At 47.3% G+C, this 72,089-nt stretch overlaps 1 protein-coding gene across 1 annotated transcript; it reads right to left on the bottom strand.

Annotated features, from left to right (window-relative positions):
* Positions 1–29,106: 29,106 nt before the first annotated feature.
* On the bottom strand, positions 29,107–70,935 carry prodhb (proline dehydrogenase (oxidase) 1b). The gene is made up of 14 exons (XM_085961482.1): positions 70,570–70,935; positions 65,415–65,623; positions 48,004–48,038; positions 45,373–45,522; positions 44,366–44,430; positions 43,664–43,780; positions 42,380–42,459; positions 39,344–39,425; positions 37,063–37,155; positions 35,944–36,090; positions 34,143–34,318; positions 33,191–33,289; positions 32,546–32,634; positions 29,107–31,954 (listed from the first exon to the last, which is right to left on the bottom strand). Exons 1-14 carry the CDS (start codon positions 70,873–70,875, stop codon positions 31,767–31,769), a joined length of 1,836 nt encoding a protein of 611 aa, XP_085817608.1. The 5' UTR covers positions 70,876–70,935; the 3' UTR covers positions 29,107–31,766.
* Positions 70,936–72,089: the final 1,154 nt, after the last annotated feature.

Here is a 72,089-nt window from a genome sequence, read left to right as displayed (position 1 = left end):
CTAGTCCAGAAGCACGGGCATTGCAGGGGAGGCTGTCGAGAGCCAGGCTTGGCTTTCCAGCCATGGTGGTCCAGCGAAACGGGCTGGCAACAGGTACTGCGCAGACCCTTCCCGGACAGCGACGGCTAGAGCCGACCGAGCGGCACAGAAAAGGCCGAGCAGCATCGACAGGGGAGAGTGAGAGGGCAGAGCGCACAGGGCACAGCCGGTGTTCAAGGGCCGAGCAGCGTCAACGGGGGAGAGAGGCGTGCAGGAAAACGCGAGGCGCTGCCATTGCCATGAGGACCGCAGAGAGCGGCATTGGCAGCAGCACAGGAGCAGTGCACGAAACCCACAGGGCGTCACCATTTGCCAAGAGGACCGCCGAGAGCGGCGTTGGCAGCAGCGCGGGAGATGCCATTTTAAGCCGCAGCGGGGAAGAAAGGAAAGCGCGGGAGACGCCATTTTAAGCCGCAGCGGGGAAGAAAGGAAAGCGCGGGAGACGCCATTTTAAGCCAGCCTAACCACACCCAAAAATGCCGAAGAGTGGCAGTATCACAGCGTTCGACAATGAAGTCGAAGATTGGACGACATATGTCGAACGCATAGAAGTATACTGCAAGGCGAATGAAGTGCCAGATGACAAGAAAGCGCTGGTATTGTTGAATTCAATGGGTGCAAAAACGTATGGCTTACTACGAAACCTAGTAACCCCAGAGAAGCCAGTAGAAAAGGATTTTGAAAACATAGTGTCAATCCTACAGGACCACTTAAACCCCACACCACTGCTGATAGCAGAAAGATTTAAGTTTCACAAAAGGAACCAGCATAAAGATGAAAGTAATGCTGAGTATTTAACGGAACTGCGCAAGCTATCAAAACACTGCCAGTTTGGAACGGGACTAGCAGATACTTTAAGGGACAAGTTTGTGTGTGGGCTTCAAAGTGAAGGAACCCAGAAACGGCTGCTATCAGAAAAGGATCTTACGCTGTACAAGGCTTTCAGCATTGCAGTATCACACGAAGCAGCAGCACGGGGCGCAGCAGAGATACAACGGAGACCGCAAGAATATGGCACAAATGAAATGTCATACGGAACAGTGAAGTGCTATCGCTGTGGCAGAACAACACACGACCATAATGATTGCTGGTTCAAGGACAAAGTGTGCAGACAGTGTGGAAAAGTAGGACACATAGCAAGAGTCTGCAGGTCGGGAAAGAAAACCAGCAGCAAGAAATCTCCACAGGAGAAGTACAAGAAGGTACATAAGGTGACGGAGAGTAGTTCAGACAAACAGAAGAGTGATACAGACTCCGGAAGCAAGGAGCTGGGTTGTCTGAAACTACATAATGTGATCAAAACGGAGGATCACCAAACTATCTGGGTCACGCTCAAGATAGCAGGAGTCCAAGTGAAAATGGAATTGGACACAGGATCAGCCCTAACAGTCATAAACCGAAGGGACTACAAGCGGCTATTCTCACATATACCCTTGAGAGATACAAAGATTGTCTTGAAGACGTACATGGGGCAAAAAGTCTACCCCAAAGGAAAAATAAGGGTGAACGTTATATATAACGGCAAGGAAACACCAAAAATTGATCCATATGTATTGCCAGATGGAGGACCACCACTACTAGGACGTGAATGGATCCGGATGATACAGCTAGATTGGCATTCCATACAAGCACTGACTGTAGATGCCAAAAATGATGACGATGTCACACCTGGATGACTGTCAAAAATGCTAACTGACGCACAAGAAGTGTTCCAGCAGGGACTCGGAACACTAAAAGGCATAACAGCGACAATCAAAATAGAGGAAAATGCAAGCCCAAAGTTTTTTAAGGCCATACCGGTATCTTATACGATCCGCCTAGCCGTCGAAGCAGAGCTGGAAGGTTTGGAACGTTCAGGAGTACTGTCCAAAGTGGACTGGAGCGAGTGGGCTACACCCATCGTTCCTGTAATGAAGAGGTCGTTGAGTAATACGCCTGGGGGACCAAAGAAGGTTCGCATCTGTGGGGACTTTAAGGTGACAGTGAACCCAGTCCTTCACACTGTACAATATCCGCTTCCGCGGATTGAAGATATTTTCGCCTCGCTATCTGGAGGGAAACGCTTCAGTAAGATTGATCTGGCCCAGGCGTACCGGCAAATGGAGGTAGAAGAAGCCTCAAAACAGTACCTCACGATCAACACTCATAAAGGTCTCTACCAATACAACCGGCTGGTGTTCGGGGTAGCATCAGCTCCGGCTATTTGGCAAAGGGCAATGGAACAAGTCCTGCAAGGGATTCCAGGGACCCAGTGTTATTTGGACGACATCCTGGTCACGGGCGAAAATGACAGTGATCACCTCGCCAACCTGGAGCAGGTGCTCACTAGATTTAAGGAATATGGGCTCCGAGCTAATCGCCACAAATGCGAGTTTATCCAGGAGCAGATCTCGTATTGTGGCCACGTTATTGATAAAGAGGGGTTACAAAAGTCCCCTGAAAAGATTGAGGCAGTAGTCAAGGCTCCAGCACCGGAAAATGTGTCACAACTGAGGTCGTTCCTCGGGCTGGTGAACTACTACTATAAGTAAGTTCTTGCCGAATTTGTCTACCATACTACACCCACTGAACACCCTACTGCAAACGGGGGTACCATGGAAGTGGAGTGACGAATGTAAACGAGCTTTCCAGAAGAGCAAAGCATTGATCACATCGAAAGAGGTGTTGGCTCATTTCAACCCAGCACTACCAATTCGGTTGGCGTGTGATGCATCACCCTATGGCATTGGAGCGGTGCTGTCGCACAAATTCCCGGACGGCTCGGAGAGGCCAGTAGCCTTTGCGTCTCGGTCACTAACCTCAGCCGAGCGTAACTACGCCCAGATTGACAGGGAAGCCCTCAGCCTAGTGTGGGGAGTGAAAAAGTTCAATCACTATCTGCACGGGCAGAAGTTCACCTTGCTGACTGACCACCAACCACTTGTCTCCATCTTTAATCCAAAGAAGGGCGTTCCGGTGATGACTGCGCAACGGCTACAAAGATGGTCCCTTTTTCTAGGGGCGCACCAATATGATATCGAGTATAAGGGCACGAAACAGCATGGAAACGCTGATGGGCTATCACGGCTGCCACTGCCTACTGCGGAGGAAGCACCAGCAGTGGATCCTGTCGAAATATTTCATTTGACTATAATTGAATGCTTGCCAGTAACTAACGCTGGTATAGAGAAGGAAACCCGAAATGACCCGACACTGTCTCGGGTATATGATTTGACGGTGAAGGGATGGCCAGCACATGGCGACTCACTGTTGCCAGCATTCTCATCCAGAAGAGAACAGCTGTCAGTATGCCAGGGGACCTTGATGTGTGGATCCCGAGTGGTAATTCCACCCAAGTTAAGGGAGAGAGTGCTCAATGAGCTTCACGAAGGTCATCTGGGAGGGGTGAAAATGAAAAGCCTTGCTAGGGCTTATGTGTGGTGGCCAGGGATCGATCAGCAAATCGAGGACCTGACAAAGCTGCTCAGGATGCCAGAAGGTCCAAAATGCACCACCACATGCCCCGCTACACCCATGGGAGTGGCCCTCATCTCCATGGCAATGGGTGCATATTGATTTTGCTGGTCTATTCATGGACTCAATGTTTTTAATAGCCGTGGATGCGCACTCGAAATGGCCTGAGGAGATCAAAATGTCCTCCACCACCACAGAGAAAACTATTGCAGTCCTACGGACCATTTTTGCCAGGAACGGCTTGCCAGAGCAGATTTGCTCTGATAACGGACCACAGTTTGTGTCCGAAGAGTTTCGAAGATTTATGAAAAGGAATGGGGTAAGGCATTACACATCCGCCCCGTATCATCCAGCCACAAATGGATGGCTGAGAGGTTCGTACAAACCTTTGAAAAAAGCAGTAAAGGCCATGTGCGATGACGACATTCCACTGCAGCATAAGGTGGACAATTTCCTGTTAGCCTACAGAAATGCGACACATGCAGTCACCAACCAGGCCCCGGCCATGATGTTCTTTAACCGAAGGTTGAGATCTCGTCTGGATTTGCTCAGACCAGATGTACAAAGAGATATTGAGAATAAGCAATTCCAGCACATCAATGAGAAGCCGACAAGGAGCTTCAATGTAGGGCAACCAGTCTTGGCCCGCGACTATCGAACAGAGAAATGGCAACCAGGAACGATATGCACACGGCAGGGGCCACTAATGTACACAGTGGATGTTGGGGAGAACATTGTGAGACGCCATGCTGACCAGATCCTAGAGTCACAGGAACGAGTCAACCCCATGTATCGGCCATACGTACCTGGTGAGGAACCCGACGTACAGGTCGCATCTACCTCAGAAACAATAGCATTGGAAGCTGATGAATCAACTGACGACAGGGTGTTAGAATCGCCTCCGCACCAAGAGCGAGACACTCGGGAAAGGCGTTATCCAGAAAGAATCAGGAAGCCTCCCCAAAGACTGAATTTATAAATAGACTATTTCCAGTTAATGTTGCATGTTAAAAGTGTTAATTGTAATTAGTTTGATATTTAATTGTTAAATGAGTGTTATGGTACTGTTAATCTAAAAGGGGAGGAATTGTAATGTATGTACCTTTAAGGGGAAGAACTACTTTTTACAGCTCCTGTATCCTGTAGTACCGGCAGTGACCACACCTGTATATAAACCCTGAGTAGTGCTCTGTACAGTCAGTTGCAGTTCGAACCCTCATTCAGTAAACACCTGTTGATCGTTCCCTGCAGTCTTTGTCTGATTATTGAAGGACACACCATTAAGATACCCGGATCTAACAAGCAGCGTCTCTGCTACAGGCCCTACTAACTAGCAGCATCCCTGGTGCAGCCCCTACTAACTAGCAGCGTTCCTGCTACAGGCCCTACTAACTAGCAGCATCCCTGGTACAGTCCCTAATAGCAGCAGCTTCTCTGGTACAGTCTCTAGTAGCTAGCAGCATCCCTGGTACAGCCCCTAGTAACTAGCAGCATCCCTGGTACAGTCCCAATAACTAGCATCGTCCCTGGCACAGTCCCTAGTAACTAGCAGCATCCCTGGTACAGTTCCTAGTAACTAGCAGCATCCCTGGTACAGCCCCAGTAACTAGCAGCATCCCTGATACAGCCCCTAGTAACAAGCAGCATCCCTGGTACAGGCCCTAGTAACTAGCAGCATCACTGGTACTGGCCCTAGTAAATAGCAGCATCCCTGGTGCAGTCCCTACTAACTAGCAGCATCCCTGGTACAGCCCCTAGTAACTAGCAACTTGCTGGTACAGGCCCTAGTAACTAGCAGCATCCCTGGTACAGAGCCTAGTAACTAGCAGCATCCCTGTTACAGTACCTACCAACTAACAGCATCCCTGATATGGCCCCTAGTAACTAGCAACTTCCCTGGTACAGTCCCTAGTAACTAGCAGCTTCCCTGGTGCAGCCCCTAGTAACTAGCAGCCACCCTGGTACAGGCCCTAGTAACTAGCAGCATCCCTGGTACAGCCCCTAGTAACGAGCCGTGTCCCTGGTGCAGCCCCTAGTAACTAGCTGCGTCCCTGCTACAGGCCCCACTAACTAGCAGCATCCCTGGTACAGACCCTAGTAACTAGCAGCTTCCCTGTTACAGTCCCTACTAACTAGCAGCATCCATGGTACAGTCCCTACTAACTAGCAGCATCTCTGGTACAGGCCCTAGTAAGTAGCAGCCTCCCTGGTACAGTCCCTAGTAACTAGCAGCATCCCTGGTGCAGTCCCTACTAACTAGCAGCATCCCTGGTACAGCCCCTAGTAACTAGCAGCTTCCCTGTTACAGTCCCTACTAACTAGCAGCATCCATGGTACAGTCCCTACTAACTAGCAGCATCCCTGGTACAGTCCCTACTGACTATCAGCATCCCTGGTAGAGCCCCAATAACTGGCAGCTTCCCTGGTACAGTCCCTAGTAACTAGCAGCATCCCTGGTGCAGCTCCTAGTAACTAGCAGCATTCCTGGTATAATCCCTACTAACTAGCAGCATCCCTGCTACAGGCCCAAGTAACTAGCAGCATCCCTGGTACAGTCTCTAGTAACTAGCAGCATCATTGGTACAGTCTCTAGTAACTAGCAACATCCCTGGTACAGACCTAGTAACTAGCAGCGTCCCTGGTGCAGGCACTAGTATCTAGCAGCCTCCCTGGTACAGTCCCTAGTAACTAGCAGCATCCCTGGTGCAGTCCCTACTAACTAGCAGCATCCCTGGTACAGCCCCTAGTAACTAGCAGCTTCCCTGTTACAGTCCCTACTAACTAGCAGCATCTATGGTACAGTCCCTACTAACTAGCAGCATCTCTGGTACAGGCCCTAGTAACTAGCAGCGTCTCTGGTACAGGCCCTAGTAATTAGCAGCATCCCTGGTACAGCCCCTAGTAACTAGCAGCGTCCCTTGTACAGGCACTAGTAACTAGCAGGCTCCCTGTTACAGCCCCTAGTAACTAGCAGTATCCCTGGTGGAGCCCCTAGTAACTAGCAGCTTCCCTGGTACAGTCCCTAGTAACTAGCAGCATCCCTGGTGCAGCTCCTAGTAATTAGCAGCATTCCTGGTATAGTCCCTACTAACTAGTAGCGTCCCTGGTGCAGGCACTAGTATCTAGCAGCCTCCCTGGTACAGTCTCTAGTAACTAGCAGCATCCCTGGTAGAGTCTCTAGTAACTAGTAGCATCCCTGGTACAGACCTAGTAACTAGCAGCTTCTCTGGTACAGTCCATAGTAACTAGCAGTGTCCCTGGTACAGGCCCTAGTAATTAGCAGCATCCCTGGTACAGTCCCTAATAACTAGCAGCTTCTCTGGTACAGTCTGTAGTAACTAGCAGTGCCCCTGGTATAGGCCCTAGTAACTAGCAGTATCCCTGGTAGAGTCTCTAGTAACCAGTAGCATCCCTGGTACAGACCTAGTAACTAACAGCATCCCTGGTACAGCCCCTAGTAACTAGCAGCATCCCTGATACAGCCCCTAGTAACTAGCAGCATCCCTGGTACAGTCTCTAGTAACTAGCAGCGTCCCTGGTACATGCCCTAGTAACTAGCAGCATCCCTGGTACCGTTTCTAGTAACTAGCAGCATCATTGGTACAGTCTTTAGTAACTAGCAGCACCCCTGGTACAGTCCCTAGTAACTAGCAGTACCCTGGTACAGTCTCTAGTACCTAGCAGCATCACATGTACAATCCCTAGTAACTAGCAGCATCCCTGGTACAGCTCTAGTAACTAGCAGCATCACTGGTGCAGTCTCTAGTAACTAGCAGCATCCCTGGTACAGTCCCTATTAATGAGCAGCATCCCTGGTACAGGCCCTAATAACTAGCAGCATCACTGGTACAGTCTCTAGTAACTAGCAGCATCACTGGTACAGTCTCTATTAACTAACAGCATCCCTGGTACAGGCCCTAATAACGAGCAGCTTCTCTGGTACAGTCCGTAGTAACTAGCAGTGTCCCTGGTACAGGCCCTAGTAACTAGCAGCATCCCTGGTACAGTCCCTAATAACTAGCAGCTTCTCTGGTACAGGCCCTAGAAACTAGCAGCGTCCCTGGTACAGGCCCTAGTAACTAACAGCATCCCTGGTACAGCCCCTACTAACTAGCAGCGTCCCTGATACAGCCCCTAGTAACTAACAGCGTCCCTGGTACAGGCCCTGGTACAGTCCCTAATAACTAGCAGCTTCTCTGGTACAGTCTGTAGTAACTAGCAGTGTCCCTGGTACAGGCCCTAGTAACTAGCAGCATCCCTGGTACAGCCCCTACTAACTAGCAGCATCCCTGATACAGCCCCTAGTAACTAACAGCATCCCTGGTACAGGCCCTAGTATCTAGCAGCGTCCCTGGTACAGGCCCTAGTAACTAACAGCGTCCCTGGTACAGGCCCTAGTAACTAGCAGCATCCCTGGTACAGTCCCTAATAACTAGCAGCTTCTCTGGTACAGTCTGTAGTAACTAGCAGTGTCCCTGGTACAGGCCCTAGTAACTAGCAGCATCCCTGGTAGAGTCTCTAGTAAGTAGTAGCATCCTTGGTACAGACCTAGTAACTAGCAGCATCCCTGGTACAGCCCCTAGTAACTAGCAGCCTCCCTGGTACAGTCTCTAGTAGCTAGCAGCATCACTGGCACAGTCTCTAGTAACTAGCAGCATCACTGGTACAGTCCCCACTAACTAGCAGTGTCCCTGGTACAGGCCCTAGTAACTAGCAGCATCCCTGGTAGAGTCTCTAGTAAGTAGTAGCATCCCTGGTAAAGACCTAGTAACTAGCAGCGTCCCTGATACAGCCCTAATAACTTGCAGCATCCGTGGTACAGGCCCTAGTAACTGGCAGCATCCCTGGTACAGGCCCTAGCAACTAGCAGCATCCCTGGTACAGGCCCTAGTAACTAGCAGCATCCCTGGTACAGGCCCTAGTAACTAGCAGCATCCCTGATACAGGCCATAGTAACTAGCAGCGTCCCTGGTACAGGCCCTAGTAACTAGCAGCATCCCTGGTACAGCCCCTAGTAACTAGCAGCGTCCCTGATACAACCCCTATTAACGAGCAGCATCCCTGGTACAGGCCCTAGTAACTAGCAGCCTCCCTGGTACAGTCCCTACTAACTAGCAACATCCCTGGTACAGCCCCTAGTAACTAGCAGCATCCCTGATACAGCCCCTAGTAACTAGCAGCATCCCTGGTACAGGCCCTAGTAACTGGCAGCGTCCCTGATACAGGCCCTAGTAACTAGCAGTATCCCTGGTACAGGCCCTAGTAACTAGCAGCATCCCTGATACAGCCCCTAGTAACTAGCAGCGTCCCTGATACAGGCCCTAGTAACTAGCAGTGTCCCTGGTACAGGCCCTAGTAACTAGCAGCATCCCTGGTACAGGACCTAGTAACTAGCAGCACCCCTGGTACAGGCCCTAGTAACTAGCAGCACCCCCGGTACAGGCCCTAGTAACTAGCAGCATCCCTGGTACAGTCTTTAGTAACTAGCAGGTTCCCTGTAAAGCTTCTCAAATCAGAAAACGTTAACTGTTGAGTGCGGGGCTGGGTGAGCGCCCTCTACTGGAGACACATCAGGTCACAGATTTATAGATTCAGGTGATTTCTGAAAGCCCAGACTGTCAGTCAGCCTGAGTTAAGAGAGCACTGGCCAAGATTCATGAAAGGCCTGACATGGGGACAGAAATCAAGTACCTACATAACACTTCTTACATTGCTAGGCCTGTCAGACATCAGCAAAGTCCTAAAGCATTTCTAGTCAGAGATGAAAATGTGGAGAGTTTAAAAGTAATGATTGTTATTCTGAATAAGCCTGACACAGGCAAAGCAAGCTTACAGATAACTGAAAATAAAATAACATGAAAAGCTGCAGATCTGAGTGTGGTTGAACTTTGAAATTCTACAGATGAGCATCTAGTGCAATTGTGGGGTTGATTTCTGATATGAAAAGAAGGACCGATGCGCTGGACCTAATTGGCTTTTCTTGTAAAGATGTTTATGCTTTTGTTCTGATGTGGTTGGAATATCCAAGTCAGAGCTGAGTTAAAACAAATCCAGATTTTCCAGATGCATCAGCCCCGCTGGGAAGTGGGGTGGAAGACAGCTCAAAGCTAGACAGTAAATTCACTATCTAATGACTACCCATCAGATGGACATTCCCATGGCGATCTGACTCCATTAGAGCAGGGAGAACAGTTTGGGCTAGGTGAAGGGAAGATAGAGAATCAAAAAGAAGAATATGTGATGCAGATTCAATAGCAGATGCGATATTGGGGCAAGAGAGCACTGGGCAAGCACAGGATGGAGTATCAGTTCAGCACCATGTGGGCAATGGGCTCAGCATAGGTAACAGATGAGCATTAAGTTGGCGACTTACTCCTCTAAAAATAACAGCAACAAACCCTTCACAATGCACTCTGGTTAAGGAGGGCATTAACTCAGAGTCTTAAAGTACAGCTATCTATCTCCCTTCACAACAATTACTTGCATGCTCAACCCTTAAAGCCCTTCCTCCACTTTAACAAGGTGATACCACCAACAACTTCAGCAGCACCTCCCAAACCCATGACCTCCACCACCTAGAAGGACAAGGGCAGCAGTCTCATGGGAACACCACCACCTCTAAGTTCCCCTCCAATTCACACACCATCCTGACTTGGAAATATATCGGCCGTTCCTTCATCGTCGCTGGGTCAAAATCCTGGAACTCCCTCCCTAACAGCACTGTGAGAGTACCTTCACCACACGGACTGCAGCAGTTCAAGAAGGCGGCTCACCACCACCTTCTCAAGGGCAATTAGGGATGGGCAATAAATGCTGGCCTTGTCAGTGACGCCCACATCCCAGGAATGAATACATTTTTTAAAACCTCTGACGACCGGTTCTCACCTGCCGCCCGGCACACACTCCTCCAACTGCCAGCCTTCACCTAATTTACTCAATCGCGTTGCAGGAGAAAATGGCGCACAATGCCCGTGAGAAGCAGACCACCAGAGGGGGGCATCCCCAACCTGAAACACATTTCCTCACTAAAGTCCCCATATATTCTGAGGGGGCAAGGTGGGAGGAGTAATATCTGCAGAGGTCCATTATCCTTAAATGCTGCCCGGCTCTCCTTTGTTCGATCCTGTGCCACTCCTCCTTTTCCATGATACTGACATACAAGGGCATGACAGTAGGGAATGCCATATCTACTCCTTACTGTGGGCGGGGTGTGCAAATCAGTTGGTGGTCTCACACTGTAAGGTAGGCGTAGAGAGGATGTTTCCACTTGCGAGTGAGACCAGAACTAAGGGCCATAAATATAATAGTCATTAATAAATCCAATAGGGAATTCAGGAGAAACTTCTTTACCCGGAGAGTGGTTAGAATGTGGAACTTGCTACCACAGGGAGTAGTTGAGGAGAACAGCATGGATGCATTTAAGGGGAAGCTAGATAAACACATGAGGGAGAAAGGAATAGAAGGATATTGATGTAAGAAAACTACTAGGCACTTGGTCTGAGTATTAAACCAGGCTTTAATCAACAGTTTTTCAACATGGAGATCTAGTTGTGTCCTTCACTAGTTCCTGTTAACGAATGTCCTGCATAAGCTGGGCCATGCCCGAGTATTTAAACTCTCCCTGGACAGCGCCACCAGCAGGCCGCCCAGTATTATTACATAAGTCATTTTCACATGAATGACAAGATTCATGTCAGATATGTTGATGGGATTAGATGAAGAGGGCTGGGAGCAGGCTCGTGTGGAGCATAAACACCGGCATGGACCTGTTGAGCTGAATGGCCTGTTTCTCTGCTGTAAATACTGGGCTGTATTTTCTGATCAGAGACCTCCTGCGTGCAGAGGCCTCAGATCTGGAAAAATTTACGGACTTACCTGAGGGCTCCCGGGGCACCTACACTTCCACTCCTGGGCCTCTCCAAACTCCAAGTGCACAGGGCCCACGTATCCCAGAGGCGCAGGCGGTTCGCAAGCGTCCCTGGGATCACGTAGACCATGGGGAGCCAATAGGAGAAGGGAATCTCCCTTCATACACTTGACAGATAGACCTGTCAAATATATGAATGGGGATCAATGAAAAAACATAGTAAAACATTAAATACATTTTTAAAAAACCATCACCTTTCAAAATTAGTTAAAATTACAATAAATTAAATATTTTAAACAAAAATTTAATTTTTTGAAAAAAATAATTGAAGTTTTTTACGGGGCTAAAAATAAACTTACCTTTTTTAAAAGTATTTTTAAATGATAAATGACTGGGGGAAAAAATTAAAACTTTTTTCAACTCTTACCCTGATAAAAGCAGGCCTTACACCTGCTTTTACCAGGCATAAGATTTTGAAGAGTTTTCTGCGGGCAGAGGTTCTGCAGAAAGCGGAACTCTCCGCCCGCAGAGGCCCTTCTCCAGGGCAGGCGTCCGATCTATCAAGACCATTCTTGACAGATCGGAAATGCCGGTTTTCAGCGCATGCGCCATGTACACAGCGCATACACACCCGTAGGGATCGGAATATCCGAGCCATTGCGTAATACAATGTAAGCAAGTCCAGGTCTGTGCAGGCAGAAAGCCAAAAAGAAAATTGCTGCAAAAAGTTGTTTCTAGCTGCAGACATGGTTGCTGAAGTTCTCCTGATTCTTCAGGCTCCCTTCTGCCCCTTTCTCAACTGATCCTGGCAGCAGCTTCACCTTAGATTCACAATACAACATACCCCGAGTGCTTTGCAAGTATAAAAGCAGGAAACACTGGGGGAGAAATCCAATTCGCGGCCAAACGAGAGCGATTGCCCCGCGCGCCGGTCCTTGCCAGTCTGAAGACCGAGCCAGATTTGGCATCGAGTCTCCTTTCAAGTGAGGCGGTGAACTACTGGCACCAATCAGGCATCGCGATGTAACTCACTGCTCGGGACCTGATGAATTCTAGCTAGTAGGTTCCAGGAGGGGGTGGAGGTGGAGGGGGGGGTGCAGAGTGCGGGTGTGGTGAAGCCAAGAGGGGACGAGCCCAGGGCCAGCGATGGCTCGCAGAATTTTCGCAACCTGGAGGAGCATAAAAAAAATCTAACTTTGAAAGGAGGGTGGGAGCAGGCTCGTGTGGAGCATAAACACCGGCATGGACCTGTTGGGCCGAATGGCCTGTTTCTCTGCTGTAAATACTGGAGGCCAAGTCGCTGAATATATTTAAGAAGGAGATAGATGGATTTCTAGAAACAAAAGGCATCAAGGGGTATGGGGAGAGAGCGGGAATATGGTATTGAGATAGAGGATCAGCCATGATCATATTGAATGGCGGAGCAGGCTCGAAGGGCCGAATGGCCTACCCCTGCTCCTATTTTTCTATGAAAAAGGTTTAGTGGCCATTTTTGGAACGGCCTCCAGCAATCCCTTGAAGGACCTCGCGGGCTCCACCCATTCGTAACTGAATTTAGCACTGGGATTCTGCAACTGGCATAGCACCCCCATTTGCATAGTAAAGTAACCTTACGCCTGTTTCAGTCAGGCGGGCTGCTCGCCAATTTACAAGCCTGACTGAAAAAGGCGTCAGGCGGGCGTCAATGGTGCAGCCGAGGTGTTCCCCCCCGCCCCCCTCTCAATTTTAAACTCAGAGCTTCCCGTTTCTCGGGTGAGTTGAATTTGCCCCCTGCGGTGCTGCAGTGCCACTGCATGCAGTACCTGTAAATGAGCGCACTCTGAATTGGTGAGCAGATCACGGAAAAGGGCCTAAAAGCACAAGGGAATTCGGGCAAACTAATTTTTTTTTGGGGGGGTGGGGTGTAAACTGACGTGAATGTGTCCCAATTTGCTGTGGAACAAAATGTACTTGCCCCGATTGAATGCTGAATGTACGCCATAAACAACATGGATATTCTAGGCCCTAAGTTTTAATCTTTGTCTTTACCGATGCTGACTGACCTGCTCTGTGTTAACCTAAAGCATGTGTATTGCAGCCTCCGATTAGCTGAGGAATTTCTCTTGCTTTGCTCCCTCTTTTGCTGGAGCTCTGACACTGGCGCCTGTTTTAATGCAGTTCTTCAATGTTTAATGCTATTAACTGTTTGATGCATGACTTTTTTATGTCAGTCTCAGTGATGCATTGCAGTTGCCTCTCAGTCTGTTCACAGAAATCACAGAAACCCCACAGTGCAGATAGAGGCCATTTCGGCCCATCGAGCCTGCACCGACACATATCCCACCCGATCCCCGTAACCCCTACACCAACACATATCCCACCCTATCCCCGTAACCCCTACACCAACACATATCCCACCCTATCCCCGTAACCCCTACACCAACACATATCCCACCCTATCCCCGTAACCCCACGTATTTAATCCCCCTAACACTAAGGGTCAATTTATCATAGCCAATTAACCTAACCCGCACATCTTTGGACTTCTTTGGAACCAAAGGCTGAGCATCCAACCAACCCACAGGGGCCCTTATTACTTATTCATAAATGGCAGCCGTTCCCTTAAAGGGACAGGCGCGTCAATGTGCGAAGACTGTGAGTGGGCCACAATTCAGAGATTCCAAGATGAGTGCACGTTAGGCAAAATGGGATGAAGCTGTTAGTTTGAACTCCTGTAGTGGATTGCTGTATCACATCTGCTATCTTTACATAAGTAAATCAAAACTATACTTAATCACAGATACAAAAGAAAGGGCATTAGTGTGAATACCAGAATTCAGAAACTGATGAAGTGGAAAAATACATGAACTCATCTTTAAAAATACATTTTAAGATTTCTGGCTTTCTTGACTCAGGTAGAATGAAAATTCTACTAATGTCCTGGTCGGTCTTCCTGCCATTCCCTTTTGGAACTTCATCTTTGTTTGACATCACAGCAGTTTGTATGGCCAGACCACTGCGAAAGCTCAACTGTTGTTCCCAGGTGGTCAGAGAATGCGCATTTCCCCCCATGTTCTCTCTAAGCAGAATTAAAATGTTGTTGAAATAGCACTGCGCTCAGTGCTAGATCTCCTGACAGATTTGATGGAAGGTTTTCTTTGGTCAGACCCGACTACAGGCCCCTAGATCTAAAGTATCCTTTTTAGCTATTTGCTGGTTTGTTTATTATTTTAACAAGAGAAGAATTCATGTCGTCCCAGGACCATCATCTAACCATTTTCAGAGTGGGCTCCCTGGAAATTTGTTGTTGTTTTAAAATAAAAGACGACTTTTGTTACTTACTCCTGTGTCTCAGAGAATCATAGAAAGTAGAACACAGAAAGAGGACACGTGGCCCACTGAGGCTGTGTCAATGAAGTCTGATTTGAAGGCATTCATTATTAAAAGCTGTCAATTAATTTTCATCGATAAAGCAAACCCGAGAACTTAGAACAAGATCTTACTACTTCCCCACTCCTCTCCTGCCCGGATTTGATTGTGGGCAAAAGGGTAGCGACTCTATCACTGAGCACAGTGCTATTTTAACAACATTTTAATTTACAGTTTCCAAACACAGAAGTTTCTGGAATGATTGTCCAGTCTAGTCGGATCCAGCAATTATATAAGCTTCAAAGTTACTGTTCGCCTTAGCTGAAAACCATTCTTCTGATATTCCTTTGTCCGTTAACAGAGGTGTTAACTCATCCAGTTTAAATGAATTAGCAGCTCCGCTAACAAAGAGGACAAGGACTGCCATAGGAACATGCTAACTTAATACTGCCAATTGTAGCTATAATTCCATTGCTTAATATTCGCAAGAGAAGACATGAGCAACATTACCTTTCTAAACGGAGATAGCTTAAGTAAAATCAATATAAATTGATGGATATAAATCAATATAAAACTGCCTGAAAGGGCGGTGGAAGCAGATTCAATTGTAACTTCCAAAAGGCAATTGGATATATACTCAAAAAAGCAAAATTTGCAGGGCTACGGGGAAAGAGCAGGGGAGTGGGACTAACTGGATAGCTCTTTCAAAGAGCCAGCACAGGAACGATGGGCTGAACGACCTCCTTCTGTGCTATATGATTCTATGGCAGTCAAGACAGCTTAGAAGGACTTAAAACAGATAGAGTGGCGGAGGCAAAAACCCTATAGATATTTAAGAAACAACAGGATGCTGTGATGGAAGGACTTTAAGGTGTTTCTGGATGGATGAGTTAAGATTGACCAAATGGCTCTCCTCATCTGTAATTGTCTCGTTAACTTGCTCTGCTTTTTTTCCCCCACCTTTGTTACAGTCAGTACTTGACACTTGCACATGGTGGCGCTACAGACCAACACTGAATTTTAAAAGAACTAACGTCTCTGGGCAATCTCGCCAAACTGCAAATATGAATTAAAATAGATAGAGAGAAAGATTATTTATATAGTGCCCACTATATAAAGGGCATTTATATAGTGCCCTTCACAACAGAAGTCCCAAAGCACATCACAGCCATAGAAGTACTTTTGAAGTGTAGTCGCTGTTGTAATGTAGGAAACTCAGCAGCCAATTCGTACACAGCAAGCTCCCACAAACAGCAATGTGACACTGACCAGATAATCTATTTTAGTGATGTTGGTTGATGGATAATTATTGACCAGGACACTGGGAGAACTCCCCTGGTCTTCTTCAAAAAGTACATAAAAAAAATAAAAACTGACTTATAGATATATAAGCAGCTTCCATAAGCCACTTCCTAAAACTTAGGCCACCATTTGGGAGCCTGGGGAAAGTGGCTCCCTCGGCCCTAAGCTCTGGAATTCCCTCCCTAAACCTCTCTGCCTCTGTACCTCAGTCTCCTCCATTAAGACACTCCTTAAAATCTACCGCTTTGACCTTTTGGTCACCCTGGCTGTGATATCTTCAGACTCAAATTCTATGAGTATGTGCAAGTCAACATGAGGACAACCACCCTCGAGGAACAGCACCTCATCTTCCGATTAGGCACTCTGCAGCCTTCCGGACTCAATATCGAGTTCAACAATTTCAGATCATAACCTCGGCCCCTATTACATTTTTCTTGTAATTTTTCCACTCCTTTCCCCCCCCCCCCCCTTTCCTTTTGTTTCTCTCTCACACCTGGCAGCTATCTCTTGCCCTGCCAGTACACTTTACACCTAATCTCAGCCTATTACCATCTCATCTAGCTTCTAATACCTTTTATTGTCTCTTTTACTTCTTTTGTTTCTTTCACTTCTTTTGTCCGATCGCAGCCCTGCCTTCAATCTATTTTCTTTTCTTTCCAGTTTTGAAGAAGGGTTCGACCCGAAACGTCAACTCAAATTTCTCTCCACGGATGTTGCCTGACCTGCTGAGTTTTTCCAGCATTTTCTGTTGTTATTTCATATTTCCAACATCTGCAGTATTTTGCTATCGTCACCCTTTTTTTTAACTGGGCTTTCTCCCTCAGCGGCCTGCCCAGCAACAGAATGCAGGCTGCCTGCAAAAATAAAAGCATTTTATTACTTTAAAATCCCAACTCCTCTTCTTTGGGGGCCTGTGCAGGGGCAATGTTCCCTGAGCACTTGAACAGGCTCTGGCTGCAATGAGATGTTCTTGCTCTACTTCCACATAATGCTGGACCACCTGGGCCTAACAGGAAGCCCCTGCTGCATCCATCATTTTTTTTATTATTCGTTCACGGAATGTGGACGTCGCCAGCAAGGCCTACATTTATTGCCCGTCCCTAATTGCCCTAGAGGAGGAGGTAGTGAGCCACCTTATACAACTGAGTGGCTTGCTAGGCCATTTCAGAGGGCACCACATTGCTGTGGGTCTGGAGTCACCTACAGGCCAGACCAGGTAAGGACAGCAGAGTTCCTTCCCTAAAGGACATTAGTGAACCAGATGGGTTTTCACAACAATCTGGTAGTTCCATGGTCACCGTTACTGATACTAGCTTTTTATTCCAGATTTATTTATTAACTGAATTTAAATTCCACAGCTGCCGTGGTGGGATTTGAACTCATAGTCTCCGGATTACTAGTCCAGTAACACAACCACTATGCTACCGGTTTAAACTGGGCTACGCTTTCCTCATTGTAAATGTCATTTGCAGGCATCTGCCCACATATAGGTGGCCACATTTTACACCACTGAGCCCGCTCCCAAGGGGTGGGTTGATTTGGGGCGGGGAGCAACAAAGTGTAAAGTGTCCCGCGTGCCTTTCTGGCCCCAGCTGGCTCAGATTCACTGGAAATCTGGCGGTGCAGGCCCAAAAAACCTAGGCCAGTGTGTGCAGTTGAGATATTCTGCCTGGTGTAAGTCTCAGATTAAACAATAATAGTGAGAGCAGGTGAGATATTTCAGCTGTTATCAGTCTCAATGTGTAACCTTTAGAGCTCCTTATCATATTTTGCTGAAAAGCAAATTCAAAGGTGGGATCGAGATAACAGCAATTCCTTTTGCTGTGAGATTTCCCAGTGTTTGTGCTGCTCTGCTTAGGTATACATCAAGTTATTGTTTTTCATTTCTGCGCAAAAACATGTTAGAACTGCCCAATGAGACCTGAGGAGATACCCGGAGTTCTGTACATCAGACAAATCTCCACTAATTGCCAGTAATTGTGACACACTGTGGGCAGGATTGATTGATTGATTGAATTCCAATGGCAGCCTTTGCACATTTTCGAACTAAAAACGCTGCGATACTGTTCAGTAGGTTATGAATATGTGTGCGCTTGGGCTGTGCAAAGTGTATTTGTCTTATTGAGTGTCACAGCATGTGCCATCTGCCTGGTTATTATTAGGAGACGGTGACAGGCAGCGCAGTGCGGGCTTCCTGCGTAATGACCTCTTCTGCAGCTTGCGGGGGTGCGAAGGAACCACGGGCTGTGCACTAATGACAGCACGGTTCACACGATCGCCTCATTAAGCGGAGGGTTTGACAGCCCAGAAGTGCAAACCTCACCATTTTTTTGTAATAAAAGGTGCTGGGGTGGAAAACGTCATGTCTGCTGAGGCATTTCTACAGGCTGCTACTGTTTGTTTTCTGAAGCGTGTTCATGTGTCCACCCAAACCAAATGGAACAGCGGTCAGAAATTAATTGGAGGCAACGAGCATGTGGGTATGGGTGTGGGGTTAAACTGTGAAGGAGAAGCTGGTCTCCACACGCATCCTACAGACTTTCCAGAGTCTGGGAGCTCCAGCAGACAGACATTCCATGTCCCTTCAGAACTTCCAACAGTTACAGTAACCGAGCGCTCCGTTCCATTCACAAGGGTCTGTAGCTCTTGCAGCTAAGGGTTAAAACCGACTGCTTTGACCAAGCTTCTGCTCTCCTGTCCCAATATGTCCTCCTGGGGCTCGGTGTCAAATTGTGTTCGATGACGCTCCTGTGAAATGCTTTGGGCTGTTTCACTACATTAAAGGCGCTGCATAAATGCAGCCCGCTGAATGTCTCCCTCACTCGGTCTGATGTACTACCACAGCTAACGTACTGAACAGGTCACAAACTCCAGGCAGTTCTACTCCAGTCAGTCAAAATTGGTAGCTGCTGTTCACAAAGATATTTACCTTAAAATGTGTCCATGACCAGTGTTCATCCAAACCAGCCATGGCTACACCAGGGTCACAGTCAAACTACAATCGTGACAACTACTGCAGGCGATTCAACATTTGCCAAGGCAACAATATGGTCACTGGAGCTTTATAGAGGGAATCCAAATAAAAAGAAGAAACGTAGGAAATACACAGCGGATCTGTCAACACACAACAGGTTTTCAACATCTGTGAAAGGAGACGAGTAAAAGCTCTTTTGTAAAAGCTGAAACCGAAAGATAAGCAAGCATTTCAATCAGGGATGGGCAAAATAAAGGAGTGGGGAAAACAACAACAGCTACTCCAATCACAGAGAGAAAGTTTGAGTTGAATGGGTTGAATGACTAAAAACTGCTTGATAGAAAAGCAGGAAATTGTCAGACAATAAAAGATCACCTCAGTAAAAAGAAAGAAGGAAACAAAGACTTGTATTCATACAATGCCTTGCATGACCTGGGAATGTCCCACAGTGCTTTACAGTCAATAAATTTTGAAGTATCGACTCTTTGTAATGTCGGAAACGCGGCAGACAATCTGCGCACAGCAAGGTCCCACAAACAGCAATATGATAATGACCAGATAATTTTAATGATGTTGGTTGAAGGATAAATATTGGCCATGACACCGGGGATAACTCCCCTGCAGTAAGGGAACGAAAATACTTTAAAAGAATGTGCAAATAGCTAAAATTATGAAAAAGGCATGGATAAGGACATAGAGGGTATGACAGCCTCGTACTATGTTACCGGAGTCATAATAATCAGAGAATGTTCAAATCTCACCATGGCGGTTTGAGAATCTGAATTCAGTTTTTAAAATATCTGAAAGCAAAGGTGTCCAAGAAGCTTTTGGATTGTCATAAAAATCCAACTGGTTCACGAATGTCTTTTAAGGAAGGAAATCTGGTATGGTAGTAAGGGTTGTGATGGGAGTTCTAATCACAGGTTGCAGGTGGAAGAGGTAAAAAGCCATTGAACCACGGTGTGCTGTGCATGATGACTTGTCATTCCAGTTAAGTGAGGGTGTTCATTGGGGTGGGCGAGGGTTCCATAGTGCCCAAGTTAAAAGAAGAATCTTAAATGAATATAAGGAGATGACGGACATGTTGAATAATTACTTTGCGTCAATATTTACAGTAGAGGAAGAGGACAGCATGCCGGACATCCCAAGGAAACTAATATTGAATCAAGGATGGGTAATCACCAAAATTAACATAAGCAAAATAACAGTATTGAAGAAAATAATGGCACTGAAGAGTGATAAATCCCCAGGACCAGATGGTATCCAGCCCAGAGGTTTAAAGGAAGTAGGTGAGAACATTGCAGATGCCCTAACTATTATCTTCCAAAGTTCTCTCAATTCAGGAACTGTTCCTTTAGATTGGAAAATTGCACGTCACTCCGCTTTTTAAGAAACGCGAGAGGGGGAAACCAGGGAATTATAGACCAGATAGCCTAACATCTGTTGTCGGGAAATTACTAGAGTCTATAATTAAGGATAGAGTGACTGAACACCTTGAAAATTTTCAGCTGATCAGAGAGAGCCAGCATGGATTTGTAAAGGGTAAGTCATGCCCGATAAACCTGATTGAATTTTTTGAAGAGATGCCTAAAGTAGTGGACAGGAGAATGTCTATGGATGTTATCTATATGGACTTCCAGAAGCATTTGATAAAGTCCCTCATAAGAGATTGTTAGCTAAAGTTGAAGCTCGTGGAATTGAAGGCAAATTATTGACCTGGTTAGGAAACTGGCTCAGCAGCAGGAGACAGAGAGTAGGGGTAATGGGCAAGTACTCTAATTGGCAGGATGTGACTAGTGGTGTCCCGCAGGGATCTGTGTTGGGGCCTCAACTATTCACAGTATTTATTAATGACTTAAATGATGGGATAGAAAGCCACATATCCAAGTTTGCCGATGACACAAAAATAGGCAGCACTGAAAGCAGTGTAGATGGGAGCATAAAATTACAGAGATATTAATAGATTAAGTGAATGCGCAAAACTGGCAAATGGATTTCAATGTAGGCAAATGTGAGGTTATCCATTTTGGACCTAAAATGGATAGAACAGAGTACTAGCTAGAAACAGCGGAGGTCCAAAGAGACTTGGAGGTCCAAGAACATAGATCATTAAAATGTTGTGGACAGGTACAGAAAATAATCAAAAAGGCTAATGGATTCTGGCCTTTATAGCTAGAGGACGAGAATACATGGGGGTAGAAGTTATACTACAGCTATACAAAGCCCTGGTTAGACCATACCTGGAGTACTGTGAGCAGTTCTGGGCACCACACCTTAGGAAGGATATATTGGTCTTGGAGGGAGTGCAGCGTAGGTTTACCAGAATAATACCTGGACTCAAAGGGTTAAATTACGAGGAGAGATTACACATATTAGGGTTGTATTCCCTGGAATTGCAAGGTTAAGGGTGATCTGATCGAAGTTTACAAGATATTAAGGGGAACAGATAGGGTAGATAGAGAGAAACTATTTCCACCGGTTGAGGAGTCTAGGACTAGGGGGCAGAGTCTAAACATTAGAGCCAGACCTTTCAGGAGTGAAGTTAGGAAACACTTCTATACACAAAGGGTGATAGAAGTTTGGAACTCTCTTCTGCAAACAGCAATTGATGCTAGGTCAATTGTTGACTTTAAATCTGTGATTGATAGATTTTTATTAACCAAAGGTATTAAAGGATATGGGGCAAAGGCAGATAGATGGAGTTAGGTCACAGATCAGCCATGATCTCATTGAATGGTGGAACAGGCTCGAGGGGCTAAATGGTCTATTCCTATTCTTATGTTCCCAGTAAAGTGGGAATTCTCTTACATCTGTCCTCATCAGCTCATTGAACATCTGGCACTGGTCTGCTCCTGCGGGTCAGAGAGTTGGTCCTCAGTGTCATTGCCACCCTCCTCCCCATAGCTCAGGTCAAACCCTTCACGGGCTTCCTTCCCTGTGAGCTCAGCAAGCAATCTTTCTCATCAATGAGGACCTATAGGTCAACATCACTGAAGTTCTGGGCTCGCTCGTTTGATGTGACACCAGTTGCCTGAGACCGTCATTGGTTCCTCTACCACTGCTGGACTTTGAAGCCAATCTTCAAGTCTTGAAAAAAGTAAAGGAATTCCCTGGCAAGACATCATTGCATGTTCTACATTCTGACAAAATTCTTATTTGCAATCCCTCCAGAAAGCTGCTGCTGCTGTAGGTTTTTAATTCCCCCATTGTTTTACTCCCGCTTGACATAGGATTGGTACTCCTAACCCGACACTCAATTTGTAAATGAGCGAACTGTTGGGATAGATAGAAAACAACAGGCAGAGGCTTTTGTTTAAGCAAAGGCAAAACGTGTCTTTCTTTAATCACTCTCCACGAGGTCTGAAGGGCTCAGCCCTGTGCAGGGGCTATGACGTCATCACGCAACCGACGTCATGACATCATCACGCTACTGACGCTCTTAAAGGGACCCTGCACCGATAACCCAACCCAGCATGTACATATCACAACATTGCTATACATAGTGAATTGTGTTTAGGTACATATAACAGCATTGGCTATACATTATGTTATTGTCCCTATGTGGTCTCCACCACATGTCCCCCCAGAATTCACTAGCACTGGCAATGTCAGTCGTTGAGGGGGGCCGGATCACATGGCTGGAATGGCTCCTCAGTTCCAGGGCGGGGACCGGGGGGTCCGTCGGAGGGACCTCGGGCGCTCGGTGGTGGACTGAGGGTGCGGAAACCGGAGGTCGGCCCCGCCTCAGGGGCTGTGCCAACTCAACGGGTCGGTCCAGATCCAGGTGGGCCGGCTTAAGACGGTCCACAGAAATGTAGTCTGGCTTACCGCCGACATCCACTACGAAGGTCTTGTCCCCGGTTTCCAGGACGCGGAATGGTCCCTCATAGGGTGGCTGAAGAAGTCCCCGGTGGGCGTCGTGGCGGACGAAAACGTACTCCGCCTCACAAAGGTCGAGCGGAACGTGGGACTGCGGGAGGCCGTGCTGCGATGTGGGCACTGGCGTGAAAACCTTGGCGTTGTCCAGAAGGTCGGACCGCTGACGGGCTGCGGACCAAGGTTCCGTTGCGTTGGGGACGAAATCCCTGGGAACCCGTAGCGGCTGTCCGTAGACAAGCTCGGCGGACGAGGACTGGAGGTCCTCCTTGGCAACGGTCCCGAGTCCCAGCATGAGCCACGGGAGTCTGTCGATCCAGCCGTTGTCCCAGAGGCTGGCCTGGAGCGCGGCTTTCATGGAGCGATGAAACCGTTCGCACAGCCCGTTAGCCTGAGGGTGGTATGCTGTGAAGTCTCAACCCGAGGCCTCGGGCGACAGCGTTCCAGAGCTCTGACGTGAGCTGGGGCCCCCGGTCGGAGGAAATGTCAGATGGGGCGCTGAACCGGGCGACCCAAGTGCTGATGAACGCCCGAGCCACATCGGCGGCCATCGTTGAAGACAGCGGGACGGCTTCTGGCCATCGGGTGGTTCTGTCGACCATTGTGAGGAGGTGGGTGAACCCGCGGGAGGGCGGCAGGGGCCCCACCAGGTCCACGTTAACGTGGTCGAACCGCCTCTCGGGCACCGCAAAAGGCGCCAACGGGGCCTTAATATGGCGATGTACTTTCGAGCGTTGGCATACCACGCAGGTGCTGGCCCAGTTTCAAATGTCTTTCCTGAGCCCGTGCCAGATGAACTTAGCCGCCACCAGCTTCTGTGACGGCTTCCTGCCCGGGTGGGAAAGATTATGGATGGCATCGAAACTTGCCGTCTCCACTCTTCGGGCACAACGGGACGTGGCTGCCCAACGGACATGTCGCACAGGAGTGTGGTGTCGGCAGCGTCGAACGCGACGTCCGCTAGTTGAAGGCCCGTGACCGCCGTCCTGTAGGCCTGGACGTCTGGGTCGGAGGCCTGGTCGGCCGCCATGCGGGTGTAGTCAATGCCGAGGTGTACGGCGCTGGCGACGGCTCGGGAGAGAGAGTTGGCGACGGGGTTGTCTTTCCCAGCCACATGCTGGATGTCCGTTGTAAACTCCGAGATGAAGGCCAACTGGCGTTGCTGACGGGCCGACCACGGCTCGGAGGCTTTGGCCATGGCGAATGTCAATGGCTTGTGGTCCACGAACGCCATGAACGGGTGGGCCTCCAGCAGGAAACGGAAGTGTCGGACGGCGAGGTAGAGGCCGAGAAGCTTGCGATCAAAGGTGCTGTACTTCCGCTCGTTGGGGCGGAGCTGCCAGCTGAAGAAGGCGAGCCGCTGCCAGGTGCCGTTGACCCACTGTTCGTGGATGGCGCCGACCGCATAGTCCGAGGCGTCGGTGGTGAGAGCGATCGGCGCATCAGGTAACGGATGCGCCAGCATGGTCGCGTTAGCCAGGGCCCTTTTCGTGTCCGTGAAAGAATTGGCCATCTCATCGGCACAGTCGACGGCGAGTTTGTCGGGCTTGCCTTTGAGGGCCTCGTAAAGGGGCCGCATAAGCTGAGCTGCTCGGGGGACGAAACGATGGTAGAAGTTCACCATGCCCAAAAACTCCTGCAGGGCCTTCACGGTGAGGGGTCGCGGGAAGTCCATCACGGCCTCCACTTTCGATGGCAGTGGCACTGCCCCGTCCTTCATGATGCGGTGCCCGAGAAAGTCGATTGAGGACAGCCCGAACTGGCACTTGGCCGGATTGATGATTAGGCTGTGTTGGCTGAGGCGTTCGAAGAGAGTCCGGAGGTAGGACACATGCTCCGTCTTGGAGGCGCTGGCGATGAGGATGTCGTCCAGGTATACGAACAGGAATGTCAGGTCCCGTAACACGGTGTCCATTAGGCATTGAAAAGCCTGTGCGGCGTTTTTGAGGCCGAATAGCATGCGGAGAAATTCGAATAGCCCGAACGGGGTGATCACCGCGGTTTTCAGGACATCCTGTGGCCAGACAGGGACCTGGTGGTAACCGCGGACGAGGTCCACTTTCGAGAATAACACTTTCCCGGCCCGGCGGGTGGAAAAGTCCTGGATGTGTGGAATCGGATAGCAGTCGGGGGTCGTCGCATCGTTGAGGCACCAGTAATCTCTACATGGGCGCCACCCGCCACCTGGTTTCGGGGAGATGTGGAGGGGCGAAGCTCATGGACTATTCGACCGGCGGATGATGCCGAGGTGCTCCATGGTGTCGAACTCGGCTTTGGCGATGGCGAGCTTCCCCAGGTCGAGGCGCTGAGCGCGGGCATAGACGGGCGGTCTAGTGGTCGAGATGTGGTGTTCTACCCGGTGTTTGGAGGTGGCGGACGAGAACGTGGGCTTCGTGAGGTCCGGGAACTCGGCGAGGAGGCGGGAAAACTCGTCAAAGGCCGAGAGTGCGCTGGACAACTGCGTCGTGCTGGACCCGCTGAGAGAACACGGGAGCGAGCTGAAGGTTTCCGCGTTGATGAGACGTCGGTTCTTGACGTCCACCAAAAGGCCATTGGCGCAGAGGAAGTCAGCGCCGAGAAGGCGGGTGGACACTTTTGCTGTGCCAAAACAAAGCGCCACGTTCCGTTTCCCGAAGGTGCGGATGGAACTGCCGTTGGCAGCTTCGAGGACGGGGCCGTGGTTCCCCCCTTGAATGTCTATGGTTGACGTGGGCAGGACACTCACCTGGGCGCCCGTGTCGTAAAGGAAACAACGTTCGGAGTCAGTGTCTGTAATAAACAACAAACTGCCTGAACGGCCAACAGCCATAGCCGCCGACGAGTGGTCTTTAGTTTGTTTCGACGTGGGAAAACTGCACGGGGGCTGGCACTTCCTGGTTTTGGGGCTGAACTGCGCATGGTAGAAGCAGAGGCTTGAGGGTTGCCGCCGTTGGGCTGTATCAGTGGGGGCAGGGCTCCGCGTGGCCGCGCAGTACTGTTGCCCGGCGGAGAAAAATTTGTCGGCCTCCTTGGCCAGGTCGCGGAAATCGGTAGTGGAAGAGTTGGCTAAAGCCGACCGTACCTGACCTGGTAGCTGTTGAAGGAACAGTTCCTTGAAGAGGAAGCATGGCGTGTGTGTGCCCAGGAGGGCCAGCATGTGGTCCATCAGCTCCGAGGGCTTGGAATCGCCAAGCCTGGGTAGAGAGAGAAGCCGGTGTGCGCGTTCGGCTTTGGTGAGTCCGAAAGTTTGTAAAAGGTGCGCTTTCAGCGTACCGTATTTGTTGAGCTCTGGGGGGGTTTTCGAGCAGGTTCACGACTCTGGCCGCGGTAGAGCTGCCAACAGCAGAGATGACGTAGTAGTACCTCGTGTCGTCCGCGGTGATGTCCCGGAGTGCAAATTGAGCCTCGGCCTGGGAGAACCAAGCGGCAGCCTGTTGTTCCCAAAACTCGGGTAATTTGATGGAAACGGCGTTCGTCGCCATTTCAGGTGAGGTCTTTGGAATCGTCCAAAAGAGCAGCGGGGTCACCAATGTTGGGATCGATAGAAAACAAGTAGAGGCTTTTGTTTAAGCAAAGGCAAAACGTGTCTTTCTTTAATCACTCTCCACGAGGTCTGAAGGGCTCAGCCCCGTGCAGGGGCTATGATGTCATCACGCAACCAACATCATGATGTCATCACGCTACCGACGCTCTTAAAGGGACCCTGCACCGATAACCCAACCCAGCATGTACATATCACAACATTGCTATACAGTGAATTCTATTTAGGTACATATAACAGCATTGGCTATACATTGTGTTATTGTCCCTATGTGGTCTCCGCCACAGAACCATGAATTCCAGCAGGGTCAGGAGTGCACGTCCTCAGTGGGCAGATGTGTCTCTCCTCCTGAAAATGCTGTAAATAGCATTGCGGATTGTTGGGTTCTAGGTTTTTTTGTTCTGATTATACAAGTGAAGAGGAAGTTGTGTTCGACTTTAATTGGAACCTACCAACAGTGGAGAAGCCAAGAAACGAGGCTTTTGCACCAACAGTATAAAATGCGTCATTTCACCAACAGAATTGGTGAGGAGTATTTCATATTCTCCTTTATCCTGCAAGCATTGAATGTTTTGTGCTATTGATTTTAATTTACCTTTATGGATTGACATATTTTGTGCACTTATTCTCTGACTTGTCTCTCAATCAAGATTCCATAAAGCATATCCAATTACGTACAAAGATCTGGAAGATGCTAAATTTGATTTGTCTATGTTACCAGATAATCTATCAAAAGGATTCAAACAGAATCTCACCCTGTTCCTCGCACCTTCTCTGCTCTGTCATCCAAAGTTTACTAGATAATTGCGAGACTAAGTTGAGGGCTGAAAGATGGAAGTCTAAACTTCAGTTATAGCCTTAGATTCGCAAGAACTCAACTGCTGCTTTCTGTAACACTCCCCATGAAGCAAGTGAAGAGTTTCTAGTGTGCTGATTAGTGACTGTAGATCCCATTGTGTATCTATGCACGTCTCTGTCTCTGTGCAAGCTATGAGCACTACTAAACCCCAGCCCACTGTCCAGAGAGCACAGTATCGCCCCAATAATAGATTAGCAACACTGAGTACTCTTGCGTCCTTGCGTAGCCACAGGTGGTTTAGAACGATGTGTGCTCTGGTTATGACCATATGATATCCCCTCTAACAAAGCACAGCCCAGCAATGCATAGGTGGGAAGGGAATGTGTGAGGACCATCAGAGTACATGAAGAACCCCCCAGTGCTACAAAAAGTGATTTTATTTCTCCCAGTGTCACACTTTCACATCTTTGCCAGTTTGACTGGGTGCCAGTCACTGTACAAGAAGTGTTCGTCCTCTACCTCTCTTTGGAGAAACAACAGGCCTTCATTCAGAATCTCCCCATGGTATAGACGAGATCAGTCATTTACCATGAGAAATGGCAGGTGCAAAATCCAGGCTGTCCATAAAGTACCAACCTGAATGTAGATGTATGTTAAAAACCAGAGTCATTGTCCTCCAACTGGTGAAGTCACTATTCAGTGGGGTACAGTTTATGTTTATGCTATGGTTAGGAGATGGTGCTAATGTACTCACTTTATGGCATGTTGTGCTGTTCACATCTTGCTCAAGGGAGTTTCTCAAGCTGACAAGCTGGAACTTTTTCATTTTTGTGCTCCCTAGCCCACCATTAAAATGAATGGATGGAATATCAAGGCCTGGCAAGAACAACCCAGGCCATGCTACATTATTTAATGACCAACTGGTGGACATTTTCCTGGGGAGGGAGTTTTTTTTTTTTTTTTAAGGGTCGAGTTGGATCAAAAAGATAGAAAATTGGGCTGATTCTGTGGCAGAATGAATAACAGATCCTTGAGCCAGTCAGGTCCATACAGTAACCAAGGTCACGGTCGATAATTGACAACTCAGCCTGGATCAACAATAGGACCTGGAGGGACAGATCGGCCTCTAGAGCTGGGATTTTTCCTGCTTGGCACCAGATAAGCTTACAAGTCATTGCCCCAAGAGGCAGATTAGCCCTAGGTCAATAACCAGCAGGATTCTTACCAATGCTGTAATGAAGAGTACACACCCAATATGTTAATCTGTCTTTTCTCTTTACAGATTCTGACTGATCTGCTATGCGTTTCCAGTTTTTCCTCGATTTAATATCGGGATGTTTACCAGTGCTCTGTGCCGATCAGCCGTGCGGTTAAAAGCCAGCAGGACCCCGAAGCCTTGGTGTTATGTCTGACATTGGTGATAGGTACTCGATTGCCTTGGCCTGAGCACATGGAGTTTGATAGTGCTGTTATCATTGTATTGTGTATAGGCATTCGATTGCTTTTGCCTGGAAGTGTGTGTGTGGAGCAGCCATTAAAAAAGCAACATGAACTGAACTCTGCTTACGGTCTCTGGATTATCTTTGCAAACGCAACACTTGGTTCTTGCCAAGCTGCATCCAAGCTCTCTGCACTTAGGCAAGTGGGGAGACTCCAAGCCTCCCACTGGGCAAACAAACTCTGCTTGTGTGGATTTACAAATAAAAGGGCAAACTGAAAAAGTGACAAAAATACTTAGCAGATCAGTCAGCATCTGAAAACAATACATCAACATTTCTGCTTTTTGTCAGAACGTTGAGGGACCTGTTGTGTATTTGCAGCATTTATTTTGGACTGCTCAGTAGCTTGGAGACTGAAGCACAGTGATGGGTCTATCAGACACTCAGCTGACTTAAACACTGACAAAAAGACACATACTGTAAACAATATATACACAAATAGATTTATTGAAAACCCCAAGACAGGATGGAACACACAAAATAAAATCAGTAGAGAACACAGTAAAAACTTCCAAACAAGTTAAAACAAACCCCTTTGCATCGGGGTCCCCACACAGACCCAGATACCCTCCCCATCTTCCCCTGATGACCTCTCAGACCAGTTTAAATAATCTGAAACTTCAGATGGCCCCGTGACCACTCCAGTAGCGGGGCTGACACTAGGCACTGCTACATTAGCAGCTCCGACATGTAGTCAACCCTCGCTCCTAATGCCTCGGGCACTCCCAAGAAAAGAAAGGTCCACTTCACGGCAGCGCCACAGACTTTCGGATCTGATCAAGCCTTTCAAGGGGCAAAAACTCGCAGTGGGTTCACAATAGCACAGGCTTTTCGAAATGAGCGTCAGAGTCCTACATTTCTGAAGCTCGTTCCGCCTCTTATTTCAGGCTTGCAGAGCCAGGCGCCCCTTTCCTCCAGTCTCACAGCACATTCCCAAGCCTTTAAAACATTAAAAATCCTCCGAAATATAAATCTGACTTTCACCTCAACACACTAAAATCAGGTGTCGCCAGGCATTTCAGCGCCAATGGTTTGTGCCCACTAGTTGATCTTTCCCTTCACGCACAAATGCATCAAATCTCCCAACTCCTAGTAAAACGGGGCACAATCCAATTCATGTTTTTCATGAACATCTGTAGCAAACACAATACTAGCCCTGCTCCCCCCACCCCCCACCAAAAACAAATCACCTTACCTTCCTAAGGTACAAAAGAGAGAAAATAACAGCAACCGTTCAACATCCGAATCAACAGCAGCGCAATAGTGGTCCTGTAGTGATCAGGCCTGCCTCCCGCACTCACTACCCATTCGAGAAGAATCCCTCTTCTCTCTGCTGCCTGCAATGAGGTTCTTCCTTAATCTGACACCAAACAGTCATGGTCACTCATACGAGTGCCCAATATGGGGAGTGGACACTCTTCTCAGACAGAGGGTGAGGCACATTGTTGGATCAGAGAGAGGGGACCATCCAAGACCTGCTATCCCACCAGGCATTCCCAGGTCAGGCACCATGTTTTACCGACTGATACATTTGGCCATGAAATGCATGATGGGATAGCGTAGAGGGAGCTTTATTCTACATTTGGAAGTATCTGATGGGACTACAGCAGCCCAAAATGGGAATGGATTGTTTCCCACCACAAATCATCAAAAAAGAGCCCACTTTTTTTCCATTGTCTAGTCATAGTAAACAAAACACCTCTGAAAGCTGGCTAGACCAGTCTCTAAATTAAACAACCGTAAGCACCTCTGCGGGATAGTTCCGTGCACATTACACAGTAAGGTGGCAAAGTCCAACATGCCCCTTTAAAGTAGGGTGCTGCAGATTGACTGAAATTGTTCAGATAGGTGTGATTAAAATACCGCCGTGTGCTTTTAATTAGGCCGGCTCAGCAGCTGTAGACGAGCACTAGCTCTTATCTACTTGTGCGTAATGCAGTGTCTTGCCTTCCGAGGCCAGATTACAACAAGGCGATGGCAGGTTAATGGGTTAGATCGGCAACAACGCAGTTAACCAAAACTCTGATAAGTCACATAACAGAATAGGGCTAATTTACATATTAGAAATGAGGCAAAGTTAAAATTGAAGATTATTCAGTCCACTTCCAGTGCTGACAGTTCTGTGGTCACCCTCATCAATGCTCTGTAACTGCAGTGGTATTAGTATATACACATGTAAATATACTGTCAAAAATCAAGCATGCTCACATGACACGGGGCAGACAGCTCACGAGATGCACGTAGCGTTCAAACAGTGATACAGGTCTCATTCTGTACAGCCACTGGTGCTGGCTCGCAAACAGCAGCAGAGCAGTAAGGATGTGGAAATCCTTCTACAAAGTGGCAGAGCAGAGCCTCCCCTTGCTCCTTCCAGCTGTCTGAAGGAAGGTATTGGGCTGAGTATATCAGGGGAGAGGAGCCTGCATGAGACTGAGGCAATAAACTCTTCGCCCTGCCGCTGCCACTTTAAAAAAAAATAATTGAAGAATGGATTTTTGCATTGCTAATTGCAGTTGCCGAGTAACAAACGTACGCAGGGAAACAGAGGGGGGCATTTCCGCGGGTGGTTTCCTGCTCGTCCGACGTAACTTTAGCAGTACAGCAGCGGAAACCCCAGAAATATGGTGGGCACACAGTGTCTACGCCATTTCCCCGTGGCTCTTGCGCCAAAATTATGGAAAACGAGCAGGAGAATATCCATGGAACCACCCTCCCCCTCACCAGTCAGGATTTTAAAAAAATTAAAAATCGCTGTATTTTCAAAATGTCAACATATCTGATGGGCTCTGGATGGGGTTGACAGTTGGTAGAAGGAAAGGGCCGGACAATCACACAGCACAGGATAAAGGGCAGGGGCCAATGATGCTACAGATACTGAAGGTCCACCAAGCAGAATTATTTTTACTTAAAACCGTGGTTGAGGAGCAATACTAACCCCCAAAGCTTTGAATATTCCTAATCGAGTTACAGGAGAGCACCCCCTCCCCCGCACCATTAAAGTGCTTCGTGCATCGACATAGAGACCCCCCTCCTCCCCAATGGTCACTCCTGAAACCAGACTGCCAGGCCCTCTCCTGCACAGGCCCCCTCTAATACACGGGTTTGAACAATTCCCCCTTTGAGAGCCTGCGTTTCAGCTCATTCCACAGGAGTTGGCGTTCCCGCATGGTTCCTGCCACCATGCCCCGGTTTTCCTGCGCACGTCGTGACAGGTAGGGCAAAACCTCCTCCACTGGACCGTAGGGGACATACTTGTACACTGGGTACCCAGCCTGGCCTGCGAGAGACAGAATAAAGAGGGTTAACTTATTTTTTATTTTTTATTTTTTTTAAACCCAAAGCCCTGATCAAGTTCACGTCACATTATTTCAGATACTTCAGTGTCATCTAAGTCTTCAAACCAAGAATTTGAAATAAAGAGTTCTGACCAGGTCTCAAATCCGCCAGCATGTAATGTGGGGATTGGAGGTGGGGAAGGGGGGGGTTACCAGTTAGCGCCATCACAGCTTCCTGTCAGAGTTAAACCCAGCTCACATCTCCCAGGATCCTTAAAGACACAAATGCCCAATTATTTTTAATTTTGAAAAAAAAAACACATTTTAGGTTGCGCCACAATTCTCCATAAATTATCTCCTATAATCCCAATGGATTTTTCATTTCTCAAATATATCCCAGGAAGTGGGAAACACTAGATAGGATCCAACCTGGAGACTCGCCAAACACAGGAAAAGGAAGACCCCACACCACCTTGAGTGACCCTGAAGACAGTCACGATCCTGGCAGGACACTATTACCTGGACACTGGATTCACTACAAGGTTACGTTACCCAGCAGTTAGTGCAGGATCATTCGCTTCTAGCTCACGTACCGAGAGGGAAGCTGATCTGATCAGACATGCCCAGTAATTGGCCAAAGTAGATTTTCTTTGCTGATGGATGGAGGCCAAGTTCGTGCATTCTGTGAGAAAAACAACAGGGAGTTAGCAATTAATTAATAGAATTTCACACTAGTACGTCTCGAGGTTAGATTTATTTTGGCAGGCAATGGGCAGAAAGAGCAGGGACAGTGGTGTGCATGAGTCGGGTTATAATCTCAACAGATCCCCCTTTACTCATTAAAGCCTCAGTTATGGATTCCACAACCAAGGCCAAGGACGCAAATGGTGAGGTTATACAATCCAAGGCATCGAGCGTCCCATGTTGCAACATGAATATTAAACCCAGCAAGAAAACAGGAAAAGATTTACAGCACCTTGACCTTGGTTGTGGAATCCATAACTGAGGTTTTAATGAAGACGGAAGTCCGGAGGGAAGGTCGGGGGGGGGGGGGGGGAAAAGAGAGAAGGAGAAAGAGACACAATTCTTCAACTACCCAAACAATGCTCCACCTAGGCCATAACCCCCACCTGTGATGGGGTGTAAAAGCGGTGGCAATGCAACAATCTCCCCTTTCCCAGAATCACGTTAGAAATACGCCATTCAAAAAGATGCATGACCAGGCGTTTCTTCATTACCTCTGCAGTGCATACGAGATTGTTCGCTCATTGTGTGAGGCCACCATCACGTTGGCCTTCATATTCACTTTGATTTCATCCAGGATGTAATCCAAGCACCTGAAATGACAACAGCAGCAGATCAGGAACGCCAGGAAGCCAGGGGGCCCACAGCACTTGCCCGTCCGACACAAAGACAACTGGAAAAATAAGCAACCAGTCTGACGGCAACTTACAGGCCAGGCATAAATCACGTACTGTCGTTAGTTTGACTTTCAGGGTCTAACTTAAGGTTCACGCAGTAACTTCAAGTAGTAACCAAGCTGCACTGAGGCTTCGGCCTATCCCACTCGGAGGCAACAGCAGCCTGGGGGGTGGGGGGAGGGGTGGGGGGAATCCCCTCCAACAGCCTCCTGAGGAAGCATCAGGCCTTGGCATTCGTTTACCCCCAAGCTGATAAAGTATGGGGGGAGGGTGGCATGGGAGATGGGCCTAAATCCATGCTGTGCCCACTGTGTGTGCATTTGTTGCGCCTCTGTTATCATCCTGGCACTGTCACGTCAGGAGCTGGCTTGTGTGCTGTTTCTTTAAAATGATATGACCAGTTCACCAGTCCACAGCCAACCCAGAAGGTTTGGTAGTGCAGACTGACTTGCCCAGAGTTGTGTACTCCCAACCAAACTCCCTGCCTTAAAAAGGCCATAGTTCCTTCACACAACAGTCAAAGAGGTTCCACAGGGAGCTGCCAAGCCAAGCAGGAAATACAACATTTGGCTACAGATGCAATTCCCCTGACCTGTGCAATTATAAATAAGACCCCTCACCAGCTAGGGCAGTTTTGGCAAATTTCGTACCCATCCCCCACATCACCCTGTGCAACTGTAACTTAGAGCGAGAGAGTGACCCCCCTCCCTCCCTGCACAGCCTTAAGCAAGCTCCCTTCACGTCTCGCAGTTATAGAAAGAATCCCTACCTGAGATACATGACATTCGTATCGTTATAGGTTTTGTTGATGGGATCCTCGTATCCAATCTCCTTGGCACGTTTTCGTTCCTGGGCCATGTATGCACCCCTCACCAGCTTTACCCCAAAGTACCAGTTTTCCCGACGGGACAGCTCCACATCCACAGACACATTATCATAAGCATCCTGGGGAGGTGGAAAGAAAAGGGAAAAAGTATCACACACAGCCTCTTCACTCGTAATCAGTGCAGCTTTGATGAGGCACTAGACAGCAGTTCAGCGACAGAATCAGCCAGTGTCAGCTGTCTACAGAGACTGCTGTTGTTTCAGGGCTTGATTACACATGACCTTGGCACACATGTAAAGCTCACGCTGCCCTTCAGCTACTCTGTCCATGGATTTTCAACACTTCTCTGGAATGCTTTGACCTCCGCCTGTGTTATTTATCTCCCTTCCCAGGTCAGGCGTCAGCCGTGGCGCAGTTGGCAGCACACTCGACTCGGAATCAGAAGGTTGTAGATTCCAGTCCCACTCCAGGACTTGAGCTTATAATCTAGGCCAACACTTCTAGGCAGTACTGAGGGAGTGCTGCACCGTTGGAGGTGCTGTCTTTTGAATGAGATGTTTCCTTGGGTAAACGTGAAAGATCCCACAGCACTATTTCTAAGAAGGGGGAGGGGGGGGGCTTTACCCTGATGTCCTGACCAATATTTCTTGCTGTTTGTGGGAACCTGCTGTGCACAATTGGCTGCCGCCTTTCCTACAGTACAACAGTGACTACACTTAACTGATCTTAACTGGACCAGCCACATAAATACAGTGGCAACAAGAGCAGGTCAGAGGCTGGGTGTTCTGCGGCAAGTGTTTCACCTCCTGACTCCCCAAAGCCTTTCCACCATCTACAAGGCATAAGTAAGGAGTGTGATGGAATACTCTCCACTTGCCTGGATAAGTACAGCTCCAACAACACTCAAGAAGCTCGACGCCATCCAGGACAAAGCAGCCCGCTTGATCGGCACCCCATCTACCACCTTAAACATTCACTCCCTCCACCACCGGCGTACCGTGGCTGCAGTGTGTACCATCTACAAGATGCACTGCAACAACTTGCCAAGGCTTCTTCAGCAGCACCTCCCAAACCCGCGACCTCATCCACCTAGAAGGACAAGGGCAGCAGGCGCATGGGAACACCACCACCTCCAAGTCACACACCATCCTGACTTGGAAGTATATCGCCGATCCTTCATCATCGCTGGGTCAAAATCCTGGAACTCCCTACCTAACAACACTGTGGGAGTACCTTCACCACACGGACTGCAGCGGTTCAAGGCGGCGGCTCACCACCACCTTCTCAAGGGCAACTAGGGATGGGCAATAAATGCTGGCCTTGCCAGCGACGCCCACATCCCATAAACAAATAAAAAAACAACACTTCAAAAGTATTTAATTGGCTGCAAAGCGCTTTGGAGCATCCTGCGGTCACGACAGGTGCTATATAAATGCAAGTCTTTCTCCTCTCGTAAAGATGCTGCCGTGTGCTGAGCTACAGTTCCATTGGCGTAATCAGCCCTCAGGTACTTTGTATTATATCCAGTGTGATCATCCTTGCCCAAAGACAGTGCAGTCCCCTCAGAACGGACTTAGAGAGATCTGCTCAGGAGGCAGCAGTTACAGAACTCGGGCCTTTTCTCGGTATCCCTCAAATTTCAACACACTCGACAGCGAGGAGCAGCAGAGAAAGGGTGACGTGGCCACTCCCCTCCCCCTCTCCCCTCCTCCCACCCCCCAGGGAATGCAGCATCTAGCCTTACCTTCAGGTAGCATTGATAGGTATTGAAGATGACGGGCTTCTCGGTGTTGAATTTCCGCTGCATCTCCAGGGTCAGTCTGCTGATAGCCGGTTGGAAATAGGTCTGCTCAGCGTCGACCATCAGGCGGACCCCCTGCTCCAAGGCTTTCTGTGGAGGGTGGGAATGAGAACAAGTTACTGTCTTAGACCCAAAACAACAGGGCTGCGACACCTCCACGTTTCCCCCGGCACAAATAAAGAACAAATTTAATTCTTTTCACAGTGCAAAGTCTGGCTGTTGGCTGCTTCATCTTGAAACTGGCAACTAAATTCATACAAATAGTGGCAACTGGTTTGCTGTCTGAACGCCTACAAAAGGGTTCAAGCCAGGTAGGAAAGAAGATTGGGTGACCGCTTTGCGGAACACCGCCGTTCAGTCTGTAAGGGGGACCCCGAGCTTCCAGTCGCCTGTCATTTCAATTCACCGCTCCATTCCCACTCAGACCTCACCGTCCGCGGCCTCTTGCATTGTTCCACGGAAGCTCAGCGTAAACTCGAGGAACAGCACCTCATCTTCCGATTAGGCACTTTACAGCCTTTTAATATTTTTTATCCACACTTTTGGTTTGTGCCTTTCCCTTTTTTTCCTCTCTCTCCCACATGGCAGCTGTCTTTCACTCTGCCAGCACATTTCACACTTCATCTGGAGCCAGTGTTTGTTTCTTTACCTGTCCTATTACCATCTCGTCCCACCTTGAATATCTCTTAATGTCTCTTCTTTCATCCCCTCCCCCATTTCCCAGCCCCCAAACTGCCTTTTAATCTCTTTAATTTCCTGCCTTTTTTTCCTCAGTTCTGTAGAAGGGTTTCGACCCGAAAAGTTAACTCTGTTTCTCTCTCCACGGATGTTGCCTGGCCTGCTGAGTTTTTTCAGCGTTTTCTGTTGTTATTTCAGATTTCCAGCCTCCGCAGTATTTTTGCTATCGTCATCGTAGGAAAGAAGATTTCTGTGCAGGAGAAGCACAGCAGCGTCTGGGACTCGAGGGCATTGCGATTCAGATGAGCTGCGAGCACCCCTGCCCCACCGTAAAACACTTTCAAAACACAGAGTTTCTGCTGGAGCTCCCAGTGCCTTTCCTACCTTTGCCAGGACATCCATTCTCTGCAGCATCCTTTTCATCTGTAACTCCTCCTCCTCTGTGAACTGTAGGAGAAGTGGCTCAATCTCGCCCGTCTGCAACAAATCACAAACAGCGGTTATTCCAGCCCGTCCCAGGCCTTCACTTGATGTGGACGTGTGGGCTTGTACAATCCAAGGCATCTACAGCGATTGCACACTAAAACAATTTGCATTTAAATAGCACCTAACGTAGTAAAACATCCCGAGGCGCGTCAGAGTTGTGTAATCAGGAAAAAATTGACACCGGACCAAAGAAGGAGACTTTAGGACAGGTGACCAAACTCTTGGTCAAAGAGGAAGGTTTTAAGGAGCGTCTTAAAAGGAAAGGCAGAGGGGGAATTCCTGAGCTTAGGGCCTAGACCCTCATTGAAGGCACGGCTGCCAACTGTGGAGCGAATGAAGTGGGGGATGCCAAGAGGTCGAAGTTGGAGGAACCCAGAGTTCACCGAGGGTTGTAGGGCTGAAGAGGTTAGAGGCAGGGCATGGCAAGGCCATAGATCACCCTTCGACAATAGGCAGCACGGTGGCATAGTGGTTAGCACTGTTGCCTCACAGCGCCAGGGACCCGGGTTCAAATCCGGCCTCGGGTGTCTGTGCAAACTCCACACAGACATTCTCCCCGTGTTTGCGTGGGTTTCCTCTGGGTGCTCCGGTTTCCTCCCACAGTCCAAAGATGTGCGGGTTAGGTTGATTGGCCATGATAAAAAAATTGGCCCTTAGTGTTAGGGGGGATTAAATACGTGGGGTTACGGGGATAGGGCTTGTGTGGGATGGTTGTCGGTGTAGGGACCGGGTGCTAGGGTTTGGATGATCAGCCATGATCTCGTTGAATGGCGGAGCAGGCTCGAAGGGCTGAATGGCCTACTCCTGCTCCTATCTTCTATGTTTCTATGTAATTGATACTGGCTTCTCACCTCTGGAACTTGGTCCTGAATCCTGCCCAGGCTGATGAAATGTGATAGTTGTTAAGAGGTCTATGTGAAATCAGTTTGGATAGCTTCAGTCCAGTTCATTGTGAGAATGGGCCGACAACACAAAACTATCCTTAATTTAGACTAGCTGGCAACCTTACATGAGCTATAAGATGGCGAGTATGAGAAATTGAAATGTCAAACTGATGTAATGGGGAGCTTCACTTCACACCGAACAGTGGAGTGCTAGTTGAAACAGCATGGAGGGGGCTTTACTTTGCAGGCAAAGCACAGAGACACTATTGCTGTGCCAAAACCCTCCAGCGAGCAACATGGGGACAAAAATAAAGAACTTCAATACAGAAACATCCACTACAGCTTGGGTTAAAAACACAACTGGAGAAAGCTGTCGGGGGAAAGGTCAAGCCTTATCAAGATACAACGGTTCTGAAATTCCTGGGGCTCGAGAGGGCAAATAGTCTTAATGACACTCCAGGGGACTGGAAATTTGGAACAGTGCCCAGTTCTGCTGGGATTTTGCCCCATTTAATTGTGGCCCTTTAAATTCCAAGGTGTGTGTGTGTGTGTGTGTGTGTGTGTGTGTGTGTGTGTGTGTGGGGGGGAGGAAAGAGAAGAGACCCATGGGTGCCCAACCCCCACTTCAATGGGTTGGGGGCAGGGGGTAGTGTTTGGGGGAGATCTCGGGCTTCCACAGGAAAAATCCGTATGATGCCTTCAATGGAACCTACTCCTGATCTTAGCAGGCATGGCTCCACTATCGGCTTAAGAGAGGCCCAAGCCTTTACTAGAGTACGGTAACCAACCCTGGAGAGGAGCGATTACTTTATTCTGAAGGGACAAAGCGTCAACTGGGAGCCAAGGCATATTTCAGATTTTTCCTTCTGCTCAAAGGGGTCTGGAGGTACCTCGGGCAGATGGAATGTGGGCCGTTCGGACTGCTGGCAGGGGAATCGGGGTGGTCAGCACTGTCACGCCTCGCAAGTGTGAGGCACCACTTCAGTTATGATGGTCCCATCTCTGGGATTTGGGGTGGGGTCTCTGGCCATGGGCTAGGGTGGGAGGAAAGTGCACCAGTGCAACAGGCCTCCCAGGTATTTCAGGGCAAAACAATCTACAAAGTTCTAAACTATAGACAGCAGCGGGCAGTGCTTACTACCCTGAATTAGAGACATTTATACACAGAAATCCCACGCCCCCCCGCCGGTCATTTATACAGATATCCCACATTCCTACGTCATTTATACACAGGTGTCTCACACCCCTATATTCCAGCCTGCACATTGCTCACTGTGATATTCAAGGCTCTGTACCTGCAGGTTTGGAACTACAAAGAGCTTGGCAACTTTAGTTCGGTTGTCGATCAGGTTGTTCCAGTCCAGCAGATCTACAGTGCTGTAAGCAAGGAGAAAGGGCACACAAGGGTCAGTAATATGATACAGCACATTCCCATGTCAGTCATTTGACATGCAATGCAAAAGTGGGCACATGAGTGCCTGTAATTCCCTATGGGACACATGCATCAGTAATCAGAACCAGATGCTATTTTACTACTCTCAGCACTTATCTACCCCCTCCCTATGTCAACTTTCTTCGTTCTCATCGTGCAGGCACTTACTGTTGCGAGGATACATAGAAACATAGAAGATAGGAGCAGGAGTAGGCCATTCGGCCCCTCGAGCCTGCTCCGCCACTCAATGAGATCATGGCTGATCATCCAAATTCAGTACCCTGTCCCTGCCTTCTCCCCATATCCCTTGATCCCTTTAGCCTTAAGAAATATATCTAACTCCTTGAATATATTTAATGAATTGGCCTCAACTGCCTTCTGTGGTAGAGAATTCCACAGGTCCACCACTCTCTGGGTGAAGAAATTCCTCCTCATCTCAGTCCTAAATGGCTTACCCCTTATCCTTAGATTGTGACCCCTGGTTCTGGACTCCCCTGCCATCGGGAACATCCTTCCTGCATCTAGTCTGTCTAGTCCTGTTAGAATTTTAAAAGTTTCAATGAGATCCCCTCTCATTCGTCTAAACTCTAGCAAATATAAGCCCAATCGACCCAATCTCTCCTCATACGTCATTCCTGCCATCCCAGGTATCAGCCTGGTGAATCTTCGCTGCACTCCCTCCATGGCAAGAACATCCTTCCTCAGATAAGGCGACCAAACTGCACAAAATACTCAAGATGTGGTCTCACCAAGGCCATGTACAACTGCAGCAAAACATCCTTGTTCCTGTACTTGAATCCTCTCGCTATGAAGGCCAGCATACCATTTGCCTTCTTAACCGCCTGCTGCACCTGCATGCTTACCTTCAGCGACTGGTGCACAAGGACACCCAGGTCTCGTTGCACTTCCCCTTCTCCCAACCTATTGTCGTTCAGATAATAATCTGCCTTCCTGTTTTGCCATCAAAGCGGATAACCTTGCATTTATCCACATTATACTGCATCTGCCATATCACCCAACCTGTCCAAATTGTACTGGAGTTTCTCGGCATCCTCCTCACAGCACACACGCCCACCCAGCTTTGTGTCATCTGCCAACTTGATACAATTCCTCGAACACCTCAGTACTTCACCCAAGTGACTATTCTTCATGTGCGAATCTGGACAGCGAGTGTCATCAGACTATTCAGCTATGCACAAAATTTAATTTGCGCCCGATCCTGTCCTCACTACGCAACTTGTACAACAAGTACTCTCCAGCAGGAGTCACTGACTAACGTTCAGGAGCAGATACCCTGGTTGATTTCACCATTCCCTGGCTCAGAAACACTCTGGCTAACTGTAATCCCAGGACTGCCTTGGCCGAGATCAGCTAACTCAGCACAGACATGGGACAGAACCTGGGACCTGCCTGGTTTGTGTGGAACAACTCATTGGATACACCCAGTAAGCCATCAACAAGCTTTTTTTTTTGGACACAATGGCCCAGAGTTTGTTGGAGTGGGTTGTCTCGCGGCGCGCTCGGTTAGTTAGGCTTTTTCCCCCTCACCGTTCAGCTCAAAAAATTTTGCCTTGTAATTTGCTGGAAGTGAAAGTTGATAATGAGGGCAACGGAGCATCTGGGTCCTGGGTGAACGGTGGGACCAACAGTCTATCTCCTTAGCCAATGAGATTCAAGGATTGAGAAAAAGAAACAGAGGAACGACTGAGAAAGAAATAGGATGAATTAGAGCGAATTAGAGTCAAATCACTACAGAATGAGAAATAGAGAGGGGAAGAAAAAAATTACATTGAGAGAGAGAGAGAGGAGAGGGAGGGAGAAAAAGAAAAAAGTGTGAAAATCTAAAACTAACAATTTAAAAAAATCTCTAACACCAATTTACTACCTGCAAGAATGAGACACCACAGTTTCAATTGTTCCCTTTCTGGGCCGGAGAGGTTGAGTGGCATTGCAAGAACACAAATTTCCTCACGCTTATGTGGTTAAGTAGCAGCCCTAACTTTCTGTGACGCATTTAATTGGTAATTAATACGCAAATGCAGAAATGCCACGAAACTCACGGGGAGGTTGAGGGAGAGATGCCATTTTCACAAGGCCAACGGCGGAGTGGCGCAAGTCATTCAGCAACTTTCGGTGATTCGCAATTCACGGAGTACCTCTTCCTCGCCACAAGCTGCTGGATGATTTGCACCCTAATAACGACGAGCGCCATTAAACTCGCCATTATCGTGGCAGCAAAATCTGGACCATTTCAATATTGCCCGTCACAAGCTGTGTGTATTAAGTGGCAGATCAATAATCTTTTTAAAACAAATTTAGAATGCTTTTGTAATGCAAGAATCATGTAACCAGCGGTAATCTCAAGAGTTACAAGCAGCACAGCTGATCTGACTCGAATGCACGGTCCTCTTGAGCGCACGGTGTCCTCCAAGCAAAGAGCAATGGTCAAGAGATTCGCCAATTACACGTCAGGTTAGTAACCCTGGACAACAGGGGAGCTGTTAGAAGGACCAGGGGAGGGAGGGCGCACGTGCAGGAATGGTGCAACTGACCATCTCGTTAACAGAGTTCGACCATACCTGTCAGAATACCTGGATTCTGATTGGTGGAGGATACCTCTTTACGCTGGAGGATCCCCTCATGTGTTTGATTGATAAAACTCGCTCACGCACTACACCTCCTCCTGCAGTTAAACTCGCACATCCCCAAGTGGCCTTTGCATGTGTACCAGAAAGCGCCGTCGTGTCTCTGCGCAATTAATGTTAACGTCAGCACTGCTGGGTCACGGCCTATGAAACTGGCACAGAACGATCTAGCGAAGCAGAGGATGTCAGTAAACAGCAGCCACACCCGTACACCGAGCGAGACGCACAGAAATTGGCTTGTACCAGGTGCTTACCCAGACAGTCCAATTTTCTCTCCAGTGAACAAGTGGGTGATCTCTTCTAAGGTGGCTATGCCGAATTTCGCCAAGCTCTCCTGTGGTACGAAACAAAAGAGAAAATAGTTTTGAATATAATGCAGTGTAGAGAACAGAGACATTCCTCTCACCAGGCCCAGGCTTCAGTTCCTCTCCTTGATACAAGACATACACCCTGAAATTCCTTGAAACCCGCTCCTCTGCGGGAACTGCCGCGAGTTTGGGATTTATAGCCGTTAGCCTTCCCTCGGCATTGAGCTTGTCCCAAATCCTGGCAACAGGGGTATTTACATAAAGGGGGTTGGTACCACGCCATTTAGGCCTCTCCCTGGATATCCACTCTATGAGGGAGAGGGAGGTGGCAGTTTTGACAGAAGAGTTGAGTTTTTTTAATACATTTTTTAAAAAATGAAGCCGCTTCCCTGTTGGCATTCAGAAATCGGCAACGGGACCCCCACTTCAGCATCTGCTGATTCAGCACGCCTGCATCATGTGGGCATGCTTGCCGTTGGTGGGATGTTGGTCATCCCACTAGTCCTGTCTTAGTGATGGAAACAACGGAAGCAAGTGGGTAGGGTGTAGAAAGGGACAGAGACCTGGCAGAACTAGGTTCTGCCCCAAACTCCAGTCCTCCTGTCTGGTAGCCTCACCGAACTAGTTCACTCCCGGGCCCCAGAGTTAGTGACAAAGGCAAGCATAGTGTTGAAATTGTTAATGTTTTATTTATTCGTTCATGGAATGTGGGCGTCGCAGGCAAGGCCAGCATTTATTGCCCATCCAGTATTGCTCTCAAGAAGGTGGTGGTGAGCCGCCTTCTTGAACCGCAGTCCGTGTGGTGAAGGTACTCCTATAGTGCTGTTAGGGATATTTCTTTGTAGCAGTTTGTTACAACAGAGTGGCTTGCTAGGCCAATTAAGAGTCAACCACATTGCTGTGGGTCTGAAGTCACATGTAGGCCAGGCTAGGTAAGGACTTTCCTTCCCTAAAGGACATTAGTGAACCAGATGGGTTTTTAAGGACAATCCAGTAGTTTCATGGTCACCATTACTTACGGCAACTTTTTATTAACGGAATTTAAATTCCCCATGGATTTGAACCCATATCTCCTGATCATTAGTCCAGTAACATAACCACTATGCTACCATAACTTTGTTGCTCATCATGGTCCAAGCAACTTGTCACTGCAGTGCGGTGTGGTGCCTAGTCTGCCACTTTCTCCACCCCACCCAGTGCCCGCACACCACCGCCAACCACACAACTCACCTGCACCCGCTCCAAATCCAGCTTTGTGTCCACAGCAGCCTGGCCAGCCTTTCCCTGCTCAGCAGCAAGCTGGCGAAAAAAACCGCGCCATTTAACCAGCACCTCGGAGAACTGGAGCTACAAGGACGAGAGAAAAAGCACAAGGGTTGCAGAGGACTGACAGGACATCAGACTCAAATCAATCACCGATCCCGGCATCATCCTGCAACTAACCCTACAGTCAAAGCAGCTCCCACCCTCCCTGACAAACCAGGACAGTCCGAGACCAAACAACCAATCCCTGACCCATCAGCTAAAGGAGGAGTCAGGAAAAGATGGCGTCGACACAAAAACAGTTCAATTTCAATTCAGGTACATTATCCCGAGGTAGATGGGACTCTGTCCACTCACTCTTCACGATGGGTTTCCTCACACAATCACGGGGATATTTGAAAAAAAAAGTCAGGTTTAAAAGTAAAATGTAGACAGTACCCGCCACTATCACAAGGAGATACACAAACAACCCCTCGCTTCAAAAAGCACATTCGGGCAATAGGACACTTTATCACCATTATTGTTGATTAGTCTGTTACAATTTGGAAAAATCTTCTTCCAGCTTTATCACTCTTCCACACCACCCACCCCCCATAATCATTAGGCATTAAACCATCAACCTCTGGTCTCACAGGCCTCCAAATGTTAGAAACAAGACTGCAATCCTACCAGAAACTGTGGTCGCCCCAGTGCCGTCAGCTTGATGGCTGCAAATCCATCCTCGGAGCTGCCACCTGCAAGGGACATTAAGAATCATCAGAGAACTGAACCAGTCACTTCTGTGTCACCGAACCCCACACCAAAAGTATAGTGCCAGGGGGAGGAGTAACCCACCCAATCAACAGAGGTGTTGATGCCACCACTGAACAATGAGGAAATGTCAGTGAGGAACAGCACATGCACTGCCAGTAATGACCGTATAACCTGCCGCTCACCAACAGTACCTACACAGATCCTGGAAAGAGAAGTCCAGCCTGGCTGGTGTCACGGGCTCAATCAAGTGACACTGAATAGCCAGAAGATATAAAACCACCACAAAGTATACCCGCACAAAGCCCCTCACCGTTCATTCTGCAATAGAGTAAACATAGAAGATAGGAGCAGGAGTAGGCCATTCGGTCCTTTGAGCCTGCTCCGCCATTCAATGAGATCATGGCTGATCATCCAAATTCAGTACCCTGTCCCTGCCTTCTCCCCATATCCCTTGATCCCTTTAGCCTCAAGAAATATATCCAACTCTTTCTTGAATATATTTAATGAACTGGCCTCCACCGCCTTCTGTGGCAGAGAATTCCACAGGTTCACCACTCTCTGGGTGAAGAAATTCCTCCTCATTTCAGTCCTAAATGTCTTACCCCTTATCCTTAGACTATGACCCCTGGTTCTGGACTCCCCAGCCATCCGAAACATCCTTCCTGCATCTAGTCTGTCCAGACCTGACAGAATTTTAGAGGTTTCGATGAGATCCCCTCTCAATCTTCTAAACTCCAGTGAGTATAAGCCCAATCGACACAATCTCTCCTCATACGTCATTCCTGCCATCCCAGGTATCAGCCTGGTGAATCTTCACTGCACTCCCTCCATGGCAAGAACGTCCTTCCTCAGGTAAGGTGACCAAAACTGCACACAATACTCAAGGTGCCCAACTCACAGTACCCAACAAAATGGATTCATACCAGATGCCGCGATACATTTCAAGAAGGTCTCCATGTATTGGTCACACTTGGACTCGTCTGCGTAGAAGTACGTCCGAGCACTAATGACATTTTCTCTGCGATCTCCGAATTGCCGATGAGGCCGAAATTTCTTCTCTCTATGACTGTCTCCTGCAGAGATGAGAAACAGTTCAATAGAATATTCTGGAAAAACCATCGGAAGCAGTGCAAGCAACGCAGGAAGTGCCAGGGTCTAATTGACAAATGACTATCGCACGCCATCACAACAAGCTGGTAATTAATTTTATATCAAATGCTTTTTTCCCCCCAATTTCCTCTTCGTTCCCCCTCCCCCCGACCCCGGAAGACGCTGCCCCCTGCTGGGTTGTGGGTTCCAGAGGCATCAACCATACTTCACCCAAGTACCAGCCTCAACTGCTGACAGGCTATTCGAACATATGGGCATCACAACCAAGCCCAACAGTGCCTTCAGTCAGTGTTGCTACCCACACACTTGCCAGCAGGAGCCACTGTAGCGTGATCAGGGGGCGGAACCCACCGATTGTTTTCCTTCCCTCTGTGCTTTGCACTTTTTCTCCTCACTATCCCAGGGGAACGCAGACTAATTATTGCATGGGAAATGCTGTGCAGGCTGAGACCAGCTAATCTACACGGAATGGAATGAGATGTCCCTGCACTATGCAGCTTAACTGGTTCACTTACATACATCAATGTGCCCGACTGGGCAGGGCAGTATTAAGCGAGTTAGAAATCTCTCGTTAAATAATTTTTCCTTTGAAAGAGCAGAGTTTATTTCTCCGAACTTGCTTCGGTCACACGGGTGGCAGCACTGAGGGATCTACAAGTCCTCCCACTCCTCCGAGGTGCTAACTGGGCTATAGTTTCACAAATTCAGCCATTTGCCAGCAGCTGACCCCAGCGGCCAAACTTTGTACGTGAGCCTAAGGGATCAGCATTGGCAGATTTTGCGACCACCAGCAACTTCAACAAAGCCCGATTCACAAACACGCACACTTTCCAACAAGCATCACATGCAGGTACAGTAAGCAATTAGGAAGGCAAATGGTACGTTAACCTTTATTGTAAGGGAGGTTGGAGTATACGAGTAAGGAGGTCTTGTTGCAATTATATAGGGCTTTGGTGAGACCACACCTGGAATACTGGGTACAGTTTTGGTCTCCTTACCTAAGGAAGGATATACTTGCCTTAGAGGGGGTGCAATGAAGATTCACGAGATTAATTCCTGGGATGAGAGGGCTATTCTATGAGACTGAGTAGAATGGGCCTGCTTTCTCTGGAGGTTAGAAGAATGAGAGGTGATCTCATTGAAACGTATAAAATTCTTAAAGGGCTTTACAGGGTAGGTGCGGAGAGGCTGATTCCCCTGGCTGGGGAGTCTAGAACTAGGCGTCACAGTCTCAGAATAAGGGCTTGGCCATTTAGGATTTTTTCCACTCAGAGTTGTGAATCTTTGAAATTCTCTACCCCAGAGGGCTGAGAATGCTCAGTCGTTGAATATATTCAAGACTGAGATCATTAGATTTTTGAATAACAGGATGTGAGGATAGGGCGGGAAAGTGGAGGTGATGTAGAAGATCAGCCATGATCTTACTGAATGGTGGAGCAGGCTTGACGGGCCATATGGCCTACTCCTGCTTCGATTTCTTAGGTTCTTATTGATGTTCATTAGAAGCGTGAACTCTGGCTGATTTCTTTCCCCCCTCCCTAAACTCAGGTCACCGGTGCTGACTTGTGGCCCTCTTCGTGTGTATGGCTCAGCTACTCACTATCTAAAGTCACCGAGGCATCAGAGTGGGGGAGGGGCAGGGTGAGAAAGAACACACAAACTCAGAGGACCAGCAGGTATCAGGGCTTCAGAGGAAGCAGATTATCCATTAAAAACAAACAACAACAACTTGTACTTATATTGCGCCTTTAACGTAGTAAAACGTCCCAAGGCGCTTCACAGGAGTGTTATAAGACAAAAAATTTGACACCGAGCCACACAAGGAGAAATTAGGGCAGGTGACCAAAAGCTTGGTCAAAAAAGTTTTAACGAGTGTCTTAAAGGAGGCAAGAGAGATAAAGAGGTGAAGAGGTGTAGGCAGGGAATTCCAGAGCTTAGGCCCTAGGCAACAGAAGGCACAGCCACCAATGGTTGAGCGATTATAATCAGGGATGCTCAAGAGGGCAGAATTAGAGGAGCGCAGGTATCGCGGAGGGTTGTGGGGCTGGAGGAGATTACAGAGATAGGGAGGGTCGAGGCCACGGAAGGATTTGAAAACAAGGATAACTGCTATGACTGCCAAATAATCTAGGGACTGGAAGCTGTAGATGTCGACGAAGGACAGATAATAAGCCATTTCTGATGCAATCTCAACAACCTGAATCGTTAACTTTGTTTCTCTCTTCACAGATTCTGCCTGACCTGCTGAGCATTTCCAGCATTTTCTGTTTTTATTTCCGATTTCCAGCATCCGCAGTATTTTGCTTTTGTACAGATAATAAGCCATTGTCTTGGAAAACACGACATCGATCTTGGGACTTTGTTGCCAGTTTCCTTGCATCCCTAGCCCTAAAATCATCCAAACCAACCCCATTGTAAATCACGAGCTAGCTGCAAAGGCTTACCTGCAACTTCCTTCCCTGCCAGAGACTCGCATGACCTAAAGAACCAAACAAAAACAAAAAATTGAAATTGGCAATGATGCATTAAAATAAAAGGACAAAAATCGAATAGGGAACCCAGAGGGTGAAGAGAAGGAAGTATGTAATACAGTCGCTTGGGATGGAGGAGAGGACATTGCACAGCCTCATGGGGAAGGCTGGCCATCACATAGCTGCCGAGGCAGGGAGAGTGGTCAAACTAGCAGCTCCAATTGTGCGATGTTGACCCATTGAAAGCTGTTGACCCTCACTAAGATGTTGGAATGCTGTAGAATGGGGAAGGGAAGAAGGTGGTTCAGCACAGGCAAGGGAGCGCATCATTCCATATAAACACTAAAATCAAGCACAGAAACTACCTGTGCAGAGTGGAAATGAATAGGCCATGATCGATCCAGCCTGGCTTGGCTCTTAGATGCAGTCCTTTGAGCTGGCAGCTAGCACTGAACTAACTGCTGCAATGCAATTATCTTTTTTTTTTTTTTTTTTTATAAATTGTTTAAATTTTCTGCAACACAAGACCAGACCAGAGATGCGACAACATCACAATCAGCTGCCCACTGTAGTCAGACAAGCTTCTGTCAAAGCTGGAATGCTGGTTCGGAATTCCCACTATTCCAATTATCTATGACCTTCTCACATCTCAAGTCACAAGGCAGCGCGTGGATCTGGCTACTGATACGGGCAGGCGCAAAGACAAAGAAACCAATCGCAGTGTGGGTGCAACTGCCCAATAGACACATGCAACGAGAGAGAGGAAAAGGCAGGGAGAGCATGACAGAGGGTGTGGAACGGAAACGTGGCCGCTTCGGTTAGCTGGCTCCAATATGTCTACTGACCACAAACAACTCACACAAACTACCGTGCTTCTCGTGAATTGGGAGAGTACAGCCACATATTTCCTCCTCCAACCTACAGACTTTTAAAATCCAAGTTAGCAGTTACCTAATCAATACTTTCTAATTTATATGATCTTTATTCTGATTAGCCTCATTTGTTGTTACATTCATTGGGTTTTTAAACTGTAGAATTTTCCCTCGAGTTCAGTGTCTCAGACCATTCCCATAGGCAAATCACTCAGTCCCTATGGCCTGGATTTTGTCGTAACCCGTGAATATCTATGTGAGCGTAGTGAGCCCAGGGATCAAACAGAAAGCCCTTATGACTATATTTCAGCTGCTGGTTACATCATGTCAACGCCCTCGACTTGAACGATACAGGCCAAGAAAAAGTTTTCAAAAAGTAGAGCGGAACAAAGGAAATTTATTGGCCCAGTAATTCCGGGCATAACGCGCGAGTACGGACGGGGTACTCACACGTGTGCCCGGAGGAATTGCCAGTTTTCAGCATGCACAGCGCATGCGCTGAAAACCGGCATTTCCTGTCCTCTGACCCAAGGGGTTAAGAGGCAGAATGCGCGCGACTGCACAGGCAGCGCGTGCGCAGTGAAATTCCTTTTTTTTCCTCCCCCCAGAGTTGCGCGTGTGTAAAGGCCTCCGGTCTTTACGCATTGAAAAACCACACGTAAGTACTTGGTTTTTCAGGTTAGTGGGCTTTTAGTACAATTGAGAATTTTTTTTTCCCCACAGGTTTGTTATTTTTAAAGAATTTACAGTAAGTTTAGTTTTAACCCCGATTTTTTATATAATTTTTTTTTTCAAATGTTAAAATTATTGTTTAAAATAGTTTTTCAGCGTTCTTTATTGTTCATTTAAGTAGTGCAACTTTTTTAAAATTTTCTTTCAGGTTAAAGTAGTGATTTGGGGCCAGGAGTTTATGAGTTTGACAGCTCTTACTGTCAAACTCATGAATGAGTTTCCCCTCCCCTGATTGGCTGCACAGTGCTCACCTGATCCCAGCCAGCACATCGCACTAACTACGCCGCTGGATCAGGTAAGCACATCGCGCCGACATCTGAACCGGGCCAGTGACAGGAAATGCAAGCAGTGCACATCGGGGCTTGCACGCGTGGCAAGCTCCCGATCCTAATTTCAGGGCCAATAATGTATCTCTGAGACACAGATATAAACACACACAACTAAAACCCACAAGATGCTTACACTGAATGGAAGGGCTTGGTCCCTCCCTCAGATACATGTCCAGACACAACATCTGAGCCGCTGTATCAAAACAAGCTGGGTTATTTGCCGAGTAAATCTGATTTATTAACGCCATATGTACTGTGACAGAAAGAAACCAGCTGCATGATACATTAAAAAAGGACAAAAAATGTTTAATTTTCATCACAAGCATGACCTGCACGAAGGGATTTTCCCTTCAGCCAGGCTTCTCAATAAAACTGATTGCCCAGTTGCTCAGAACCCACCGAGAGTCTGTACTGATTCACACAACAACCTCGGCACACAAGTGTTGATTATATTACAAGGGTTCCTGAGGACAGGAAAGCTATTGTAATGGGAGACTTCAATCAGCCAAATATAAACTAAGAAAACCCAAATGGTTTAGCGCCAGAGTTGGCAAATGACTGCTTCATGAGCCAGTGCGTCAAGGGAGCCACAAGAGGCAGTGCTCATCTCCACCTGGTATTAGTAAATGACCCCTGGAAATTAAAGTTGTTGCACCTCTGGGGTACAATGATCATAGAATGATCAGGTTTAACTTGGTAAGCCCGGTATCTAAACTGTAAAAAGGGTGAATTTTAAAGAAACAAGGGGAATAACTAAAGCAAGTGGAGGAGGATGTTCAATAACACTTCAGTAGAAGATAACTTCAAAGGAATAATCCTGAGAATGCAGGACAAATATATAACTAAAATCACTGAGCTCAGGCTAAACATACTTGAGCCTAAATGGATTAACAAATTTTTTTTAAATGACAAAGAAAAAAAATCAACCTCTACAAATCCTGCAAAGGGAAAGGGCAAGGGATTCATTAGGGTAAATGCAGGGATATGTCAAAATGCATTAAAAAATGATCAGAGAGACCTAGAAAAAGTGCTACAATAGTAAGAGGGCAGTCAGAGAAGAGGCGAGATCCAAAGAGGCTCAAACTTTGAGGACAAGTATCGAATAGTTAATATTCTGGAGGATTAATTTCTCCAAGTGCACACCAGGGGAGACTTGAGCAACATGCCCTCCCCAAACAGAGTTAACCAAGGCAAGGTGAATGACTTCAATATAAATAAGATGGAAGCCCCAGATAGATTTAATGGGCTCAATGGCAAACAAATCCCATGGGATAGATGGTATTTTGTCCCAAAGTGCAGAGAAAGGCAGGTGAGCTGGAAAGCACCCAAGATTTTCCATTAAACACATTGGTCCCGAATATACGGTTGGTATGATGGTGTACTCTCAGAGTATGCCGTAATACTGCCTTTGAAATTGACCGCAAGTTCGGGATTTCTAAATCTCAAACTTGCGACCTGTCAAGTTCCAACTGCACATCGGCTTCGCTGCACGTTTCATCTACCCGGTCAAATCAACGTGCTGGCAGAAAGTTGGGCTAATTGCCTACCTGCTGTGCATTAATTACCGACATTTTTTACATCTGGTGCAAACAGGCACAGGAAGCCTGTTGCACAGCGTAAGGGTGGGTGGGGGGAAACGGACGAGAAAATTGTATTAGTTGGTGGCTGCTGACTGACCTGTTGATTGTTTCCAGCATTTTCTGACTAAACATTTACTGTCCAGACTCAAAACTCTTTTCATATGTCTAACCACAGTGTGACCTGCAACCTGCAGCAAAATATGAATATTGCCTGTGAATAGCATCTTGCAGCTATCCGTCTTTATAACTGCTGCTCCAGAAACTGTTTTAAAAAGGTATGGCTGCAACACTGGGAAGTGGGGAAACTAGGGAGAAGATGAAGATAATCTAGTTGACGGCCAGTGGAAATTATGTAATATAAAAATCAGGAAATATTCATATGGGCTTTACTTTTGTGGATTTTACTACTGCTCTTGTCACAAAAAATAAGTTTTGTGGGGCATAACAGCAAAGGTCAAAAGGTGGCTAGGCATGAAACTAAAACCACACAAATGTTTTAAGTTTGCTCTCTGTGAAAAATCCCTCGCGCAAAGGTTACCAGTGATAGGGGTTGAAATTTGTAGTTGGTGGGGAATATCATTTGTGATTGGATGGAGGTGATAATCCGACAAGACGATCCACAGCACCAGTTTTATTTCTGGGTGGCAAATTGAAAATCTTTCCCGATTGAGCTTTTGAACCCAGAAATTAAGCACAGTAAACACCAGCAATAGGCAATCTATAGACTGGATATACTGTATTGGTTTACGGGCAAAGTTTGTGTGTGCCGAAAAAAAAAAACTAATGATTTATAGCAACATTTTGTACTGGGGTTTGCTACTTTACAGGCACATTTCAAATAATGGAGAAATGTCTTCACTCAGGGTGGTGAAGCTGTGGAATTCTCTACCACAGAAGGCTGTGGAGACCAAGTCACTGAATATATTTAAGAAGGAGATAGATAGATTTCTAGACACAAAAGGCATCAAGGGGTATGGGGAGAGAGCGGGAATATGGTATTGAGATAGAGGATCAGCCATGATCATATTGAATGGCGGAGCAGGCTCGAAGGGACGAATGGCCGACTCCTGCTCCTATTTTTCTATGTTTCTATCTAATACGGAGTAGGTAAGAACCATATATCTAACAAATGCAGTATTATTTACACAGTTATGAAAGATGTTTGATCAAATGTATAACTGGCATAACTAGAATATATATACCTACCTTTTTAAATCCCTTCAACCAACATTTCCAATTAAGAGTGGCTATTAAATGCTATGTAGATTGCAAATATATGCCAGTAGAAGACCAGCAGGCGGTTAAGAAGGCAAATGGTATGTTGGCCTTCGTAGCAAGAGGGTTCGAGTACAAGAACAAGGATGTCTTGCTGCAGTTGTACAGGGCCTTGGTGAGACCACACCTTGAGTATTGTGTGCAGTTTTGGTCGCCTTACCTGAGGAAGGACGTTCTTGCCACAGAAGGAGTGCAGCAAAGATTCACCAGGCTGATACCTGGGATGGCAGGAATGACGTATGAGGAGAGATTGTGTCGATTGGGCTTATACTCACTGGAGTTTAGAAGATTGAGAGGGGATCTCATCAAAACCTATAAAATTCTGTCAGGCCTGGACAGACTAGATGCAGGAAGGATGTTTGATGGCCGGGGAGTCCAGAACCAGGGGTCATAGTCTAAGGATAAGGGGTAAGCCATTTAGGACTGAAATGAGGAGGAATTTCTTCATCCAGAGAGTGGTGAACATGTGGAATTCTCTGCCACAGAAGGCGGTGGAGGCCAGTTCATTAAGTATATTCAAGAAAGAGTTGGATATATTTAAGGCTAAAGGGATCAAGGGATATGGGGAGAAGGCAGGGACCGGGTACTGAATTTGGATGATCAGCCATGATCTCATTGAATGGCGGAGCAGGCTCAAAGGGCCGAATGGCCTACTCCTGCTCCTATCTTCTATGTTTCTATGTTTACTGACATATACTTACAATCTGTTTTAGCAATTGCCTCTGTTTTCTGATTGGCTAAGAGTCAGGAAGTCAAAGGAGCACCGCCTCACGTGATCCCAGGTTCGCAAATGCAGCATTTGAAAGCAACTTTTCAAAGGGCGGCTCACACGAGGCAAGTGCGGATTTCGTACGGATGTCGGCAGCTTACTCCTTAGCTACACCACCGACCGCAAATTCAGGGCCATTGAAACAGAGGTTTGTGAAGCCAGAGAAGCTCAAAGTATGGATTCATATTTCCTAGAATCAGCATGACTGTGCAAACACCACAGCAAACACTTGAAAACAAAACCTATGGTGGATGAAAGGTAAATATTGGAACACGTACGAGAAGTGACAGCTAAGTGTGTTTACTCACTGACTAACAAGCTGCAATAAATATCAGAAGCTTTAATAGTACCATCACATTATCTATAAGCCCCATTACTACACCTGACACTGTGCCAACCAAGTCTCCCGACATCCACCAGCTGCACAAGCACTCTGCGCAATCAATCCGCCCCTAAATCTTCCAATGATCAGCAGCCTGATGTTAAAAAGGCCTCTGCGTGCTCCAAACTGCAAGCACACGAGGATCTAAGAATAAAAACTGTTGCGCAGCCAGCAATTTGGAACAGGGCTCATTACACTCAGCATCTAAACTGGTCAATTAACTGGAACGGCAGTCCCAATCTGTGCGATGTGTCACAATATGCATTAGGCCCATTACACACAGTCACCATCAGTGTCAGCCCCTCAGTGTTAAGTCTATGCTGGAAGGAGGTTGCTTGGACTGAAATGGGACGTTATAAGCAGTCAAGTAGGAGCTCAAAAATTGGAGAGAACTTGAGCATTAAACACAAGAGATTAGCGTGCAAAGTTAAATCTCATGGGGTTGGGGGTAAGGTACTGACTTGGATAGAGAACTGGTTGGCAGACAGGAAGCAAAGAGTTGGAAGAAACGGGTCTTTTTCCGAGTGGCAGGCAGTGACTAGTGGGGTACCGCAGGGATCGGTGCTAGGACCCTAGCTATTCACAATATATATTAATGATCTAGACGATGGAACTAGATCTAAATATCTCCAAGTTTGCAGACGACACAAAGCTGGGTGGGCGTGTGTGCTGTGAGGAGGATGCAGAGAAACTCCAGTATGATTTGGACAGGTTGGGTGATTGGGCAGATGCATGAGAATGTGGATAAATGCAAGGTTATCCACTTTGGTGGCAAAAACAGGAAGGCAGATTATCTGAACGGCAATATATTGGGAAAAGGGGAAGTGCAACGAGGCCTGGGTGTCCTTGTGCACCAGTTGCTGAAGGTAAGCATGCAGGTGCAGCAGGCGGTTAAGAAGGCAAATGGTATGTTGGCCTTCATAGCGAGAGGATTAGAGTACAGGAGCAAGGATGTCTTGCTGCAATTGTACAGGGCCTTGGTGAGACCACACCTTGAGTGTTGTGTGCAGTTTTGGTCGCCTTATCTGAGGAAGGATGTTCTTACCATGGAGGGAGCGCAGCAAAGATTCACCAGACTGATACCTGGGATGGCAGGAATGACGTACGAGGAGAGAGTGGGTCGATTAGGCTTATATTCGCTAGAGTTTAGAAGAATGAGAGGGGATCTCATTGAAACTTATAAAATTCTAACAGGACTAGATGCAGGAAGGATGTTCCCGATGGCAGGGGAGTCCAGAACCAGGGGTCACAGTCTAAGGATAAGGGGTAAGCCATTTAGGACTGATGAGGAGGAATTTCTTCACCCAGAGCGTGGTGAACATGTGGAATTCTCTACCACAGAAGGCAGTTGAGGCCAATTCATTAAATATATTCAAGAAGGAGTTAGATATATTTCTTAAGGCTAAAGGGATCAAGGGATATGGGGAGAAAGCAGGGACAGGGTACTGAATTTGGATGATCAGCCATGATCTCATTAAATGGCGGAACAGGCTCGAGGGGCCGAATGGCCTACTCCTGCTCCTATCTTCTATGTTTCTATAAAACAAGCAGCTGCCCCTGGGCTGCTTCAGGAAGGATTCTACCTCCTCCTGCAACAAGAGAATGCAGAGGCATCCCCCATAGAAATGCTGAACAGTGAGTTCACGCAGGTGAACCCTTACACCACTGAGCCCACTATTTGAAGGAGTTGCTCCTCGATTGCTGGCTGCAGTTCAGTCCCACGCGCCTGATCTTTGGTCACCCGGTGCGGAGGGGAGCGGGCAGGTCGGGCGACCTCCTCGTGGGACTGCTCCTGGGCCTGGCCAAAGTGGCTGCCTGCCTCTCTTCTGCAGCCCCATTTGCACCCGGGTGGCCCTGGAGATGGAGCACGCGGTGTCCGCTGGCACGCTCGAGGCCTTCCGCGACTGGTGGGCACCGTAGGGTCTGGAGTGCATTATCACCACCGGTAATGGAATTTTAATTTAATTTATTAAGTTTCCTTTAATGTTTTAAGTTAAGTTACAGGTTATTTATTAGCTCAAAAGAGTACACCACTGAGCCCTCAGCCTCATGGTGAAGGTATGGTTTGTGTCAATCAGCTGATCTGAACTGAGGCCACAATCGAGTTGATCCAATTGTCGTCACTGCCCTTAGGGAATGGGGACAAAAACCCAGTGACTTCCAGCTCGAAAGATTGTGCGCCTGAATATGTATATAATTGATCAGGTGAGGGCAGGCCGCTTTGGATGGGCAGCTGTCTGGCAAAATTCAAATAAGGCCTGGTTGTTAAAATGGGACAGTCCTCCCGCTGCAACCACCAGGCAAGCGGCCCCTGTATCCTAAGTAACAACAGAAAATGCTGGAAAAACTCAGCAGGCCAGGCAACATCCGTGGAGAGAGAAAGAGAGTTAACGTTTTAGGTCTGTGACCCTTCGTCAGAACGGAGAAAAAAAAGCAGGAAATGAAACGGATGAAAAACAAGTTTGGGGGCTGGGAAATGGGGGAGGGGATGAAAGAACAAAAAGGGAAGGTCTGCGAGAGGTGAAGAGACATTAAGAGGTATTCAGGGTGAGACGAGATGGTAATAGGGCAGGTACAGAAACAAAGGATGGCGCTAGATGAAGTGTGAAATGCGCTGGCAGAATGAAAGACAGCTGCCACGTGGGAGAGAAAAAAAAAGGAAAAGGCACAAACCAAAAGTGTGGATAAAAAAAATATGCTAGGGGCCGAGGTAATAATCTGAAATTGTTGAACTCGATATTGAGTCCGGAAGGCTGTAAAGTGCCTAATCAGAAGATGAGGTGCTGTTCCACGAGCTTCCGTGGAACAATGCAATAGGCCGAGGACGGTGAGGTATGAGTGGGAACGGAGCGGTGAATTGAAATGACAGGCGACCGGAAGCTCGGGGTCACCCTTACGGACTGAACGGAGGTGTTCCGCAAAGCGGTCACCCTGCTGGCTTTCCGCCCAGGAGTTAACATTCCCCCTGCTAAATCTAGACGCCACGTCCATTTCTAAACAAGTGTCAATGAAAAGAAAGACTTGAATTTATAGAGTACCTTTCACAACCTCAGGATGTCCCAAACACTTTACAGCCAATGAAGTACTGCTGAAGTGTAGTCAGTGGTGTAAAGGAGTCTGTATATTGATTTCACTCAAAATCGGGAATTGTTTACATGTCACATTACTGTATTATATAAAGTTTATTATTGTCAAATATACTAGAATATGGTTTGGTTGAAAAAGTTGTGTGTTGAAACTGGCCGACTGCTTTGTATGGAAGTGGTTGTGAACTGTCCTGAAGCTAGAGGTCTTATTCCATTGTATTTTTGTATGGTAATATCTTTAAAATTTCAGCTACTTCCTTTCTTCAAGTAAATTAACTATATAAAAGGAGTGTCTGTGGGGACGATTTTTGGCAGAGCGTTCAGGCACGAATGATCCTCCAAGGTGGCCAAGATGGGGTCTTAGGCTGAAACGCCAGTTTAGCGCAAGACGCCATCTTGGTAAAGGAGTTGATGCCAGCACTAGGAACAGCCGGCCAGAGGCTCGTTAAACAGCTGATTGCTACTTAAAATGCCTGCTAGCGCTCATTAAAAAGGCTGCACTGCATTTTGGTGGCTAGTGCGTCAACTACCGCCCTCTCCTAATAGCAACCAGCTATTTGGGAATAAGTATGGTGTTGATGTCAATTTCAAGCACTACTTAAAGGGATACACACCACTTAAAGGGATGCTTACCATCTCATGATCATTGCTGCTGGAGCTGTGAAGGGGACCTCTGAAACACATCAGGAGACTTTCATTGACACTTTGTCAAGACTTCAACACACGAGCAACATTTATTTGATACATTCTCTGAGGACTTCACCTAAAAGGAGTAAAGTGCTGTACTACTCCACCTTATAGCAGTCACCAGAAGGAGTGTGGTTGGTCATGGGGGCATCTTGCTTGGGGTCCCCCTTGGTCTGGACGAGGAATGGGAGCAGAGCAGCATCAGCTGCTGCGGGTACAGAACATCCCACCTCCTCTGGACCTCCTCCACCAGGACCTCCAGTGCCTCGTCCGGACAACCTGTGCGCCCTGTCCTTCGGTCCCCGAGTCAACCTGCAACATGCTGCTGTGTGCCAGCCAGAGCATTCCTCACCTTCAATGGAAGTGGGTGCAAGGAGTCCACATGTACTGCGCCACGAAAATTGCGTCTAATCAGCATTAGAGTGCTAAACCTGCAGGTTTCTGGTTTAGCATCTCCAGGCAAATTCATATTATGGCAATCAGCAAATAGGACCAAAATTGTGTGCTAAATCCAGACTTTCAAACAGGTGTGTCTTATTAGCACTGCACCCATTTTCACCCTGTGGCCAAAATAACCCCCTGTGGCTCTTGCTGGATGCTGAAGGACCCTCAGACCAGAGAGATTAGTGGCCATTCTGATTAGATACTCAGTGTGGGCTACAACTCAAGACATTATTCTGTTATCATCATGGGGCATATATTTCAATTGTACATTAGAAATTACACTTGTCTTGTAGTCTAGTATTAATTGTATTTTATTTTGCAAATAAATGAATTGCTTCAGCCTGTCAAATCTCTGGCCTCCATCCAATATCTTTCACCTACCCAAAGTGAGTGTGCAAGTGAAGTAGAGGTTCCATTTGATCAGGTAGCGGTATTACAATTTGGATAAATGTTAATCTTTGACAGCAAGAGGTACTGTCCATTTGCAGACGTTATCGGGCCACTGAATAAATGGGACAGATATACAGAAGAACATGATGAAACGTCATGTTGAAAGGGCCAAGAGCCATAGTGCAAAAACACCATCCAGGCTGAACAGTAAAAACGAAGAGGTAAATCAGAGAGTAAAACATCAAGTCTGTATTTTAAAAGTCTGAAGATTTCAACTGTAAGGATACATGGAAGAGGAAGAACATAATAGGATGCAACTTAGGAGGGCCAAAAGAGGAAAGTAGGAAAGATCAAAGAAGCAGTGATAAAATGAAAATGTGAGAGTGAGAGAGATAATGAATGGCGAGACAGAAGGCTATAGATATGTGAGGGATCACCTACTAGACAAACTTTTCTTGTAACTTTTACAGGAGCACAAAAGAGGTGTCGTAATGACAACCAATGTTATGGGTTCAAGCCCCACTCCAGAGACTTGAGCACAAGAATCTAGGCTGACACTCCAGTGCAGTGCTGAGGGAGTGCTGCACTGTCAGAGGTGCCATCTTTCAGATGAGACGTTAAACCAAGGCCCCGTCTGCTCTCTCAGGTGGGCGTAAAGGATCCCATGGCACTATTTCGAAGAAGGGCAGGGGAGTTATCCCCGGTGTTCTGGCCAATATTTATCCCTCAGTTAACATCACTAAAAACAGAGAACCTGCCCATTATCACATTGCTGTTTATGGGAGCTTGCATCTGTCTGTCTTTCACTATCGAAACAAGATTCAAATCTTGGGCAAATTTAAAGTTGCAGTCGCCATATTGGTTAGGGCTCCTCCATGAGCTTTCAGGGTGCGCACCTGAAACGGCACTTTGCATATGCAAATCAAGGATGCAGCACACATTTTTGTCCGACATCCAGTCTTGGGAAACACGGAGAAGAATGAAGCCATCATCTTTTGACAAACTCCACTCTCTTGCCATCGATTCCATCTCCCTCCCCAGCCACTGTCTAAGGCTGAACCAGACTGCAACATCGGTCTCCTATTCGACCCAGAGGTCAGCTTCCGACCCCATATCCTCTCCAACACTACTTCCCCCTCCTGCAACACCGTCCTCCTCCGCCCCTACCACAGCTCATCAGCTGCTGAAACTCTTACCTATGCCATTGTCACCTCCCGAACCGACTATCCCAATGCTCTCCTGGCTGTTTCTCATCTTCCATAACTCAAACTCTAATCCCTTTCCTCACTAACCTTTATTTCCTCCCAGCTTCCCCCCACCCCCCCCCCCAACGTGCCCACTTTAAAATTCTCATCTTGGTATTTAAACCCCTTCACAGCCTTCCCCCCCTTCTTATCTCTGTAACCTCTTCCAACCCTACAACTCCCCACCCAAACTCTTCATTCCTTTGATTCTAGCCTCCTGTGCACTTCCGCCTCCCTTTGCCCTACCATTGCTGGCTGTGCCTGCAGCCACCCAGGGCCCACGCTCTGGAAATACCCCTTAAAGCCCCATGCCTTTCCACCTCTCTCTCTCTCCTGCTTTAAGGCCTTCTTTCATCTCCTCTTAATATGTCCTTCTTTGGCTTTACGTCCTTTTTTTTGACTACACCACTGTGAAGCACCACTTTCCTACATTAGAAGTGTTGAATAATATTGAATTGTTGTTGCTGCTGCAACAGACTCAACCCTGTCCCGAACTAAGTCTCTCCCGCCATGCTCACTAATCTACATTGGCTGTTTGTCCCCAAAACCTTCGGTGCATTTCCTTCACCACTGGCATAGAGCAATCAGCCACCTCAGCCCCACTCTCTGGAACTCACTCCCTCAAACTCCTCTGCCTCGCTGGCTTTAAAAGACTCCTCAAAAAACCCATCTTTTCATCCAAGCTTTTGACCACCACGCCAAACTCTCCCACCAGCACCTGTTCCTTTATATTTGGCCTTCTGCAAAGCACCTCGGGACACCTTACTACATTAAAAGAAGCTATGTGAACACAAATAGTTATTGTTGTTCTTGGAGTTCAGACAACAGAGGATCAGACAGACCTAGAGAGGATAAAACTTGACGTCAATGATAGCCAAGCAATGGAGGGAAGCTCTTCACCTAGATCAATAAAGTCAAAGTTAGAAGAAAATGGTGTGTCAAAAAGGTCAGTTTTTTGATTCAACATTTTCCTTCAGCTTCATCCTTCCAGCAACAGTGAGAACCAATAGAAGTGTGGAATAACAGCGCAGGAGAGAGTTGCAGTAACAGACCAAAGGGTGCTGCAGGAGCATCAAGACAGAAGTTGATGTTTCTTTTCAATAAGGCTGTGCTTAGCGGCTTCCAATAGTGAATTTACAGAAGTTATAAGCAGAAATAAAACTGGTTTCAGGATGCTTCAAGCTGATCAAGACACCAGATACGACAGGCAGAATTTTTACGAGGCAAACAGATACGACTGAACCAAGATGCAGTAGACCCACCAGGTCTGGCCCAAGAGGAGCAATGCGATATGACACCTTTCATGCCAACCAGAACATCAAGAATTACTTCACTGGCACAATGAATGCAGTTGAATCAGGGGAAAATGAGCAAAGAATTCCCAAAAGACCAACCGAGCTGGTTGAATTAGTGGCAATCAAGAGGGGACTGGATTGGAACTCACCCTTGAGCGTAGTATCCTGACACATTGTTACTGTTGAGAATGTAAAATAAAAATGCAATATTACACAATTATTACAGCTAAAGTTTAAGGTTCCGTGAAGAGGTATGGTAGAGAACACGGTGTAATTTCTATATTGGCTGCTGGGTATGCACAGGCAACATTGGAAGTTACAGTAAAGCAAAGACATGGAGTTGGAAAATGAAATGCCTTCTATTTTTCTAGGCACAACTGTGTCTTAGCCACAGCTGAAAGCATTCCCGCTCCTTGCCCCTGCCCTCCCCTGTTGCTATGGTGATTGATTTCAGAAAGTTAGCTGCGGAGGTAGGGGATCATTTTACTAGCAAAAGGTAAATCGTGCTTGACTAATCTACTGGAATTTTTTGAGGATGTAACTGGTAGATTAGATAAGGGAGAACCAGTGGATGTGGTGTATTTGGACTTTCAGAAGGCTTTCGATAAGGTCCCGCATAAGCGATTAGCGTGTAAAGTTAAGGCACATGGGATTGGGGGCAAGGTACTGACTTGGATAAAGAACTGGTTGGCAGACAGGAAGCAAAGAGTTGGAATAAACGGCTCTTTTTCCGAGTGGCAGGCAGTGACTAGTGGGGTACCGCAGGGATCGGTCCTGGGACCCCAGCTATTCACAATATATATAAATGATGATCTAGACGAGGGAACTAGATGTAATATCTCCAAGTTTGCAGACGACAACGCTGGCTGGGCGTGTGTGCTGTGAGGAGGATGCAGAGAAACTCCAGTATGATTTGGACAGGTTGGGTGATTGGGCAGAAGCATGGCAGATGCTGCATAATGTGGATAAATGCGAGGTTATCCACTTTGGTGGCAAAAACAGGAAGGCAGATTATTGTCTGAACAGCAATAGATTGGGAGAAGGGGAAGTGCAACGAGACCTGGGTGTCCTTGTGCACCAGTCGCTGAAGGTAAGCATGCAGGTGCAGCAGGTGGTTAAGAAGGCAAATGGTATGTTGGCCTTCGCAGCGAGAGGGTTCGAGTACAGGAACAAGGATGTCTTGCTGCAGTTGTACAGGGCCTTGGTGAGACCACACCTTGAGTATTGTGTGCAGTTTTGGTCGCCTTATCTGAGGAAGGATGTTCTTGCCATGGAGGGAGTGCAGCAAAGATTCACCAGACTGATACCTGGGATGGCAGGAATGACGCATGAGGAGGAGAGATTGGGTCGATTGGGCTTATACTCGCTGGAGTTTAGAAGAACGAGAGGGGATCTCATTGAAACTTATAAAATTCTAACAGGACTAGACAGACTAGATGCAGGAAGGATGTTCCCGATGGTCGGGGAGTCCAGAACCAGGGGTCACAGTTTAAGGATAAAGGGGAAGCCATTTAGGACAGAGATAAGGAGGAATTTCTTCACCTAGAGAGTGGTGAGCCTGTGGAATTCTCTATCACAGAAGCAGTTGAGGCCAATTCATTAAATATATTCAAGAAGGAGTTAGATATATTTCTTAAGGCTAAAGGGATCAAGGGATATGGGGAGAAGGCAAGGGCAGCGTACTGAATTTGGATGATCAGCCATGATCTCATTGAATGGCGGAGCAGGCTCGAGGGGCCGAATGGCCTACTCCTGCTCCTATCTTCTATGTTTCTATGTAAAGCCTTTTGGGAAATCATGCAGGACATTATGAATTAGCTAGATTTTGACCTTTTGAGTCTCCAGGGTCAGGCCTGTCTGCCCCCACCCCACTAATACCGGTAGCATCTCTAGCTGCAACTCGTGCTGTGCTTAGTATGAAATTCAGACAAACATTTACCCAGTTCAAGCTGGTCCACTACACATAGGGTGGAATCTGCTCACACCAGCCTAATTACCATGGTGCGCATGATTGAACCAACCCTGGAAATCTGTAGTCTTCAAGCTTAGGGAACTCTGTCCTACTGGACTTTATTTTTATTATTTGCAAATTAATTTTTATTATTTTGAAAGTTATAGTCCAGGTGGTTTGCAAATGGCTAATTTTACAACTGTTGCCTCATTGGTGGACAACTCCCAAATTAGAACACCAGAACATGGGGGAAATCAGCAATTTGAGATAGACGCAGATTAAATGGGAATACAGGAAACTTTCGTTTAACCAGAGGTTAAAAGTCCGGAAAGCTCTATCTACCGGCAAAATTCAGGAGCCGTTTTCTATAAGTTTTTTTTACTTCTCGTTGCTTTCCACCCCCCCCCCCCCCAGTCAGGCTCTGCAAGGTCTGTAGCTAAGCAACAGCTTCAGCTAGAGACGCTTGCAGCTGCAGCCGACTGTTTTGAAGCTGTTGCTAAGCAACAGGGTTTGTTGATTCACACGGAGCTGAAAAGCTCTATGTTTTAACATCGCCGCTGGTTTATACGGCAGTTTTGATCTAACGGCACCAGCTCGGTCCTGTCAGTGCCGGATACCAGAAAGTTTCCTGTATATGGGTTTAAACATTATGGCCTCGATATTAGCATTCACCTCTCCCTACCCTCCCCCCCCGCCACCCCCCCCCCCACCCCCACACGATAGGCGGGAGAGCTTCGGGGGGGGGGGGGGGGTGGCGGTGGTTAAAGACTTAAATATGGGGAATGAATGCACAAACAACACACCGCTCTTTTTAAGGCAGTAGATATCAGGGCATTCGAGTGGAGAGGCGGAACATTTCATCAACGTATTTAAATTGGGCCTCCACAGTGCAATTGGGAGCCCGATTTAAAATTCACTGCTACCCAGGGGGTCGGGAAACCCGATAGTGAAAGGGAAGCAGGAGCTGCTAGCTCCTCAAGGTGAGCGCCTTTTCCAGCACTTCTCGTGGGCCAGGAGAAGCAGGAATGCTCCCCCTGGGCCCCTCAAGGAAGCTTTCAGCCTCCTCCCCCCCCCCACCCCCGTCCAGATCTGTCTGTCTGTACCCCTGTCCCTCCCTCTCCACCCTGCCGCGATCGCCGACCTTCCCCTCCCCCGATTTCCGGGGACCATCCCCAAGTGGCCCCCGGATGTGGCCTCCTGCTGCTGGTTTCCCTTTCGGCCGCCGGCCAGGCTGTTAATTTGGCTGGCTGCAGGGTGGGAAACGGAACAAAAAGATAAAATGATAATGAGGGTCTGCCTTTAAGTTCGGCAGGACCGCCGCATTCCCGGCTTTGCCGGGCTCTTTGCCCGTTTTCAGCCTCCCCTGCACCCCCCCTGCACCCCCCCCCCCCCACTCCCACAGAATATTGGGGCCTATATGTGGCCTCTGAGGCTTGATGGTATGCACCAATCGAGGATATCCTTGGCTTTAATGAACAAAACAAAAACTACTTGGGACTAGTTACCATGAAGGCAGCATGCGGCATTCCAATGGCAAGTACTTACCACAGTCCCAACTTAGACTTTATCCGATCAGTTTAATTACTAATCAAACAGATGGCTAAGGAACAATAAATAGAATTTAGCTTTGCCTAATGTAATGCACACTGGAACACAAGACTTGTGCACAATCTTTACGTCCTATTTTGAAATTTCACTAGCAAAAGGATATGGCTGTGGCTATCACCTGCTCACTGTAAATTTCCATTCAATGATGGTTACCAACGAGTCTGATCAAGTGCTGGAACACAGCCCAAGGGCAGTAGTTTGAAAGGTCGCATTTACTATGCACTATACACGCAAAACAATATGTACAATTTCAGCGATCCTATCACACAGGATTGAAGGTTAGAAGGACAGACATGGATGATCAAATTCCCTGAGGTACTTGCTGCTGGGTCAGAGAATGGGTGGTGTGTGGAATACAATTACTTGGAGTTGAACAGTGCGGTGGTGAGGTGAGATTAATATCCAGGAGTGTCAATCAATTACTTTCAGGAACACATTTGAACACATTTGCTTCCTGGGGTTTCATGTGGCTTGTGTCACCATTGAGCGGTTGGAGCAAAAGTCCAACACAGGACAAATTGCACATCTTTGACGAGAGTGCCATTGCCCCATTGAAGAAATTCAAAGAATTTTATTTAAGGCCCTGCGCTGTACAAGTTCAATTAGTCTGGAGAGAACAATCTGTTGAGAGCCTATCATCAGGAGTCAGAGGAACAATTCCCCCAATGCACAGCCATGCTCTGTGCCACCAGTGTCTTTTGTGCCCTCACCTGGTCAAATATAATTTGAAACTGACTTACTCCATTTCCTTGTCCTCCGCCTCCTCTTGGGTTAGGTCTTCCTCCACACTGTAGTCAAGGATAGAGCCCACTCCAAATGCCCGATTGCGGCGAATCAAGGGCTTGATGTCTTCTTGGTCCTCTCCTGCCACAAACTGTCCATAGAAGCTCATCCTCATGATCTTCTTGAAGAGCCATTTCCCCAGCAAGACCCTACTCAGGTGGATGAGCTGCAAAAATAACCCAATAGAGTTACTGAACCAAAAGTGACTGCATACTACACATTCCAAACATTCCCCAATACAACCCACACTCCCACCCCATAGAAACATAGAAGATAGGAGCAGAAGTAGGCCATTCGTCCCCTCGAGCCTGCTCCGCCATTTAATGAGATCATGACTAATCATCCAAATTCAGTACCCTGTCCCTGCTTTCGCCCCATTTACCTTGATCCCTTTAGCCTTAAGAAATATATCCAACTCCTTCTTGAATATATTTAATGAATTGGCCTCAACTGCCTTCTGTGGTAGAGAATTCCACAGGTTCACCACTCTCTGGGTGAAGAAATTCCTCCTCATCTCAGTCCGAAATGGCCTACCCCTTATCCTTAGACTGTGACCCCTGGTTCTGGACTCCCCCGCCATCCTTCCTGCATCTAGTCTGTCTAGTCCTGTTAGAATTTTATAAGTTTCAATGAGATCCCCTCTCATTCTTCTAAACTCCAGTGAATATAAGCCTAATCGGCCCAATCTCTCTTCATACGTCATTCCTGCCATCCCAGGTATCAGTCTGGTGAATCTTCGCTGCACTCCCTCCATGGAAAGAACATCCTTCCTCAGATAAGGCGAACAAAACTGCACACAATACTCAAGGTGTGGTCTCACCAAGGCCCTGTACAACTGCAGCAAGACATCCTTGCTCCTGTACTCGAAACCTCTTGCTATGAAGGCCAACATACCATTTGCCTTCTTAACCGCCTGCTGCACCTGCATGCTTACCTTCAGCAACTGGTGCACAAGGACACCCAGGTCTCGTTGCACTTCCCCTTTTCCCAATCTATTGCCGTTCAGATAATAATCTGCCTTCCTGTTTTTGCCACCAAAGTGGATAACCTCGCATTTATCCACATTATACTGCATCTGCCCAAATCATACTGGAGTTTCTCTGCATCCTCCTCACAGCACACACGCCCACCCAGCTTTGTGTCATCTGCAAACTTGGAGATATTACATCTAGTTCCCTCGTCTAGATCATTAATACATATTGTGAATAGCTGGGGTCCTAGCACTGATTCCTGTGGTACCCCACTAGTCACTGCCTACCACTCGGAAAAAGACCCGTTTATTCCAACTCTTTGCTTCCTGTCTGCCAACCAGTTCTCTATCCAAGTCAGTACCTTACCCCCAATCCCATGTGCTTTAACTTTGCACGCTAATCTCTTATGCGGGACCTTATCGAAAGCCTTCTGAAAGTCCAAATACACCATGTCCACTAGTTCTCCCTTATCTATTCTACCCTTTACATCCTCAAAAAATTCCAGTAGATTAGTCAAGCATGATTTACCTTTTGTAAATCCACGTTGACTTTGTCCGATCCTGTCACTGTTTTCCAAGTGCTCTGCTATTACATCTTTTATAATAATGGACTCTAGCATTTTCCCCACTACCGATGTCAGGCTTACCGGTCTATAATTCCCCGTTTTCTCTCTACCACCTTTTTTAAATAGTGGGGTTACATTAGCTACCCTCCAATCCATGGGAACTGTTCCAGAGTCTATAGAATTTTGGAAGATGACCAGCCTATTTCCAGGGCCACTTCCTTAAGTACCCTAGGATGTCGATTATCAGGCCCTGGGGATTTATCAACCTTCAATCCCATCAATTTCCCGAACACCATTTCCCTACAAATACTGATTTCATTCAATTCCTGCCTCTCGTTAGACCCTATGCTCCCCGACATCTCTGGGAGGTTATTTGTGTCCTCCTTTACGAAGACAGAACCAAAGTATGTATTTAATTAGTCTGCCGTTTCTTTGCTCCCCAATTTAAATTCCCCTGATTCTGACTGCAAGGGACCTACGCTTGACTTCACCAATCTTTTTCTCTTCACATATCTATAGAAGCTTTTACAGTCAGTTTTTATGTTCCCTGCAAGCTTACCCCCTTTGTCCTCCTTTGCTAAATCCTAAACTGCTCCCAATCCTCAGATTTGCTGCTTTTTCTGGCCAATTTACATGTCGTCTCCTTGGATCTTATGCTATCCCTAATTTCCCTTGTTAGCCACGGTTGAGTCACCTTTTTTGTTTTATTTTTATGCCAAACAGGGATGAACAAATTCTGTAGTTCATCCATGCAATCTTTAAATGTTTGCCATTGCCTAACCACTGTCAACCATTTAAGTAACACTCCCCAATCCATCCTAGCCAACTCGCGCCTCATCGTATCATAGTTTCCTTTATTTAAATTCAGTACCCAAGTCTCTGAATCAACTACTTCACTCTCCATCTTAAGTGAAGAATTCTATTATATTATGATCGCTCCTCCCCAAGGGGCCTCACAAAACATTGCTAATTAATCTTTTCTCATTACATAATACCCAGTCTAAGATGGCCTGATCTCTAGTTGGTTCCTCAACATACTAGTCCAGGAAACCATCCCGTATACACTCTAGGAATTCCTCCTCCACAGTATTGTTACTAATTTAATTAGCCCAATCTATATGTAGATTAAAGTCACCCATGATAACTGCTGTGCCCTTATTGCACGCATCTCTAATTTCCCATTTAATGCCAACCCCAACATTACTGTTTGGGGGTCTGTATACAGCTCCCACTAACGTTTTCTGCCCCTTGGTATTTCTCAGCTCTACCCATACAGATTCCACATCATCAGAGGACGTGCACCTCAGAACCCAGCAAAATCAAGCTAAGTATGGTTTTAATGGAGGGGTTTAAATCTATCAAATTTGCACCTCATTAGAACTTAAACCTCAACCAGACCCCAGGAAAATAATTCGAAGTATAATTTTAATGGAGGGGTATATTTCTATCAAACAGGCCTTGCTGCTCCTGAAAATCAATGCAAGACCTCAGTGTTCCTGACATTTTTCTGTTCTATTTTGGGTGTTTTTCTGCTCCAATGTGATTAAATCAATGAACGGAAACAAATGTCTCTACTTTATTCCCACTTGTGTGCATAATACTTAAGAAAAAACTTGATCTGGGTTTAGAAAAATGCTGTTCTCTGATTAGGCTCCGTCTTGCCCTCTAAGCGAGATTCATTCTTGGATATTTTCTACTCATCTTCACCCCCCCCCCCCCGCTTTATCTCTTCTCTTTCAATCTTTGCTGAGTTTGGCATTTTAGTGCTGTGTGAGCTGCCAACTGAGATATCGTAGAGTGCAAAACCCCACCATCTCCTTGTGTAGAACAGCAACTGTTTGCATTTATACAGCACCTTTGATGTGGGAATGGTAAATGGAGTTGAGGTACAGCACAAGGGGCTGGATGGCCGACACCTGTTGCAACAAAAACTTCCCAAGGCAAAAGAAAATACAAATAAGGCCTCTTTTAAAGTCGGTGGCTGGTATTACATTAACTTATAATGCAGACAGAGTAATTGAGGAAGTGGCAAAGATATGTTCCACATTTCTCTTAGCGAGGAAGCCAAACTAATGTGAAAAAGAATGATTTGGGCATTACTAGCGGGCTGTTTGCCCAGTAAAATGTACCCCAGTCTCTGTCAGAGCCTGTGGTTCTGTAGCCCTACATCAATCCCTGACTGTGGTACTGTACCCCCATAACTATCAAGGCCTGTGGAAACATAGAAGATAGGAGCAGGAGTAGGCCATTCAGCCCCTCGAGCCTGCTCCGCCATTTAATGAGATCATGGCTGATCATCCAAATTCAGTACCCTGTCCCTGCTTTCTCCCCATATCCCTTGATCCCTTTAGCCTTAAGAAATATATCCAACTCCTTCTTGAATATATTTAATGAATTGGCCTCAACTGCCTTCTGTGGTAGAGAATTCCACAGGTTCACCACTCTCTGGGTGAAGAAATTCCTCCTCATCTCAGTCCTAAATGGTTTACCCCTTATTCTTAGACTGTGACCCCTGGTTCTGGACTCCCCGGCCATCGGGAACATCCTTCCTGCATCTAGTCTGTCTAGTCCTGTTAGAATTGTATAAGTTTCAATGAGATCCCCTCTCATTCTTCTAAACTCTAGCGAATATAAGCCCAATCGACCCAATCTCTCTTCATACGTCATTCCTGCCATCCCAGGTATCAGTCTGGTGAATCTTCACTGCACTCCCTCCATGGCAAGAACATCCTTCCTCAGATAAGGCGACCAAAACTGCCGCAGTTGTGTGATTGGCTGTGGAACTGTACTGCAGCCTCAGTCATGGCCTGTGGAAGTGTACACCAGTGTGTCTTACTGTCCGTGGGACTGGAGCACAAGTATGCAATATTGCATTTAGGTGAGCAGGATAAAATATTTAACTGAATTTGAAAGCAGCAGAGAATAATTAACACTGCGACCGATTGACAAGTACCGACAGAGCAAAGTATGATTCAGTGGGGGAAATCTTTTAGGGTTCCTCTGTACTCCACCGAGAGTGCCATTCAATTAGCCACTTCCTTCAATTCTTATTCAGAATTTATTAATTTTAAACATATTGATGTTTGAAACTTTCAACTGAGCGCTCTCAATTTTGTCAAATTCCTTCATAATCTTGAAACCTTCAATTAGGTCACCTCAACGTTTCTTTCCCAAAGAAAACAAGCTCAACTGTCTCAAACCTGTCCTGATAACCTGGAAATCACTGGAGGGAAAACCCGGCCCTACAAAGGGCAAATGTTAAGAATGAAGGAAACTTAATTCTCGACCTCGTGCTGTCTCATCTCATTGGAAGGGAATGTGGGAGGATCTCACTTGGGGGGTGTTAACAAGCATCGTTTCCTGGAAGAGCAAATCAAGCAAAAATACACTTCATTAACAATGACACCGAATATCACGTTTCCGGGCACTGCGAGTAGGTTTTTTTTTAAATGTGCAGTCTAGATTTTAAACATTACACTCTTTGGTCGTTTACATTGCCGCATCTTGCATTTGACACATTTATATACATCGAAGCCCATGCACATTGACTAACCCCCCTCCCTCCCGGCCGCTCACCTCCTTGTGCCGGTCCACCAGCACGCCGTACAAGCAGAGCCGGAACACCAGCAGGCTCCGCACCAGCTCGGCGCTGCTCTTGCTGCGATAGGCTTCGCGCCCGTTGCTGAAATCGGGCAGGACGGGCGCGGCGGAGCCGGATGCAGCGGCCGGATGCCGGGCGCTCTTCGGCGGAGGTGTTGCCGTGTGCGGGTGGCCGCGGCGGCCCGAAGCCGGCTCTTCCCCGGCCGGCGCCTTCCGCTTCGGGGCAGGAGCAGGGGCGGCGGAGAAGGTGCGGCACAGCGGGCGGAGGAGGCGGCTCGCCATCCAGGCTGGATGCTGTTGCGAGATGTCACTTACACAACCCGCCTGCTTCCAGGAGAGGGCGAACCCCCCAGTGTACGTTTTCCGCACTCATTTGGCCAATCGGGTGCGTGGGCGCGGCCCCTTCCATTCACAAAAAAGCGGCCGAGCCCCGCCCCCTCGCTCCGCTGAATATTCCAGAGTCATTGTCAGTGCCCAGAGGAGAGGCGCACTGGTTAGCCAGCAGAAAAAGATTTGCGTTTATGCAGCGCCTTGGTCACGACCACCGGACGTCCCAAAGCGCTTTACAGCCAGTGAAGCCTTTTAGGACAGAGATGAGGAGGAATTTCTTCACCCAGAGAGTGGTGAACCTGTGGAATTCTCTACCACAGAAGGCAGTTGAGGCCAATTCATTCTTAAATATATTCAAGAAGGAGTTAGATATATTTCTTAAGGCTAAAGGGACCAAGGGATATGGGGAGAAAGCAGGGACAGGGTGCTGAATTTGGATGATCAACCATGATCTCATTAAATGGCAGAGCAGGCTCGAGGGGCCAAATGACCTACTCCTGCTCCTATCTTCTATGTTTCTATGACCAGATAATCTGTTTTTGTTATGTTGATTGAGGAATAAATATTGGCCAGGACACCGGGAATAATTCCCCTGCTCTTCTTCGAAATAGTGCCACGGGATCTTTTACATCCACATGAGAAAGCCTCGGTTTAACGTCTTATCTGAAAGAAGGCACCTCCGACAGTGCAGCACTCCCTCAGTACTGCACTGGAGTGTCAGCCTAGATTTTTGTGCTCAAGTCCCTGGAGTGGGGCTTGAGCCCACAACCTTCTGACTTGGAGGTGAGAGTGCTGCCTACTTTTTTTAATATATTATTTATTGAACATTAAAAACATTTACAACATCGTGATCATTCCATTGTATCATACAAATCCATTCCGCCGCTCTGCACAGCCATTCCTCTACCACATATTAGCATCTAACCTGAAGTTTAATTTGTCTCCCATAACATACTAATCTATTGTACTTTAAAAATTGATCAGTAATCATGGCTCCGAATAAGGGAAGTGTGCCCCCATCATTTAACCCTATCACGGTTTCTCCAACAGTGCCACTCCCTTGGGCTTCACCTCCACCGCTGACCCTTCCCTCCTCTCATGTTCCTTCCCAACTTTTCAGGCAGCTGTTGCTTTCTCCTGCAGTCTCCGGCTCTTTTTCACCTCCT

The sequence above is a fragment of the Somniosus microcephalus genome, chromosome 19 (genome assembly GCF_052327205.1).
Source record: "Somniosus microcephalus isolate GS21.2 chromosome 19, FLI_Smic_1.0, whole genome shotgun sequence".
Taxonomy (NCBI): Eukaryota; Metazoa; Chordata; class Chondrichthyes; order Squaliformes; family Somniosidae; genus Somniosus; species Somniosus microcephalus.
Note: the sequence above shows the minus strand (reverse complement) of the source record. Positions and strands in the feature narration are given on the sequence as shown.

Bases quoted from the DNA above. Each gene is read 5' to 3' on its own strand.
- prodhb (XM_085961482.1), bottom strand. From the start codon at position 70,875: ATGGCGAGCCGCCTCCTCCGCCCGCTGTGCCGCACCTTCTCCGCCGCC. The intron at 43,781-44,365 runs GTAGGATTGCAG...TCGTCCTTGTAG, and splicing joins TGGGGCGACCACAGTTTCTG to CTCCAGTTCTCCGAGGTGCT. The intron at 34,319-35,943 runs GTAAGGCTAGAT...CCACCTCCCCAG, and splicing joins CCTATCAATGCTACCTGAAG to GATGCTTATGATAATGTGTC.